The 54,012-nt window shown below is 36.0% G+C and overlaps 2 protein-coding genes and 2 long non-coding RNA genes across 4 annotated transcripts; 1 reads left to right on the top strand and 3 right to left on the bottom strand.

The window, feature by feature from the left end:
- Positions 1–11,614: 11,614 nt before the first annotated feature.
- Positions 11,615–21,346, top strand: LOC122346855 (tetraspanin-1). Its single transcript, XM_043241714.1, has 7 exons — positions 11,615–11,626; positions 16,913–17,119; positions 17,213–17,284; positions 19,771–19,869; positions 20,198–20,344; positions 20,807–20,890; positions 21,195–21,346. Exons 1-7 carry the CDS (start codon positions 11,615–11,617, stop codon positions 21,252–21,254), a joined length of 681 nt encoding a protein of 226 aa, XP_043097649.1. The 3' UTR covers positions 21,255–21,346.
- A 2,148-nt stretch (positions 21,347–23,494) lies between these two features.
- pomgnt1 (protein O-linked mannose N-acetylglucosaminyltransferase 1 (beta 1,2-)) lies at positions 23,495–31,610 on the bottom strand. Its single transcript, XM_043240997.1, is given in 26 exon segments — positions 23,495–24,154; positions 24,417–24,526; positions 24,830–24,965; positions 25,053–25,097; positions 25,183–25,247; positions 25,440–25,565; positions 26,215–26,343; positions 26,516–26,588; positions 26,800–26,858; positions 26,953–26,994; positions 27,094–27,177; positions 27,273–27,329; positions 27,331–27,349; positions 27,653–27,723; positions 28,762–28,787; positions 28,790–28,852; positions 28,855–28,887; positions 28,978–29,071; positions 29,329–29,435; positions 29,438–29,444; positions 29,534–29,647; positions 29,758–29,823; positions 29,912–30,027; positions 30,202–30,304; positions 30,915–31,111; positions 31,453–31,610. Coding segments are annotated over 25 exon segments (1,947 nt in total). The 5' UTR covers positions 31,035–31,111; positions 31,453–31,610; the 3' UTR covers positions 23,495–24,072.
- Positions 31,611–34,720: 3,110 nt separating this feature from the next.
- On the bottom strand, positions 34,721–35,951 carry LOC122347324. Its single transcript, XR_006251210.1, has 4 exons — positions 35,617–35,951; positions 35,352–35,488; positions 35,160–35,253; positions 34,721–35,065 (listed from the first exon to the last, which is right to left on the bottom strand). It is a non-coding gene; the product is annotated as an uncharacterized LOC122347324 (long non-coding RNA).
- Positions 35,952–36,028: 77 nt separating this feature from the next.
- Positions 36,029–36,954, bottom strand: LOC122347325. Its single transcript, XR_006251211.1, has 3 exons — positions 36,941–36,954; positions 36,324–36,419; positions 36,029–36,180 (listed from the first exon to the last, which is right to left on the bottom strand). It is a non-coding gene; the product is annotated as an uncharacterized LOC122347325 (long non-coding RNA).
- Positions 36,955–54,012: the final 17,058 nt, after the last annotated feature.

Here is a 54,012-nt window from a genome sequence, read left to right as displayed (position 1 = left end):
CTGTGTTTGTCAGTGACAACGATTCAGCAAATACAAACATCCTGTTCCTTAATTAGCCTTTTGATTTATTCAGCCTTTTCTCCATTGAAAGCTTCTGACACATCTTTAAAACACCCTTTGTCTCAAAGCTGACAAGGGAGGAGTTATAGTACTCATGTCACCTCAGGCTGCAAAATGGTGGCTGGTGTGGCGACAGTTATGACCCTTTTAGGGGCTTCTATCAGGCAGAACCACACATTCAAAGGTCAAGCTCTAATTTTGCTATGGGGTAATTTTAAATATTCATTGCGGACCAGTGCAGTAGTTTTCCTGTGAGGCCCCACTCTCTTGCAGGTGAAGCAGTTCCCTGTTAGTCACCCTATTGGAATTGCTAAGCGTCATTGGCCAGGGCAAGATAGAAAGACACCCATCGGGGGTAAACATTTTATAACATAGTGTGTAAAGTGGGCTTAGAGACCATTTTGAAGTACAAGGAAAGAGTCCACTGTAGAGAGTTTTGAGTCAACGTGAGGGATTTGTCACCGAGTACATCTTAGCCAGAGCAATTTGCATTTAAATTCAGTGTAGTTTCAATGTCAATTAAGATTTGGCCTGAGAGACCTTTTTGTGCAGCTTTATTGATCATATAGCAGTGAGCAGTGGTTTTTACTCTGTGCGTTTAAGCACCTGGAGTCATGCTTCCAGGCCTGGCTGTCTTTTAAGCAAGACATTATAGGCTTTGTTAGAGGTTTCTCTAGTGGCGAACACCTCTTTAGAAAGTGGCACTAAATGGCAATAAACCCCAGTAGACCCCTAACAGAGCTTATATAAGGGCACATTTTGGCCTCTTTTGGGAAAAAGCTTGGAGTAGACAATGAGCATACAAATGTATGGTAGAAAGCATTAATAAAAGATTGCATTGTATTTATTCAGCACAGCGAATGCATACGAGTTGAATGTGGAATAAATGGATATAAAACACAGAGGACTGAGCAGTAAATCATTTAGAAATGCATTATATTTGACTTTAAATGATTCCCCCCAAAATGTAGAATTTTCATACCATTCAACTAAACCTTTATATTATCCTTCAAGAAACAGCTAAGATGTTAAAAATATCTTCCCTTTGGGACTCCAACAGAAAGAAAGCTATACAGGTTTGGAGCCAACCACGGGGATATTTAAATGATGACCAGAATGTTCACTTTTGGGTGAACTATATCTTATAAACTGCATTTTAAAAATGTCAGAGTCTTTTATTTTAATCCCACTGATCTCAAGGTTATTATTTTCTAATGTAGATGCAAGCTAAACACTCTCTGCCCCAATCTATTGCGTAATCTCATTCATACATATATCACATATCACACATAGATATCTACTAATAAAAGAATAAAATTGCAAATAAAATTTGCAATGGGTGCAATATGAATCACAGCATGGAGATGCTTCCAGGCAGCAAACATCAGTATATCTCTACTCCCTAGGTGTGACTTGTGAAGCTTACTGGGTGATAAAGAAGTCCCACTGCACTAACAAAGCCTGTGGCCACTGTGCAGGACTTCATTATCAAGACTTATTTAATCAAAGGTTAGGGAGCAGGGAGCTAATGTCTTTAGCGTGTGGGTTGACTCTTCCGGATCTTTACTCCTACATCTCAATGGTGCCTCTGTCATGTCTTGTCTCTATCTGTAGCCCTGCTCCCCCCTCTACTTATATGCCTTCTTTCCATTTACTGTACTTAAGTGCTGTATGGATTTATTCCTTTAATCCCTGTAAAGCCCTGACATATGAAATAACAGTCAGAAAATCAATAGCCCACGAAACAGTTGAATCTTTTAAGACTATATACACACACACACACACTCCGGCCTTTATGGTTCAAACAGCATGATATAGGAGAATATGTAGCTCATACTTAAGTAGGGAAAACACCTAAATATGCATTTTGGTAGATTTTCTATTATTTATACTGAAACATTAGATTAAAGTTTGATATCTCTGATAGACTGATAGCAATGTTTAGTATTTTAAAGAAGTTATTTCTAAAGAGCCTGGCCTCAAGATGTTGTTATATCTTACTTATGCACCGTCTGTCACAAGTATAATGTTAAAACAACCCAATAAATTAATTAAACACTTTATCTTCTCATATCTTTAAGACAGGATTTGAAGTTACTCCTAAGTTTAAGAGGTTATTTAAAGAAGACCTTCTTAAAATAAAGCTTTCTACTTTTACAATTTTAAGAAAAATGTTTTGAGATACAACAGATACACAGCAATTATGTAAAACATTTAGACAACCTTTAATCACGTTTTCCATGCAGTTTAACAGAGACTTAAAGGAATAGATTTCACCCAAGAAATGAAATTTATGGCATATTTTACTCACCCCAAGCCTTTTTCTTTTTCAGACGAACTGAGTCGGAATATTTTGGATGAACTATTCCTTTAAGCACCAAAAACTTCAAAGAAGCCTCAAAAGTGCTCGAAAAATATTTAAAAAGTAATCCGCATAACGGCTTTTGTGAGTAACAAACTCGAAGGCAGATTTCATTATTCTCTTAAGCTATTCAATCCCCAGTTGAAGTAGACAGAGCCATTCAGACTGGTTTTGCCAGATTTATTAACTGTTTCAAGCGATCCGATCTTTAAGTCTGTTCTATCATAAATCATAATGACAGACAACTTTAAACTGAAACAAATTATGATAGAATTTTGGTCATTTTCTGAAAGTCCCTTCATTCCCCGCTGCTGTATTACAGAGGAGTGACCCAGGGACTGCGCCGTTTGCGCCTTTTCAGTTATATGGAAGAAATAAAAGAATGCTGGCAAAGAAAGAGTCATTTGCCACGTTTGCCAGCCTCTGATGCTTTTGTCATGTTGGAAATTGACAGTCCCAGTTCCACATTTACTTTTATTATGCACAGAAGAGAGAGTACAAAATTATCTCTTCTAGGCTCCTTTCTGTGCTACTCCGACCAAATACAATCCCATGCTACTAGATTCGAGAAGTAAATAAGTGGATTTCCTCAGATTTGCTTGAATCCTTTTCTCCTCCTGCCTTCGCTCCATCTGTCTTCTAGCGCAAGTCATTATACCAGCTTTGCTACATGTGTGTTTGGGAGCAGTGTGCCAGGCTGTGGCCTTCTGTCTGTTGTGTGAGCGCAGTGTAGAGCAGAGGGGATGATGCTGTCTCAGGCTCGCTGTGCTGGTTCAGTGAGGCATGGCATTGACTCTGCATTCACCACTCTGCCACTCATCACATTAGCTCTTCACTCCTGTCCCTCACACAGACATTTGCGTAACGTCAGTGGCAGCTCTTCTCTGCGCTCTCGAATATTTCCACTTTCCTTTAGATTCCAAACAAGCAAATATAAAATGTAGAGTTCAAGAAAGAGTAAGTGTGAATATATATATATATATATATATATATATATATATATATATATATATATATATATATATATATATATATATATTACATGTCTGTTTACGTGCTGGTAGTTGAGCTATGCTTATTGCTCGGCATAGAAAAAAAATTCATAGTAACGCCGGATATAATCCCACCTGCCTTTCAAAAAACATAGTGCGTCTGTTACTGGTGCAGCAGCAGCAAACTATAATTGTTTGCTTCATTCTGGTCGGAGTCAATGTATTTTATGTATTGGACCTAGTACTTTTCACTGTGATGGAGCAAATAAAGCATCCCTGGTGCCTGTTAAGAGCCTCTAATCAAAATATCAAATGTTCATTTTATACCACAGAGGAATAATACAACCCAGAATCCAGCTCTGTACATTTACTACCTTTGTTGTAAGGCAACAATCTTTATATAAACATCCTCAAGAAAAAAAATTCAACAGCACAATTTCCCCTTAGGAATTTCTCGTTCACTCTTTCATTTTGAATAGAACAAACCTCGATAGATGAAACTACCGATCTTCCAACTGTGTATTTTCTAAAGGTGAACCAACCTCTTATTGTAAGTACATCCCAGCGCGCAGAGAAATGTGCATGTATTATATACAAGAAACACTCGCCCTCAGTGGCCAAAATTATAAAAACAAGCTCAGTCCACAAATCCTGCTCTTCTTTATTCCCTATACACAGGTATAGCAATGCTCTCAGTACACTATTTTAATTGGATGCTGCTAAGAGTTGACTAGTTAAATCCCATATTTACTACATTTACAAAATTTATCTCGATCAGGAAATAATGTTTGCAATGGAATCTTAAGTCATTACTTTAGTAAAACTTAAATATAATTCATATAATTCATATAGTTAGAAAATGTAAATAAAAATTGAATGAGCAACTTTTCCACTCTCTCTCTCTCTAGATGGATAGATAGATAGATAACAAATGTGATATATATATATGAAGAGAAATTCATAGAATTTTAGTATGTATTAGAATTCATGAATTAAACAGCATATATTATATATAAGTTATTTATATTCTCTATTATCTGTCTCTTTATTTTACATATATATATGACCTCCATGGTTTGCATCAAACACTAAGTGTGACACAGGGACTGAAAGAGCAAAAAAATTAATCTCAACTCAAATGTAAGATCATTAGGAGTTGCTTGATTAAGACTCTTGATTCTGTGGGAGCGCTCAATTTTACAGTCAAGTACACCTTCAAATTTCCCCATGGCAAGCAGAGTGGAAACAAGTCTGCCTCTGTTGGTATGGTACAATACGCTCATCATATAGGAGGACGACATCAAAGGAAGAAGAGCTAGAGAAAGTGTGAGGGAGAGGGACAGAGAGACAAAGAGGAGAGGGAGAAAATGGGATTCCTAATGCAGTCAGCCATCAGGAGACCACATCACAGTATAGAAAGGATGATCAGAGCATACACTGACGTGCACTGCTATTCTTTTTCACTTCCAGGTTAATGGCTGGCTGCTTCATAAAATCTCTGAATTTCCAATATCATAAGGTGGATTTAATGGGGCATTTCAGAATCTGACTGCCACGGGCAAATGCATTACAAAGGCAAGTAAATGTCATTTTTGCATACCTAACAACAACCTGGAAAGGATGACATAAAGTATCTGGCCTTCTACCCAGTGAGTTTGTTTTCCACTTTAGTACTTACATAGACCTTTTTACCTTTATAGTAACGATTATATAGTCACATCTCCCAGCATAGATTTCTGCTCTTGCATTATTCTGTTATTGTAGTCATACACACTCATTTTTAAACTGTCATAAAAATGGGGAAGTAAAGCTCAAGTAGCTTGCTATAGCAACGTACTCTGGGGCTGAAAATGTGGAAAGCAAATTCAAATTTGTACTTAGATCAAAACCAATTTTGGATATGGGGTTCTGCATGATGCAGAGAAGAGGAGTGTAAGGGAAAAGCGTGATTAATAGTGTTGCCAAGTGACTCTGGTACTGAAACTAAAAGCACTTCATCACTATAACCTTGAAATTGCATATAGTAATGAGTCAGAGTCATTGTGCAAATGCTCCTCTACAGAATAACAAAACGTGAAATCACACACATTGCTTAGAGCTAGTACAAATAGAGTTGTAGCACTATTCAAAAATAAAACTGATAATTAAATTAATTTTGATTTATTTTACTTTATTATTAGTATTATTAGTTTAATTATAGAAAATCAATGTTTACCACCAGACTGTAAGACTCCATTTATTATATTTGAAAAAAGTTTTACTTTTTAAAATGCATATTTTTACAGAAAAAGGGTCTTACTTTATATTAGGTGGCCTTAACTACTATGTACTTACATAAAAAATAAGCACAATACACTTATTAGGGGTTCATATTGTATTTTCAAAAACACTTCTGCAGCTGATAGATAGATAGATAGATAGACAGACAGACAGACATGAGACAGATGCAGACAGACAGACAGACAAAGACAGACAGACAGATAGATAGATAGACAGACAGACAGACAGACAGACAGAGACACAGACAGACAGATAGGATAGATAGATAGATAGATAGATAGATAGATAGATAGATAGATAGATAGATAGGGGATGATAGGCAGACAGATAGGCAGACTGCTAATTAGCTTTGGTCCAAACACAGGAGGAGCTGTTAACATCAGACGCATTTTCTCAGAATTGTTTACTTCATGTTTCCACGAAACAACAGTTCCAGATCTGGATGAGTAATTGCTGAATCACTGTTGTGCTAACTTTCCTTGGACTGTTGCTCCTGGCTCTCTGTACTGCTAAATCGCTAATGCATTGAGCCGCCTACATGTGTCACCAATACCAATAACCCATTTGTCTTCATAACAAAGTGCGTGTGCAGCCTGCTTTTGGAAAGCAAGCATGTCCCATCTTTCGTCTGGCGGCAAGCGGCACCTGTTCCAGGAAGACACATGGCATGAGAGGCGCTTGAGTCAGCAAACAGGCCTGACACGAAACATGGTGCTCTGTCTCATCCAAAAAGATGTCCTCGAGACCACAGCGGCTAGACAACGATAACAACAACAACAACATTTGAGTGGGACACTATCTCTCACGGTACGTGATGGAGTCACGAGATAATGAAGCTGTTGAGAGATAAAGAGTGTGAAGAGGAGGGAGAAGAGTAGGAGGGAACGAGGTGGAAAGTAATCCACTCCGCAAAAAAGAGTGACAGTGTGGAAACAAATAAACGGATGGGGAGGTTGAACGCGTTGCCTTCAAGGTCAACTCCTCAGGTACATGACGTGAGAAAAATGAGCTGAAGCGAACGACAGCGCAAGTCCTCGCGCTACTTATTGAGGCCCATCAGCTCAACTGTTGGCATATTTTGCCTTGACGAAGTTTCATTTATTAAATGGAGGCTCGCACATGCGCTCGCGCTTGTCGGCAATGATCACCTTCGAGCATCCCAATTAACTCCTCTAATTGATGTTGGACGATTGAAAGTTAATGAGGCAGCGTCCATCTGTTGCGTGAGGAAGCCAGCGTAGGGTATTACGGCCTGATAGGGCGAGGAGCACGCATAATGCAAGCAAGGAAGGTGGTTTTTGACGCGCGCGCAACAAGACAAAAGAGCTGTTTGGCGAGAGTGGGATCCATAACTGAGCTCTAGGATTACCTCCACGCCGGCTCTGTGATGATCCTTCAATTACGCCTCTCCTTTGCATTTTTACGGTAGTTTCATATATCAGCTATATGAGTCTATATAAGGGATGTATGACATAAATGAATGATTCACGGGGCCTGGAACAGCTCAGTATGTCTAATAAATAATAAATCTAAATTTTACTGATGCACACACTGGTGTTTTTGCTCGTGATTAAATTTTAATCGAGGACGGTGGCTGTCGCAATTGGAGATGGCATTGTAGACGTGCAAATCTATAGCACTTGCTCGAATGTTTTTATCTCCCTGTGGTTTATCAAAGGAAAGATTTCAGATCAATTCAAGCGGTTTATGTTTCACTGTACTGAGGCTGTACTGCATGCATGTGAATGTGTTCAAGCTAATAGAAAAGTAGGTGGCAAACAGAAAAATTGATTGATAATGTGAAAGATGATAGTACAGTGAGTGAGGTATTTGAGCAGCACTATCCTACAACAACAAGAGCCCTGTTGCTTACAGATCACACAATGAATAAATGTAGTACATAAAATAAAAAAATGTAGTTGGCTGGCCATTACTATAAAAAATACGGTATATTGAATAATTATATCAAATCACTAATATCTGTTGTTTACCTTTATAATATACTTACGCCCACCTTAAAACAAAAAGCATAAAAGAGAAATGAATCAATGTTCATCACTAGTAGCTTTTCCACAAGCTATATATACTAATATAATAACAATACACAGAAAGTGCAAAAGAAGTCATACACACAAATACAAAACACCTTCATCATCAAACCCTAATGTACATAACTAAAATGTAAAATGAAAAAATAGTTATTTCAGTTAAAAATGATCACACAGGAATTCTAGGAATTTACAGTTTTTCACAGTGAATTAGAAGATGATTTGTTTTCACTTTAAAAAAACCTACATTATCTTACAGTATCTTACTGTAAAATGACTTGTAATTTCTTGAAATACATATATTACAGTTTTCTACTTGACGACAGAGTAAGGTAAATTATCTTCATCTAATGAAAGTTTTTACCTATAACATTTTACTGTTAAAAAGAACACTTCCACTTTTTAAAATAGGCTCATTCTTACTGCCCTTAGAGTTCAAAAAGTTTTACCGTTTTTAAATCCATTTAGTCGATTCTGGGTCATGCGATACTTTTATTTTACTTAGCCAGTATAGAGCATTAAATCTAATTAGACCAGTAGAGTCAAGGAACAAAAAAAAGACCAAAAGAAGTTTTCCTATTTAAAACAGTTTTTGGCTGTTATGACTATGAACTATACTCTATAACTTTATACTCTTTTGCAGCGTGCACTATTGGCACAGCAGGCGCAGTGATATCATCGTGGGCAGCCTTAATGTGCCTTGTGCTATTCTTTTTTCTTTTTCTGTTTTCTTTTTTAAATTATATAATTTAAAAAAACTATATTTTTACTGTGTTAGGGCTGAGACTTATAGCGCTTGCATATCATTGCTCTTTTGTCCATTTCGACTGCTTCCATTGCCCTCATTTGCCAAGTTGCTTTGGATAAAAGTGTAATATAGCAAATGTATGTCACGACTAAATGTAATGTGTGAGGATGCGCTTAAAGCAATTATTTGGCTATTCATTTCTTTTTATGATTTATCCTTTTGTGTTTATCATACTTGTGTGAAAAAATCAAACAGTGTTGTATGTAATAACATTCAACATTCAGTAAACTACACATCAACATTCAAGGCAAAAGTGGATAGTCGCAAATTGTTCCTTCCTTTGTACTGTGTAACAGCTTCCAGATGAGTCCATGCAGTGTGTTTGAACTGCTGGATTATGTAACCACAGCTTTACAGGTCTGCTGGAATGATCCCTTGAAGAGTGCAATGATGTGCTATTCCTAAGCCAAGTGGGTTCAGGCCAAAAATGTGGTAAAATCAATGCTAAGTAAGAATAATAAAATGTATCTCTACCATCTAATAATGTAATACAAAATTACATACATTATAGGAAATGTTTCCAATATCCTTTATTTTTGACACTACAGAATGAGCTTCTAATCAAACGCTGCAGTATTTTCACCGCAATGTACTTGATGTGTACTTAACTCCCTGCCTTGTGTGTCCACTGAAATCTATTATTTTACGCTTTCAGAAAAACATATGGACAGAGAACTCAACGTATTTTAAGATTGAATGCTTCTTCCTTCTTCTTTTTGAACTATAGCCAAACAATTTACAATCATCCAACGCATTAACCTTTAGCGGGCAACAGTGAGCCATCATTCTTAATGCTTTAAGAAGACACCTTTAATGCGCGGCTGATAAAGCTACGAAAGAAAGTGCGTTGGAAAGGGGTGACACTACAAGAGAGAGAGAAGGTTGGAAAAGAGCGAGATTAAGGTAGGAGAAAGAAAAGATTGGCGGCATCGGGTGTGTGGCTGGCATATTTAACCTGCCCATCTGCATGAAATCTGGCCAGGCGTCACGTCGCTCCCGCCAGTGCTCCTGAGCCCAGTACTTAACATTTCCGTAGAGTGAAAGGAGGCGTCGTTAAGGGGCCACGCTCCCGGGATGCTCATCTCAGCTCTCCTGAAGCCATTTATTGCATGAGAGCCTCCATATCTGGTGATCAATCCCCTGGAAAAAAGCAAGAGGGTCCATACCAGCACAGAGGCTTGCGGTTAGACCTTTTATGTCCCCAAACACTTCTCTATTCTCTTAAAAACAATTTTTGCTACATTTTGCTCAGTATAGCTTTTTTTATCATTAAACAGCAACATTCAGCAAATTAAGCTCCAAGAGGACTTAAGCACCCCTGACGCTAAGAAAATATAACTTTCAATTACCAATATAACCACTGATATATATTTTTTGAAGAATATGATGCAGGCCAACCATTCACTGCATGATATAGCCGACAGAATGAAGTTATAATCTCCTAAAATTCTTGATATTTAATTGTATGTGGTTTCTGTCTGATATTTATGTCATATGTTCTAGTTAAGCAATATCATGTAGAGCAAGGAGTGCAGCATCACTTGAGTGCGGTTTTGTGCATACAATATTATGTCTTTTGTTTAGTTTCACCACGGAAAATATTAAAGCAAGACAATATAGCCTATGATTAAATGACATTCATAAGGAGAGCCAATTACACTAATTCGTGAAAGAATCAGAAACAGAATGAATAAATAATTCAAGGACTCATTTAATTAGAAAAAAAAATTATTTACATATTAATAAAAACACACTAAAGGGGATAGTTCACTAAAAATAATAAAAAAGAAAATAATAATTTTTTTCTTTCTTTCTTTTTTATTTAAGTTTTGAGTTACCACTGACATCAATGTATAAATATATATGAATAAACAAAACAAACAAACAAACAAACAAACAAATAAATAAATAAATAAAGACATTTATGAAATGATCTTATTTTTGCTTATTTTCATTTTAAATAAAATATTTCTTTCTAAAATTACTTTTTGTTTCTTTGTTTGTTTTCACCATATAAAACAATAATGGCTTTAATTTATCTTTCCGGGTAATTTCTTGGCCAAATGTGATGTGCGATTAATATGCTGTAATTACATTACTTAATTACCACTTTGTGTAATTAATTAGGTTTAATTGCTACACAGCGCTGGAAGAAGTATATATATATATATATATATATATATATATATATATATATATATATATATATATATATATATACTGTTTATACTGTTTATACACACATATGTGTATATATATATATATACATATACACTTTATTAAATATTAACAATTTATTATATAATACAAAATAATTTTACACACTATTGCACTGTCTTATGAACAATGTATAGAACAAAGGAAAAAGACTATGATGCACAGCAATGCATCTCTCTCCCTTTCCATAAACTGTGCTCTCTTCGTTGATCTGATTTATAGGCCTAGTCGCCTATGGCATGATGGGCCAGCTTGAATTAATATGCATTTGCTTATGGCTTTCTGTGATAAATTAATACTAGGGAGACAATAGAGGTCACAGGAGTCTCTGTGTTTAGGCACAGTCACTACTGCCTCTGTTTGCTGCTCTACGCATTTCGTAATCCCTCACTATGATGAAAAGGAAAGTCTCATGAGGATTTACAGGCTGTGTTTACAATGTGATTATACTGACTGCTGTCAGGGTGGGTTCTCTTGTGGTCTTAATAAAGTAATAGGAATGCCTGATGCGTTTTTTTTCCCCTATGACTATTCGTGATTCGCTTTTTTTTTTAGAGGTATTTGTTTTCCAGATGGTGAACTTGACAAAGATTTGTTTGGGAAGACCGGAATCGCAGTGTTTTCATTGTTAATGATATAATAAATCTTAGCTTTTGTCTAATCAAATAAAATGATCCTGAGATTCTCTTACAGAGCCATTACGGTGCAGCTCTTTTGTCGTGGTCGCATACTTCCTCATTAGAGCGGAGCTGCTTGTTTTGCAGGTTCGTGGGTCGTATCATTGGCCAGCCTATGACAAGGTCCTGTCCTGGGAGGAGATTCTTAATGACGGAATGCCCTTTGGATCATGGGAGCAACGGTGAGAAACCAACCATGCATCACCTGAGTTCCTGCCCTGGAGGGAATAGATAATACTTAATCTAGCCAACCTCATTACAGCTGTCCATGTTTTACTGGCTCCACCGATATAGCTGAATTTTCTATCGCTTGCCTTACTTATGATGAAAAAGTGTCCACCTAATATTTTTTTGTCCCCCCCCTCCCCAAACACAGGAGTATGTGTGGAGGTTATTAACTGCTTTAATTCCTAATGATGCCTGACAGGTGCTCTTCTCGGTGAGATTAAGGACTGGGTGGGTTAATGATGGGATTGGCAAGATTGTCATAACTCACAATAGGACCATTAAAGTGATATTACGAAAAGGACTGCTGCTGATATGTGTTTAACTCTGGCAAGGTGGCACCAGGCAATTTGTCAATTTTTTTTTTCTTTATGTGATTTTCTTTGCCTGCAGGGCCCAGTTTTAGATGTGTGAGGAATGTCAAATAATGCTGGGCTATGAAGAACGGAAGGGAATTGGGTAGAAATGAGGATGAGAGAAGGTGCAAGAAAGAAGGATAGAGTTAGAGAGAGTTGTGAAAGATGTGCACGAGGCAAATTTGTGAGTAATAAAATGGAACAATCATAATAGTAATCGCTATAGTAACATATCGGTCATTATTACTATTATTATTTACTTTATTTGATGAAAAATAAAGATTGTTCCAGCACTGGTTTCAGAAAGCTGTGATTATCTTCAAAAACCTTTGCTGTGGGATTTTATATCTCTTTGTTTTGTTTTTCCGTGGATAAAACTGGACAAAGAAAGACATTTCCTTCCACTAAGGGACCATCAATCATCTCCAAGTATCTAAGATACCACAATGGTGAAGCAGTAACGCCGTGGGAAGCTAAGAACACTGCAATACTGCCCTCTACTGCCCAGGAATATTAGCTTCAGTACAAAAGAACAAAGGAAACCACACAGAAAAGGACACAAAGGAAAGTAAGAAACATGTACAACACCTGATAGGTATTGATCAAAGTCATCCATAAAGACAGCATAGAGATATTTTATGTCCTTCTTTCTCCTTGACCCAATTAAAAAAAAAAATCCATAAAAATCTATTTAATGTATTGTTTTGTAAACTGGTATCATAAGTACATTTCAAACCATTGCCATAATTGCATAAGCAAGTAAATTGTCCAGTATGTGTGAAGGAGATTTTTTGTACCATACAATTAGTATGAAAACCAGAGGTTGGAAACCACTAGTCATGTGACACACAAACCACATTAAAGCCATTCTAACCAGTTACTTTATATACAAACCACACCCATCTCACCTGTGCACACCTCTTGCCACTTTCTTTCCCTCTCGTTCTCTTTCTTTACCCTCTCTGTCTAATCCTCGCTCAACTTTGTTTTCATCTATCACTAGACTCTCGATCAAACCAGGTGAGTAGCATTTACAGAATCAAAAACATTTTGCTTTGAATGGATTTAGTGGAAAGGAGTCAGCACGTGATGTATTGGGAAGTGTGTGTATGTCATGCGAATTAAAATATCAAAGCGCAGCTCTGATTTATGTTTATTGCTTCATTGCAGATTAAAATGGGCTGCTTCACATTTGTCAAAGTTGTGATGGTTGTGTTCAACTTGCTTATCTTTGTAAGTAAGCTTTTTTTTCCTCATTAAATGTATACATTTGAGTGCAGGGAGAGGGCTGCTTAGAAGAATAATTGCATTTCTTTATTTATTGACTGAGACTTTTATGTGGGGTGTAAAGAATGAAATAGATTCAGCCTGCTCTGAATGAGCAACAAATAATTTATCCTCTCCTCTTACAACGAACGCACACAGTACACACATAAATTCAACTAATGCAAACCGATAACACGAAACCATTAGAAAATGCTTCATTGCTCCACGGTGAAGTCTTGATAATCTCAAAGTGTGAATGTGAGTAAGCCAGTCGCACTTGCTCACATGCAGCAATTCTCATCTCATTATTGTTCTACACTCACTTTTGTTTGAGTGCTAAAGCCTGCAAATGCCTGAAATGATGGGTATGCTGGGTTGCATTGTAGGACAGGATATTTTTAGGCTGTAGACACAGAAACAAAAGAGAGTGTACATGAAAGTGTACAATATTTCATTCAAAGCATTGCTGGAGCAGTATACTATTAATTTCTATTTGGTGAACGGTTTCTATTCATCTGAACTACAACTGACCTATCAGTCTTAATACCTGTCAAGGTCGGTAGAGGACAAAACTGGCATTACATAGGTTATACAGAATACAAGGTCAAGGTTTTCTGCAAAGATTACATTAAAAGCAAAAACGATAAATTTATAGAAAAGTGCTTTTTGTCAAAATCTCAGGATAAACCAATCAGTCTGTCATTCAGTCTTAAGTCTGACATGATTCGAGAGCAATGCTAGGTCAACAAAAGATAAACGAATTAGATTTTTCTTTATGTTTACGTCTTCTTCAAATATTATAAACTTGCTTTATTTAAATGTATCTGATTATGGAGCATATTTAGACTAAATATGATAACTATAATGTTAATAATGCACTTAGGAATGATACCTACCCAGATTTTGCACTGATTTACAGATGAGTCAAGAGCCAGTTTAGAGATTTAAGTTGACAGAATTTAGCAGAATATCAGGTAGTGTATAATCATTGCTGAGGATATCAAATGTTTAATATTTTGAACCTATTATGGAACACATTTTGACTTAATCTCTCTTGCTCCTCCTCCTTTCTTGTGTTCAGAATCACATGAAAGTCTAATAGTGTGTAGTTCAGTTATTTAGTGTAGGATCCACGTTTTTCCTCCTCTGCATCAAGTCAGCAAGCGTACAATTTTAAATAGCTGAAAATCGATGCGACGATATAACTGCGGTGGTGCGTGTTAGCGTGGATGCTAAAATAGTTATTGTTATAGTTATCTTTATAGCTAGTTCTTGATGTGAATGAGCAATTATTGTCAAAACGTGGAAAATGTTTAAGCATTATTGGTGAAGGTTAGCAACATTAGATGTCTGGGGGGTTTTTTGCACATTAACATTTGACTACAATATCAATAACAGTGCATAAACTAACCAAGTGCAAATGCCTCCCTAAATGTTACACAAATAGATTTCCATGTAACTGGATTGGATTCTCATTGTAGGGTTAAATATTTGGGTGTTAGCCAAGACTGTGAGCCAAGAATCTCCAACAAAGCAAGATCACACTCAGTTGAAAAACTCTTATATCTGTATACTCTTACACATTTATTTTGTTCCATAAATTGTACACATTTCTATACTTACATTTATCAAGACAGCCCTCAACATGCTTTTTTCATTTAGATCCTCCAGCTTAGCGGTCTCCATAATTCACTCATGTAATACCATGGAAATCCATCTCTCCAAGTCAAATCGGTTTCATTCCACTTCATACAGCGTATCTTATAGTTTATCTCTTGCAAAATTTGATGTCCATGTAATGTATCTAGAAGCATCTTTCTCTGGCACACCATTTCCAACATTAGTGGCATGGTGGCATTTCATCAAAGCATTGTTTTCTTTAAAGAAGCAGTAATAATTATGGCAGGAAGGGAAGGATTTTTGAAGAAAAGTAGTTGAAGGTAATATGCCCTTCACATTCCATTTGATTAGAAAGATGACAGTTAAACTGCTAAAACATTCAGACAATTCCCGAAGCGCCATGAGGCCAAACGGGCAATGATCAAATGAAAATTATTCTCACATGGAAAAATAAGCATTGACGGAAGGAGTATTGAGCATTTCATGTTCAGCTGTCAGCCAGCTGAGCTGGATATGAGTCGTCCTGACAGGCGTGATTGTGCCTGACAGAACATATCAGGTTTCAGAGATGGTTATGGCGCCAACTGTGAATTAACATGCTGACACCAACCCATTCATTAACCCAAACCACCAGCAAATGTGTTCTGGAGCTTAGACCTTTTGATATCCGACGGAATGCGATCATTCTGCTTGGAGACACTGCATGGAATTGCACTGAGTAAACCTCTTCCTAGTCCCACAGTTAAATAAGCCAACCGTTGGATCTTGATACATCAGAAGACACATAACGATTACAACACTGTGTGTCCATCATTACTCCAGGAAACCCATGCCATGGTTATGTGTCAGACTCATTGTCAGCGAAGACTCCTGGAAGTGACATAAATGAGCAGTCGAGCACCTAATCCTGCAGGCTTGTGGCCATTAAGGGCACCCCTTTAGTTTTCTATTGAGCCATTGCCATTGTTGAATGACCCACCTCTATGGAAGAACACACATAACTCAGGCACATTCTGGCAATAATGGGAAATCCATGCAGGGCCTCTTATCGTACAGCGTAATGGTGAGAATAAAAGGTCATGGAAAATGCCCAAGATAAAGGAGCCAAATACACATGGCTACACAACTGATACACGCCCTGTGGTCATAATGCTTTTATACGAACAGGAGCTTACAGCAAAGTAACCTGAGCAAGAGGTATGATGTTGTTTCTTGAACTAAAATATGAGTGCTAATCTGTGTTTAGCGCTATGTCACACCGTATCAGACTACCGTTTGTTTTGAGAGATACAAAAGACTAACTTACAGCAGCTGGTCACATTACTGACCTTGATACAGTCTATCTGCAAACATTTCTCCTAATGCACTTAATTCATTTATTTAGAGCATTTTTTGTTCATTCAGGATTTTTCTTTTAAATTTATTGAGAGGATCTTTTAAGATTTCTCATCACATGATTTGCAGCGAGGAGCATCAGAAAGGGGCCTGGTTGTGTGTTTCACAACGCGCAGTAAAGAAATAATGAACAAGAAAAAAAAGAAAAACAGTGAAAGTATAAAGTATAGCTAATACTATAACATATTTCTTTGAATATATTGCCTACATGCATAAATAAATAAATACTGTAAATAAATAAAGTAATTAATTAATGACTTTATTTTTTGGTTTCTTGCATTCTACATATGCCTAACAACTCACCTAAGATGTTGTAAACCATGACTTTTTCGGGTTTGCCGCTTTATTTTGTGCAGTTAGTCTATTAAGACAGATAACTATTTGTCATGTTACAACACAGACAGTGGTAGACTGCTGCAGAGAAGCAACAGTAATATCAGTTATTGGGGGGAAATTTGGAAATGTCGAATTTTTGTGAAGGGGGCCTTGCTCACCTCATTGGTGTTTAGTCACAGATGCCAGGGGAACTAATATTATTTGTATCTAGGCATTAGTATATGCAATGGTGTATTTGTGGAAGTTAAATGTGCAAAATGTTGTTAACAGCTGGCGGGCGTGTGTTTGGCGGCCGCAGGGATATGGGTGACAGTGGACGAAGATTCCTTTATGAAAGTTTTGCCACCCTTTACCGATGATTTCAAGAGTCATGTCAATGTAGGAATCTTCTGCATCACTATTGGAGCAGTTATGACACTGCTTGGACTGCTGGGGTGCTGTGGAGCTCAGAAAGAGAGCAAATGCCTTCTTATAACGGTAAATCTCATTCATTTTCTTACATAATATCCAGTGCAATATGAATAACAGCGCTAATATGTTCGCTCTCTTTGTTTTTCTCTGTGCTATCAGTTCTTCTCCATCATCCTGATCATTTGCATTGCTGAGACAGCAGCCGCAATAGTAACCCTGGTCTATTCTCACGTGAGTCTCGCTCTAAAACCACTGACCTCTCTGCCAATCCTCCCCATCCCCACACACTCTTTGTCTCTCTTTTCATTTTAGCTGCATGTAAATTCCCATCATTCTCTGGCCATCATTAAATTAGGGGGTTTGAAATGGCTCCAGCACATTCAGCCACTTAATAACTCCCAGATTGCCTCAGGCGCTATGCCAGCACTCTCACTTTGAGCAATTTATCGCACTACAATATTGACGTTTAGGCATTTTATATGCAAAACAGGCGATTTACATACAGAGCTTCACCCATTTAGTGAAATGTATAATAATTACAACAACTTTCAATGAGTTATGGAGGGTATGTTAAGAGAATAATGCCATTTAATTAAAAACACAAAGGCCTTTTAGGGCAAATTAAAAAATTGAATTCCATTTAACAGACAGCAATCTCATTTAATGCATATCAATAGATAACCCACATTAGAAAATGCACATATATATATATATATATATATATATATATATATATATATATATATATATATATATATATATATATACAGAGAGAGAGAGAGAGAGAGATATAGATATAGATATATATTAGTGCTGTCAAACAATTAATTTTGATAAAATGCATCAATATAAGTGTGTATATATTTTGAGAATATTTACATGTGTATTTATGTCTATATTTATATTCATATTATTCGATTATAGATAAATATACACAATATATACAATATAAAAACATTTTTTCTGAAATATATACATGTTTGTGTATGTATATATGTATAATAAAAATAAACACAAAACACAAACATATTATGTAAATAAAATTAATATATATATATATATATATATATATATATATATATATATATATATATATATATATATATATATACACCCCACACACACACACAATACCATAAAGATCTGAAAAATAGTCTAGCTTACATATGTTTTTAATAAATAAATGTTAAAATATGTAAGAAACAAAAAAACAATGCATTATTTAAACTTTACTTAACATATAATATCCCTAATTAGTTGAGCAAATTGACATTAACCACTTTCACTTATTGTTACGCTATCATTTTTGCAATGAAAAAAAAAAATATAAAGCTCATGCTTTTGAACCACACTGTCTATTTGTGGTGTTTGGTAATTGCGGTTCTACTCCATTTCGATTTCAAATGGTCTTCTAGGTATTTATGCAAGCGTAGAATCAGTTTGTTCATGAAACATCATTTATATAGCTATCTGGATGAAACGCAGTACTTCATCAACAAGCCCGAGCAGTTAATGCTGCTAGGGAATCACCAGAAAGGAAAAGTGCAGGACATTCCTGTGAATTATAGATCGACTGAATCGTTCAGAGGAACATTAAGCATGCAAATACCCATTTAATGTGCTGTTTGTCACCATCACACTTTTATCCATTCATTTATTTATTATCCTGACAGAAGAAATTGGTGTTTTAATAATTCATGCGCAAGTCTATATGAGCAGCTGCCCTGTTGTATTTTTGATAAGAAATGAGCTTCACAAAGTCATAACAATCACACAGTATGAATTCGAATACCATTACATGTTTACATTAATATGTAAAATTGTTACAGAATAAGCCAAATCGTGGTGGAGATTGCTTTTTTAATGTTCAATTGGCCACAGCTGTTTACTGTGTGATCCAAAATGTAATCACTCCCATTTCAAGAACATCTCGATTCCATTTTGTTGATGTGGTGTCGTTTGGCAATAACATTTCCACTCTTTAAATTAAAGATAGTTATTATGATAAGTAAAAGCAAATGGAACTTGCACTCGTATGTTGCAGTTGATGTTTGTAAATGTCTTACACACTGGTCTCAGATCAGCAATTAGCAATCCCTTCCTTGCTTTCCAGCGCTTTGTCCTGTCTAGATTGTGAGGGAATTCCTCCAGACATTGATGGATTAGCTTGCGCGTAATAACTCTACTGATCTGTGTAGCTTCCACTGCTTCATAGATGGGAGGGGGAGCACTTTTAATTGTGTTTTGTCTGCACATCCCCACGGGCATGCTGTGCCGAAGACCACTCTTGCTGACCCCACCTTCCCCAGTACACACACACACACACACACACACACACACACACACTTAGCAACAGTCCTTATGTGCCTAAAACTCATCTGGGCTTATTAATCAAATTCCAAATAACAAGGAAGAAAGTAAGAAGAGAGCGAAAGATATTTAAAATGCAAGCAACACAAAGGACATACTTTCCATATTTTCCATATATCAAACATTCAGTTTTATACTAAATAATTAGTATACTGTATGTGTATTTATTTAAATTAAAATAAAATAAAATTGTGTCCTAGTAGATAGCATGTGTACAATGCTTTAACGTTACAGACACAAGCGGTCTGTTTTAAAAGTGTATGCTTGTGGAAGATGTGTATCTGCTACTCTCTGGATTCACATCTGTCCCTGTTTATCTGTATCTGTGTTGTTTTTTTTTTTAAAAGACTGAGATCATTCTAAAAACGTGGGCCACGCCTGGACTGAAGGTGCAGTATGGGAAAGATAAAATCTTCACAGACTTGTGGAACTCGACCATGACAACTGTAAGCCACGGCCAGCCGAATACATGCATACATGAGTATTGATCTGTGCCTCAGGCTTTTCAATACAGGTCAAACAGAATTAATCCATCACGTCAAATTTCCTGGCCAAAAGTGCCTTTAAAATCAGTGCAGAGTGGTTGACAGTAAACGTGAAAATGAACTTACTAAACACACCGCCAAGAGTTTGACAGGCTAATGAAAACCCTTCAAGAGCTCTACAGATCAATACTCGTGCTGCATATCATAAGTAGATGTGTTAGCTCTACAAAGCAGTATTTATGAAAATACTATATGCAACTGACTGTTCTTGCTTTCCTTTGGGTAACAGCTGCAGTGCTGCGGCTTCAGCAACTACACAGACTTCTCTGAATCCTACTACTATAAGCAGAATGGGGACCTTTACCCTCCTACCTGTTGTGCAGGTCTTGAGCTCTTCCCCTGTGACGACGACAATGCAGATTTCAGTAATGTGGTGGTGAGTAACATACAGAGCTTTCACACTTCTATATAATAACACTGTAAAAGCTAGCAAAAGCTTTAAAATGTCTTTAAAATCACTGTTTCTTAGTTTTTCTTATCGGTTATGTTGATTAGGGTTGAATGTTACATCTAATGTAATTAAATTAATGTTTATTGCACATTTTAGTTCTGTTATAGAAATATATGGTTGAAATGTTAAAAGTAGGAGCATGCCGTCCAAATTCAACCAAAAGACGAAAATAATGCATTGATCAACTATGATTAGTGTCCACTTCACCATTTTTCCTAGCCTCACTAAGCGAATGATACGTAATCTAATTAATATTCATGAGCCACGCTGATAAGGTATATAAGTACGACCCCACCCACTTTTCAGATCACTCCTACACCCTGTGTATTACAGAGATGTGCTTATATGATTTGGGCCCTTTCATCTGGTATTGGTTTCTCTTCCCAGGGCTGTTACAAACAAATTGTAAAGAACATCCAGAGGAACGTCAAAATTGTGGGAGGAATAGCTGCTGGAGTCACTGCCATTGAGGTAAACACAACACATCCATCATGTTCTAATAACAAAAAATGTTTTGGAGGAAGTGTACTGGGTGTATGCAGGCAGTTGAGCAACTCTCAGCATTTGACTGTAGCCTTTATCATGACTGGTTAAGGCTAGTTTGATGTACAGGGCGATTTACCAATTTGCATATCCAGCACAAGCTGTTGAAATGCTTATCATCATCTTCATTGCTTCCAAATGCATTCAAATGCATTTGTGCCTATTAGACATTTCCAACATATGACACATTAATTGCCACCACATACAACTAACAATGTGTTTTGTTTTCTAGGTGGCAGCGATGGGGGTGTCTATGTACCTCTATTGCTACTTGGACAAAAAAGCCACCTGAAAGTCTCATCTTATAGTTTGTTATAATGTATATGCATCTTTTCTTTACGCTACAATGTTAGTTACTTTAAGTGTAGATAATACTGTAGATATTAAGCCATTATTTATTATTTAGTAGGATTTACAGTTATATCATGTTAATGAGGTTAAATGGATGATGACATTTTTTGTTATTTGATTTTTTTTTTTTATTACATAAACACAATCATTTTCTTCTGAGATTGTAATGTAATGCAATTTATGAAAATAAAAATGTTGCCGCACTTCTCCTACACGGGAAAGTAATTTTATAACCAGAGATCAAGTTCATTTGCATAGAGAAGCAATAATTGTTTTGCATCAAACGCTTCGTGTCACACAAGCTGTTCTTATACATGAAAAATTAGGGAATGATGGGAAAGTGTTTGTGGAGAATGTGTTATAAATAATGCATTTTTGCGCCTCACAAAAATGGTCTCTAATCCACTGAAGATATATTTAAGTAGGAGACTGACTGAGGATATTAATTTTTTTTTATTGGTACAGTTGATATATATAAAATGTAATGTGAAATGATGAATCAAACAAGTGATAATGCAAACAAGCAAAGTGTGACCTTTTGCCCAATTGATTTCAGCAGTATGGATCATAATGAACTACTAGAGCTTTAAATAATATCTATACACAACACTGCATGAAGTTTTTGACTTGTAAGATTCACACACTACATCTCACTCAAAACAACTACCCTAGCTTTCCTCTACAGCATTAGCACATACAGTAGAATCATTTACGCAAGGGTTAAGCCACACTAAATTTGCATTGATTTCAATAGTCGCACCATTTCCTTCGTGGCTGCTTCAATTTTCCACATAATTTGCCTGCTGTGGTGTCTGCTTATCGAACAGGAAATAATAATAAAAATAATAATTTCATATTCTATTGAAAAATATACAAACTATCTGCAAAAACGCACAAATACAATTCAAAATGTAAAACGTTTTAAAAGTGGACCCAAAAAAGAAATGTTGTTTAACCGTTTGGAAAAAGTGCAGCAAGCTTCTAAAGGAGCAGACAGAGATGTAATTGTTTTTTTTAATTTAGATTTTAAAAATTGAGAACTGAAATTACAACTCACCCTTTTCTCCAATAACTACTTGTTTTTAAATCGGCAAACATACAGCTCTTAAAATGCCTAAAATGAAAATAAATTTCAATTAGTTAAATATGATTACTCTCATTTTGTGTCAGATTTAATAAATACATCTCAGCTCATAATAAATATATCTCAGCTCAGGGGCCTTAAATATCGAACCACTGCTTTAAAGCCATTTTTTGGAAATATTACTATAACTATATTGGATATGATTTTCAATAGAATTTTAAATTCATTCAAAAAAAGGCGTGACTGTGCTAAAAATATGAACAACATATACAGTCTGTTTGCAAACATATCATTAAAACTAAATATCATTAAAACTATGGAAACAAAAAACGGACAGAGGAAAAACAATGTAAGAAATAGTTTTTTATTTTATATAAGAAAAAAAACAATCATTTATAACTACTTAGATATACAAAACTGTTGAAGAATCTGGTTAACATAGACACAATCTCTGCAAACTTGAGTACAAAATAATATGTTGAGATGAGAAACATTTCTATTATGGTATTGCACGTTCAAGATACTAAGAAAATGCTTAGTGGCACCACAAATAAACTCAGTCAGTAGCTATATCAGTACCAATCACTGAAACCCACAACAATCTACTAAGAAATCTCCATGAAATGATTCGGACATTATTGCATGAGAAATCAATTTTTCACCAGTATCTTCACACACAGTAACTCACGTTAACACAGGGCAGATCTACGATGCAGCCGAGACTGCATTGATTTCAAGTGTTAATCCTCCATTTTTCTCCTATAAGGCTCTTTAGTGGCTGTGTGCACACATAGATCTCACCTAAGCAGCGTCGCCTGTCCTTCTCTGGGAAAGAGGATTCTTAAAGCTGTTGCTGGAGGGCCATCATAGCACACAAAAAAAAAAAAATGATCGATGACGTTTAAAAGTAATTTTTCAACTGGGCAGTCCGATATAGATATTATACGTAATTAAGGGATACTGCTTGTGCCACTAAAGTACTCAAACCAATAAAAATACTAAAAATATGATATTTAATTCTAAAAATATATATGTCTGTACAGTTTGATTTGTAAACAAATTTAAGCCTTTCGTTTCTTAATGCATTTTGTCTTGTGTAAAAGTGAATCCATTAAGTAAAAATAAACCTAGTTATCTTAATATTGACAAAATAAATAGACATAAGTTAAAACGCATGTGCAGGACGGCCCAAAGCACTCAGTAGTGTTAAAAAAAAAAAAAGTATCTTATGTCTTCTGTACCCTCCTAATCCCTTTTTCGGAGTGTCCTGGTTTGACATTAACTGTTGTCACAATTCAGTAACTAAAACCAGCACTGGTTTCTATCATAGTACCAGTAATACTTTAAAACATCCATCAATTCGTTTCTAATGTCAAACCTTCCAGCATAAACACATATGAAATTTCACGACCCCAGGAGAAGCTCCCACTGTAAAATGCATACCAACAAAACAAGAAGGTCACTCCACACGCCATTTAAGAAATCCACACTATTATCATTCTAGTTTAAAAAGCCTGCAGTTCCTAGAGGGCACCAGCACAGGACGGTTCAGTCAGGTTCATCCTATCCCCTTTGTCTTGCAACGGCCTGAAGAACACAAGGCCCATTATCCGCATGACATGGGCCTTGTCTGTTAGTGGTTAGGAAAGGCCCTTTGGGTGGGATTAAAACTGCTCTAAATCTGTTCCACAGGAGGTCCCTCCTCTTTAGGTGCTGGCTCCAAGTGAATGGGAGTGACGTTATTGGGCTTCTTAACACTGGAAGGATAAGTTTACAGACAAAAAAAAATAATGGCCAAGACTTTATAGTCATTGTTACAGATGTTGCATCTGATTAATCATAACTGAGTCATAAGTGCATGTAAGTAGCCCTAAGCCAAACACTTAACCATAATGTGGCGAGAAATATTCTGTCTGAATTATATATATATATACACACACACACATACATATACACACTTTTTTTTTTATAACTCCAAAACTGTATTTGTATAACCTGAACAACGCAATATATACTCACGAGTATGGTGAGATTGGAACAGCCACCACTAATACGTGGTTCTTCTTTCTGAAGAGCCTCCAGAGTCCTTTGTGATAACCTCGTACATCCAGGTCCCATACATGCAGGCACTGCGAGCGGTAAACAAGATTAGGCCATAACCTAATACTAGGTTTTAATATCCTCACCTCAGATTTTATTTCTATATATTTCCTCTCTCAGTGTTTACAAGCCATTTATCTACCCTAGCAGGCTCTTCGAACGATAGCCAGACATTTGCGCTTTAGTTCACATAAAAACCGGTAATAAAACTCAACACTTTGCATTGTAAGAAACCATGCAGGGTAACTACTTGCTAACCTGCTCTGAAATGCAGCCGTTTGTTATGCGAGATACCCAATTGAAACCTGCGGATCTTCAAAAATTAAACATACCTTCGCCAGTTCCGTCCAAGTGTTTGTATCCGTCTCTTGCTCCATTTTAATGAACATTACAAAGGTCTTTCCCTCTGTGTCTGGGATAAATGAGTCTTCGCATGGGTTTTTACTGTGGTCCAGGACCTCAGCCTCACTGCAGACGCACAAATGATTATTGCAGTTGTTGTAATAGTTGTGTTGCAGTATTCAGTAGAGGAGTATGATCGTCAGATAAAATTACCGTAGCAGGTTTTGGATTTCGATCTCATATGCATCTTTCTTCAAGCTGTAAACAAAGAGAAAACGTCAAATACATCTAAAAAATGATGCAAATTTGGCTAATATGAAGACTATTATGGAACTATACGTACCTATCTACATTTCTCATCTGAACATTCGGAATAGTGTTGAACTTGTGCTTTTTAAAGTAAACTTCCTATAGAGACACGTACACAAAATTTGGTATGCAATATAAATTGAAAAACACACAAACACCACATCACTGGATTTATCGCATCACAGATTCAGCTTGCCATGGAAAAAATACACTAAATTACAACAACATAGAAAAACACAGATAATCCGCAAACGTTAACATAACGTAAATATAGAAGATGTCTTCACTTACATGGAAGTAACCATTCATATTTAACCCAATGATGCCAAAGTGATAAGAGCGGGAGACATCAGGAATGACACATTCTCTCCCCTTCCTCTGTTCTGGCATCCGCATCCACATGTCCCAGTCCCATAGCTAAGAGATGGCAACAGTGCCAAGATATATAGGTAACTGATACACTACCATTCAAAGGTTTGGAAGCATTTAACTAAACTAAATGACATTTGTAATGTTACAACAGATTTTGATTTCAAATGCAGGGTACAGTTGCTTATTAGCAGTCATATTAGCCATTTATTAGTAGTAATTTAGCCCATATTAATTCCTTATTTTACATCTCTAATCCTACCCAATATCTAAACATAACTACATTACTAACTATTAATAAGCAGCAACTGTAGAATTTATTGAGTAGTTAAAAAAATTACAATGAAAAAAAAAGGTTTTTGCTATTAAATGTTAATGTTTTTTACTATGTAATTTTTACTAATTTAATGTTTTTATATCATTTCAGATATTTACTATATACACCACACACACTCAAAAGGTTCAATTTTATTCAAATGAGACAACATAATACTAAAATCCATAGTGAGAGCAGCACTTCTCAATAGAGAGAGGAGTATTAATCACTTTGAGAAGCTTTCGTGCAAGCAAATGGAGCGGAAAATTGTGCCAAATTAGACATTGCTTTTGAGAGGTTTTGCATGTAAACTGTAAATACATAAACTTCTCCCTATTCACGCATACATTACAGGCGAAATGCAGGAATTAGCTGCCTCACCTTCTCAGGAGTTGGCCATTTGGGCTCTAGTTCATCCTTGTAAAGGCTTTTTTTAAGCACCCAGCCAAGGCCGGGCATACTCTCCACTCTGTACAACAGAGACGGGTCCTCTGCGGTGTGCTCATAGCCCTGCAAAACAGCACAGCAGCAGGGGCAAGTGAACCGCTTGAAGGCGTTTAAAGACTTTTACAGAAGAATAATAGCGTATTTGGCAGCATTTACCCCCAAGACAAAAACAAAAATAGCATATTTTCACTTAAAAGAAACTGAAAAAACTTTTTTTTTCCCCTCCATCACTTACTTGGTCATTCCAGGCTGAGATACAGTACAGACTGTCATCCTCACGCAACAAATGGATAGTCTGGCTGAGAAAGCTGACAGAGATGTTGGAGAAGAAATGAATCACACATTTAAATGACTTTTAGAGACAATGAGTCAAATCTTGTTAATCAATCCTTTCTGTTAAAATGAGCTCATTAATTCTGCACTCACACGTTTCTAATCTAGTCTATTACAAATAATGCAGGAGTCTGCTGCCATCTAGTGGAAAATTATATATAAATGATCATATAAAAACATCCATACCTGAAAAAATCTATGGAAATATCCAGGTCTTCCTCCAAGACAATGGCAAAATCTGCATCCTAAAACATTCCATTTTTCAAAGTCAAAGCTACAACTGTTTTAAAATGTAACTCTACATAAGGTGTAAAGCAGGTGATTTCATCATTTACTCACTGGGTGCAGACTGAAGGTTGCAGTCAAGCTGGCTTTGTAGTGCTGAGACACAATGAACATTAATGCGTTAATGCCATCTTATAGTGATTCACAAACAGGCTTTGACCTGAATTGTTCAAACAAAAGTCACAAACATATCACCTGTGACACTCTAGCATTCTTAATACTGATAGGGGTATGTTGAACTCCTTTAAGACCGAAGAGATCCACCACATCCATGGGTTCCTAAACAGAAAGCTTTTAGTTAATCACGTAAATATGTATAAATAGTCTCATAAAAGATGAGGAGAGAAAAAAATATATGAAAAAGGAGACAGTACCTCATAGTAGCCATCGATGAAAACAGTGATCATCTGTGGATTGACACCATGGGATATAAAGAAGAGAGCGCAGCATTCTAGAGAAACACATATATATATATATATATATACGCATCCAGAAATCCCCCCACACACAGGATTTCTGGTTTTCTCCATTGAACCCAAATCAAAACAACATACACAAAAAATGATGTGTGAAAAGTGTCTTCACTGCCACTTCTGCTTAAATAAAAGTATTTATTTTCTATGAACAATTCTTGGTTGGCTACTGAAATGTATGCAACAAAAAAATAAAACATATGCCAAAGATGTCACTAATCCATTCAACTACACATGATGGTTTTTTAGTGTGGTAAAGTAAAACATATATGTTTACTAACCTGTAGAGATAGTTTGGTCTATTTCCAGCTATAACTGCTACTGGGACGTTGTAGACTTTGTTGCTAGGCAGCTAGACAAAATATGGAAAGGTTTAGTCAACACAGATTTAACACAAACACTGTTATACTGTCTAAAAGAATCAAGTTATCTCGGGATGAGGGACATAACAAGCACTAACTGATCTTATACTACTTCTACAACAACAGTCTTCTTCTTCTGCATAAAAACAAAGCTGAAAATGGAGATTTGTAGAAAAAAACATGTATGGTCAGTCTCGGCATCATGTATTTTGTTTGGATGTACCTGATACCATAAATAAACATTTCATGGTATTAAAAAAAGTATAACATTAAAATACATTTTTGACACAAGTTGATGAAAAAGTTTAGTATATTTTGGTAGAAAGATATCTTGATGCATGAGATTATTACACATTTTTTATGTTTTAAGTTTTTAAGGATTCTTAAGTTTTTTGTTTTTTTTTTAAATAAAAAAAAATGTATTTGAATATTTGCTAACAATCTAACAGTCTTTACTTTTAGACAATTTAAAGGCATAGTTGACACATAAATGTATATTCTGTCATTAATTACTCGCCCTCATGTTGCCCCAAAGACCTTTATTCATTTTCAGAACATAAATTAAGATATTTTTGATGAAACCGAGAGCTTTCTGACCCTTCATAGACAATGACGCATCAAAAAAAATGACACAGAAAATTCAAAATTCTTGTAAAAATTGTCATGTTTCTTTGCTTTGTGTACAAAAAGTTTTCTCGTAGCTTCTTAACATCATGGATGAACCACTGGATGTCACACAGACTATTTTTAACAAAGTCCTTGCTACCTTTCTGGCACTTCAAAATGGTAGTTCAATTGATCTATGGAGGGTCAGGAAGCAAATGGTTTTCATTAAAAATACGCAAAGGCCTTATGGGTTTGGAACAACATAATGCTGAGTAATTAATTATATATTTTTCATATTTTTTAAATTATCCCTTCAATGCATTCTTGCATGACAGTGTATAAAAAGAACAAATAAATCTCACTTATATATATATATATATATATATATAAAAATGTTTTTAGTCACAGGGTGTGTGTCTTACTGGGTCTGGGTTAAACTCTATGGGGCTGGGTCTTTGCAACTACAAATGCTTCCATATCCTTCCACTTTACTGCAAAAGAGTTTTCTCCGCGGTTCAGCTCGGTGTCTGCCCAATGGCACTCTGCCTCTGAAACAGCGCCAACAGACAGTTTAACACAATCCATAACATCACTACATACTACATCCAACACATGAACTTCAACACTCAGAATAATACCTTCAGAAGCTGTCAGCTGGACCTCAGTCTTCAGCAGCACAGGATCACCCCATGTGGACAGAGCAGGAGACTTGGAGTGCTTCTCCCCATACACCTGACCTGAGAAATTAAATAGTACTTTTATATCACATCACCGTGGAAAAAAAGAGCCATTTCTATTTTAATATATTATAGAATGGAATTTATTACAGCATTTATGTAACGAAATGTCAAAAACAATGGCCATACCATGGCAAGAGGAAACAATTAAGTACATATACTTTTAAAACAATTAATAATATTCATATACATATTCAAATTCATTTTGAACAACAGTAATACATGTTAAAAATTAAAAAGCCTTGTTCTTACCTCCCTTCTTACAACCAGAGTCCACATATCTCTCCAACCTAAAGTGACAGCTACCTGACTCCCCAAACCTTTCAGAAGATTCTTTGCTGCATCCTTCAAGTGGAAAGTCCCTCATCCTAAAGAGGCCAGAAAGAAGTGCACTTAAAGACGAAGAAAACACAAACCTGAAATCATGCAAGCGCTGTGGAAAAGGCGTTACATTAACCTTAATAGTAAAGATGAGGATTCTTCCACGTGTGACCATGTTGAGGAAGAGGATCATGGCTTCATCCTCATGGGGAGAATAAGTATCGAACACTCTTTTGGCCATGACATGACCCTGAAGAAAGATGAAACGGCTATCATACGAATTTACGAATAATAATGACAACTTAAAAAGATAGCAATGACCAAAGATGATAGAGTTGGTCGCGAAAAGTGTGTTCTTACAGTTGCCTGATTTAAAACTATAACATGCACGCCTCGGCCCTGCTCCCTCATCTCATCTTCCAGAACCTGCAGAAACACAGCAAATATTGTTGTCAGTGTTATCTGGTAATGATGTGGCAAATCTCTCTTGTCATAAAAAACTTTAATCACTTACAGTGGTGCCATCCACTGCTACATAAACCTTAGATCGACTAGAATACACCTCGATATCCAAAACCTTTCTCCCACTCGCTGGTCTGCGCGGGGTTTCCATGTTAGGCAGGACGTCATCTGAGGCAATATTCAATAACCGTAAAAATACAATTTGAGAGCAAAAAATAAATCTTACAGTTTGTAAAATTAAAATTCACATAAATTTCAGTGTCTTTACAATTCCCTTCAATTAACTGAGAAAATATTATTAACATGTAGGCATAATTTCAAAAGGCAATTAATCAACATTACCATACTCTTGAACAGCATCGTCCTCACTGGCAACTCTCCTCGTGTCAAGAATGAGTTTGATATTGACAATCACTGTGATCAGTAGAAAGAGGACAGCACTGGCCTGCAAATACACACACGTTATCTTAACGGAGAGATCTTAAATATAGCCAGTAATACCAGTGTGCATGACGAACTGAAAAATTAACACAAACATCAAGCTGCATGAACACCACAAAAATAAATCCTGATGATCTGAGATCTTCCACTGAACGCTTTGCTGCTTGACTAGAAGCCAGAACTAAGAATCACATGGTCAGTGTCACTGATTTCCTTTGATCAGTGACCTATGTTAGAAATATTTCATTCATTTTAATTCACAAAATAAATTTTTATTTATTTTTTTAATTAAGTGCTGCTCAGCTAATCATAACATGACTACAACATAAACTGATAACCAAACATTTATTGTAACAATGTAAATAGTGCAATGCCTTTATTCATTTTGATCTAATACATTTGAATTATTATTTTATTTTTAACGGATTATTCTATAAAATGACATACAGTAGTATTACAATAGTAATAAAGGTATGCGTGCAAAAAATTAAATAACGTACCCACATATGTTCTCTAAAAATACAGCAAATGCAAGTAAACGTTAGGTTTCATAGTCACTAATAAAGAACGAAACCTCCCATTTTAAGCGTTCAAAGATAGTCTCGAAAGATAACCTGGCAGATCCGCCGCACTGCTCTTTTGTTGGTGAGTCTGTATTTCCAGGTGAGGTAGAGGCTGCGCTGCTGGCGGGGGATGAAGGGTTTGGCTCTCGGGTTGGGTGTCCAGGTGTCCATTCCTGCAGTCCTGCCCGCTGCTCCCGATCACAAGACCTGCCTGCATCCGACAACGCCTGGGATCACGTCTTCTTCATCTAAACATCACAGCAGCGACAAAAGATACACATTTCAAATCCTCTCCCAACGTTCAAATCCAACGCAGGTGGCACAACTTCAACATAGGTCACTGCAAAGGCTTTATGAACAGTTACAAAAACAACGCTAAACTGCATTCTAACTCTAGTTATATTTCATGCATGCGCACGAAGTAACGATATTAATAACTCATTATTAATAGTGAGTGACTTCTGCAAACAGATGGTGAGGTAACGTTAGCTACATGAGCACAACAGCTGATTTCAGCAGCAATTTCTTTTAACGCTGACATTTCTGTTGAGTGTAAGGCTGCACAGAATAAATGCTAGCAACTGCTTACCTCAGCAGCATTTTATGTTGCACGGAAACGACGTCCCGACTCTCCAGAAAATATAACTGTAATTTAGTTTAGGTCGGGTCTAGTAGCGCTTGGCCATATGCAGGTAATGAGTAGTGTGAAGCCAGATTGCAGGACGAAGCCGCACGCTCTTTTTTCAAAATAAAAGACCCACATTTTGTGAGTAAATAGTTCATGAAATAGTCTTCCTGCCAAAAGTCAGCAACTTAAAAAATAACTACTTTAAAATAACAACAACGATAATAATATGTTTTTAAAAGCAGGTAAATAGTTAAACATTACAATCAATATAAATAAAATATTTTAAATATTTGTCCATTTTATATTATGAAATTATGAGCATTAGCTCAAAGCTGTGACATTTGGCAAAAAATGGACATTTAAATAACATATCCACAAAACTACTGGCCTATACCAAACTTTTACATGTACACGAACACTAATTTTAAGATGATTTCATTATTTAATAGCACTGTGAAATGTCAAATGACAAATTTCTAAACCAAATTTGCTAAGCAAGAAAAAAACAAATTAACTAATAATTAACAGACTAGAGGGGGTGATTTTATCATATAGATACACAGTGTTAAAATTCAATAAAATATAATAATAATTATAATAAAAATATTAAACAGATTCAGATAAGATAACAGATAAAAATAATTTTTTCATTGCTATAGATATATTTAACTGGTAATTTGGACAAAGAAGAAGTGCCCAATTCCCAGCTAACAAACTGTGTGTGAACAAATTTATCAGTTCATCTCTAGCAAGCGGAAAAGGTGGAGCAAAGAAAGCCCTTTAATTGTTCTTTTGGATATTTCACTGTTATTATGTCTGTCTAGCGTGCTTGTTCTCTAGAAAAGACCCAGCGGTAAAGAATAACATGGGGGACCTCTGTCAGCTTCTGGTTACTTAGGTGAGTTTTTTAAAACAAAACATATTAACACAAATAATTTGACTGTTTAAGAATCAGCTCTCATAGAACACAATCCACTCATCCATTTTTAGCAACGTTTATATATGTTTAGTCTGGTTTAATTGATAAACCCAGAGAAAAATATTTAGTTGTGGCGTTATATCTATTTTCAGTGCTTTTTTCCTCCCTGTTGACACACGGAACATTTCAGGGCACGGATCGGAATGAATCAGTCAAAGATTCTCACTCAGACGCTGCTCTAGAGGTCCGGCCTGACAGCAGACAACACTTCAGGGGGGGAAATTTCACCCTTCGCTGCTCTGTTAAAGTTATTAATTCAACGAGCTGGATTCTGAGCGGGCTTCGGGGAGCTAAAAAAAGATCTGGATGCTTGCAGTTAAATGGCACCGAATCTACAGACAGGCCTCAAGAATGTCATTTCATTGACATTGACCATAATAACAATGGATTGTACTGGTGTGAGAGTCCTGCTGAAAACAAGACAAGTAACTCCATCAGTATCACCGTGAGCTGTAAGAACATCATTGTCAATAATGTAGATTTAATGATAATATTTGTCATTGTTAACATGTGACTAACTTCACAGATCGCTCAAAAGACGAAAACACATTTACAGGTATAAGACGCAGATATAATATCTGACACTGAATGTAGCATTCTGTAACCATCCGTATAAACCTTGTTCTCCAGGGACTGTGGCCTGGGTGTCAGGGCTGTGTATCATATTGATTCTTCTGGTGCTTCTTCCTATTCTCTGGCTCTTGTTTCCTGGTTTCAGGTAGAGTATATAATTCATAACTATTTTAGGTTTTGGCAAATTGGTGGCAAATCTGTATGATTGTACAATTGCAATCCGTCCCAAAAATCATGTTGTTTTATCATTCAAATTGCACAAATTTATTAATAAATCACGACTGCATAAAAACTTTTATTTGTCCAGTGAAGATTAGGTTGAACAAACAGGTATATCCTATATACTACTGTTATACACACATTCCCTCACGTCATTTGTGAGTTAGTAAATAATGACAAATTATGATTTTGTATTAATCGGTTTGTGCTATTAATTTCACTGACTACTGACAATGTAAATCAAAAATTGCATTCTGTATCAAATATCTGCAATGTTTACTCATGCTTTTCAGGGAGAAATTGCATGTGTGTCCAAATAGGGCATTCAAGAGGGAAAGAGTTCAAGAGGAAATGCCTAAAACCAAGCAGGACGTGACTGAAATCCAGTGGATCTTCCCTGGATGGAGATGGACAATCTGTTGGACGCGCACCAAAATCGTGGCAGCTGAAGTGTCTACATTTCAAATGTGGATGCTATCAGATACACATGCTATTTCTGAAGAGAAAACAGACACTGTGCTTTAAAGTGAGTCACAGGTAATATGACGGATGAATAAAGAGGCCCATCTTGATATTTACAGCTTATGGAAGTGTTTTCACACTGAATAATATGTTACCAACTTTAGATAAGAGGTCAAAGGTCCGTAAGGAATAATTATACCTTTTAATCACAAAATGGCACTGAATTGTTATTTCTGTGTGACTCATTTGCATATAGAGTAAAAGCTTGCATGAACTTTTTTGTGTGTGTGTGTGTGTGTGTGTGTGTGTGTGTGTGTGTGTGCAATTATGGTTACAGTGCAGTGTTGACTTATAACATTTACATTTACACATTTAGCAGAAACTTTTACTCAAAGTGACATACAAATGAGGAGTGATCAAAATCTACAAAAGAGCACTGGTACACAAGTGCTATAACAATTAGTTACCCTTACATGGTTCTTTAAATTATATAATACATTTTTCTTTTCATTTTTTAATACATTTATATAATAAATCAAAAGAAAACATATACATAAATAATACAGCGAACTACACAGCAAAATTCAAAGTGTTAAATTTACACTAGTAGTGTGGAAATCAACACTTTTTCGGGTTTATATAGGTCCACACTGAATCGAGTTAATTTTACACTTTAAAAAGTGTACATTTTTCAACTCATTTAGAGTGTTATAAAAACACTGTGAGTGTTCACATTTAACACCATTGGTGTGTTTTTCTTTTAGTGAAAGTTTCCATTTACACCTATTAAGTGTTAAAAACTACACTAAGTGTGTCAATATTTTAACACTAATGGAGTTGTTTTTAACACTAAAATAATGTACATTACCCTAAGCCTAAGGTAAATTTTTCTATACTCAGTTCAAATAAATAGTCACAGAAAATGTATTTTAAAAAAAAAAAAACAGATAACACACCCAAATCGACTTAACCTTTTATTTTTAAATAAAAACATAAAATCACGCAACCAGTCAACCAACCAGCTTAAACCAACATACAAAAAGGTACAATATATTCACCATCTGACCCATATGGAATTTGTAGATCAAAAGGTCTGTAGAATTTCAAAGCACTGGCCTTAAGAAGTCCACTCACACCGCAGCATCTCTGTACTTTAAATGCATGGTAATGTTCTGAGAAGTGTTCAGTAAAAAGCTGTTCTCCATCATCTACTCTTCTTCGGCGACTTGGTCCTCCTATTTCAAAAATCTCAGAGCGCCCCCGTTTTGGGTTCTTCCTTGACAAAGTTTTAAGGCGCCAAGAGATAAACCCGGTCCCCTTCTCTGGATCATAAAAATGTTCCTTTTAGAAAGATAAGATGTTTTAGTAAGGTATGACATCAGCATATATTCAGCAAAAAGCATATATTCATATATAATTTAAAATGTGTTCTTACATAGCCCTTTGCTGAAAATGGGTCTCTCAAAGAAGGAAAGAGACTAACAATTCCTAAAGCATAAGTCTCACGCTGTTTGCGGGTGGGGATCCTCCTATAAATTGCATATATATAAAATATTTATTTTTAATGTTGACAAAGCCTTTATGGGAAGCAATTTGTATTTATTGTGTTTGTGCACTGAAATCTTACCCGTAAGTCTCTGTCATGTGACTGACAACAATATTGACAAGTTGGCGTCTGGTGCTGTGCTTCAAAGTTTTAGTTACCTGGTATTCCTCCAAAACTTCCTCACCACCAGATTGTTTTTCCAGGGCATCTTGGATAGTCTGACATTAAGCATGGTTGTAGTAATGTTGAATAAAAATGTAAAATGTAAAAATAAACAAATAATAATAATAATAGTAATAATAATTATTCTGACAAATTAACCATAAGGTAAAACATGTATACATACCTGTTTTGCCTTTTCAGCATCCAATGTCTCTCTGCTGCAAGCCCGTGGAGACTGCCTGTTCACTGCTATGTCTGCCTCATCATAGTCAGCTGAAGAGACTGAAAGAGTATCAGTGCATGTGCTGGGGGTCGAGGATCTTGTTGGTGTATTCACTGAAACAAAATCAACAACAATTTTCAGGTTTCTGAAATGCCTTTTTTCTGAAAATTTCAACAACTTAAATTTTATTTAATTATATTTAATTTCCACTACTATACTAAATGTTTAAGGGCAAGTGTGTTTTTAGTCACCATTGTTTGTGTGTTATTGTTCAAGGAAAATCATTTGTTACATTTCTGATTTTAAGAAATAACATTTATTGTACAGATCATAACTGTCTGAAGTGTCACTGCTTGCTTACCCTCTCTGGCAGGCCAGCAGAAAGTTCTTCCAGACATTTAACAGTTAAACATAAATGTGGATTGGCTTCAATCAGTTCTTGGAAGATGTCCTCCTCCACATTGGTGTCTGTGTCATCAAAGACTTGAAGAGCTGCAGAGCTTGCAAACCCAAATTTGCTTTTAACTGAAAAATAATTATATCAAATACACATGAACAAACATTTAAATTTGTTTTTATCTTTTAGTCAAAAATTAACTGATTTTATGCCTCTAACACAGCCGTTTCCCTCTCTTTCTCTTTAAATTAGCACAAGCTTACCTACTTACCTTCAGTGAGAAAATCTTGGAATGTGAAATCATTAGGCAATTTCACAAATTTCTTCACACCTTGACAATGCACTTTCATCAACATGATGATACTTGCTGATAGAAAAAGCAAAGAGTCACATTAAGATAAGCTTGAAACTTCCGCGTTTCAAAACGGAGGCAGCATGCATACGACGTATTTGTAATATTTCAAATGTTCTTCAGTTTAAACTAAACATCGCGCGCCACTGTTGACTAAACGCGCGAACGCATAATATGAGGGTATAGCACGAACAAACATGGAAAAATATTATACCTGACCTGGGAATAAAAGTTTCACAAACAGTTCCTTGCTGAACTTAAACTGCGTTATTAGCCGTCTTAGTCTGTACTAAGCGCGCTCCGTTTCGTATTAATTCCTCGGTCCATACAAAGTTTCGTTCCGTCATTGCACATTAAGCGCGCGCACACACATTAGATATTTCAAATATAGGTTGTGTTATTTCCGTTCGTCTGTTTTAACGCGCGGTTTAATAGTTAAAAATAACATCTGCCACACATAATCTTGAATATTACAAAACCAAGGTCGAACATAAAAACTGTTAAAGTACTATTAACTATGCTAGTATCTAACGTACCTTTGCAGCTCTCGCCTCGAGTGGGTTGTCTACTGTGTAACGTGAAATAAATGAACATTAGAACAATGCAAATAGATAAACATTACCATAAATGTCATATAAAAGTGTAAAATATAAACATTAATAAAAAAAAAGCAATTAAAAGAATATTATACATCTTAACACTGCCGTCTTCACGTGGCCGTCCGCCATTAGACATACAGGAAGTAATGTGCAAGCACCGGAAATTGGATCTACTCATCAGAAGTGTTGTTTAACTTAACACGCTGTAATTACACTGACTCTAGCATTGATTTACACTGCAAGTGTTAATGTCAGAGAAATCAACACCAGAATCAACACTTTGTAACTCTGAAAAATTAACACTGGAAAAACAACTCGATTGATTTTGCTGTGTAGATTTAAAGGCCTTTTTGGCTTTTGTTATTTTTTTAAGAACAGAATTAGATAAATAAATAAATACATAAATACATAAATAGCAGTGATCAATCATATACATTCAAAGCTGTTAGCACTGTGACATTTGATAAACTGTTTTGAATGTCATGTCAGTGTTACCGTCTTATAAAAGTGCAGTTTAAATACAGATTGTCCTTGGTATATTATGATTTATTATGAGGCATTAAAATCATACACTTTGAAAGCAACACATTTTGAACTGCTCATCAATGTCTTTTCAGACATTCAGGACATTTTAATGCACTTGTGATTGTGAATGTTAAAATGATATATATAAATAAATGCTTTTAATGAAATATCCTTCACTCTGGTTTTAATTTAAAAGTCAGATTTATGTCTATTTTATTCATTTTGCAAACATGGGAACAAGTGATGCTTGCTATCAATGTCATGAAATCTGTCACAGAGCATTGAGAGGTGCCATGTATGAATGTAATAATTGCAATATGGCGTAGTAGATTATGTAAGATTAGTATTCACCCAGCATTGGCTGCCATTCAGAGTAATTCAGCCCCTCTCCCCCCACCTCTCTAACCTTCTGTCTTCTCATTCAGACATGCCTTCTGCTTTTCTGGAGATCTGGCTTAACAGCAGAGGGGTGAGCAGCTTTCTGTTGGCTGCTCAGTAAATGATACTAACTCCACAGGGTAGATGCAGAAGAGGCTCCACCAGATCAGCTAACAATAGCACATGTAAAAATTTGTAGCAGCCTAAATGAATAAATGAAACACGTTCATTATTGTCTAATGTCATTTCTTGCGTGGTGGATAAAACAACATATTTCAAAGAATATCGGCTCCCATTAAATATGGACATATAATACTACAAAGGTCAATGAGAACTGACCTTTACCAACAATTTGGAATTACATAAGGAGGATAAAATAAAAAAAAATATTTTAAGTAATAGTAATAAATAAATTTATAACCTAAAATGGTAACATCATATACGCTTTTACAAAATATCCACCGTTGTACATTGTAAAATGGTTCTGTTTTTATTCATTTAATTCTTTTGATAATAGAGTTTGTCTCTGTAAGGACCTGTCATCACTAAAGCATGTTTTACCCTTTTACTGTTCTCCAGAGCAGCTCCTGGCCAAGGGCAAATGAAGTGAAGGTGTTGTCTCATGTAATATTGAATCCCAGGAGCTGTCACCTAAAGGACTGCATGTCCTGGTTTTGTCTGGCTTGTCACTAACAGGCTTTCAAGTGGACATGCTCCAGGCACTGACGGACCCGACTTAGAAGTAACTTTCTATACTACATTCGTCCATTTTGCAATGTACTTCTGGATAGAAAGCAAAGAGGAGTAGCACAGAAAGAACCTAGATTTTGATCCAAAAGAAAGAAAAATAAATGGGTTACACCTTATTTTAAGGTGTACTTGTTACACTTTTACACGTAATAACTATAAATTATGCATAATTACATGCAATTAACCCTAATAAGTCATACTCTAATCCTGATCCCAACCATATACATGTAGTTAATTAATACTACTCGGTGCCTAAATGACACATTAAAAGAAAGTGTAAATAAAAAAAGAAATAAATTTAACTTATTTTAAAAACAAACTGTTACCAGGAGTCAAGTAACTCTAGATGGCAGTATTTCTTCACGTTGTCTTAATGCTAATTCACCCATTAAAGTCAAATAGAATTACTGCAGGCAACAGTAAATCTGAACTCGAACCAATATTTTTTAAAGAGAAAAACAGTTTAATATTGCACTGCTGCTATTCTAAGATTATTTAAAAAATATGGTTGATTTAGTTTGAACAGAATTTAAATAGTTACACAGAATTAGAATTAAACAGACAAACAGAATTTGCATTCATTCATGCATAATAATGTTTTCTTTCTGTTGTGTGTATCTGATATTTAATGGCACTAACATATTATTTGAAGTGCATTGCTTTTGAACGTTTTTGGGGGATGTGGGGTACATTATTAGGACCTTTAAGCCGTCCCTTGTCTCGTTCTCTCTTGTGCTTGTGTTTTAGCATGCTGCTGGCTGACAGGGGATCAGCAGCCGGTCAGGAAGGGGGTCTGACCGCCACAGTGCCCTGCCTGACTTCTCCTGCTAGTGACTGGCAGTTTGAGAGGGGCACCTTGAGACGCAGGTCGAAGGCCAAACTACCGCCACACACTGAAAGCAGAATAAGTGTTTACAAAGCATTTAAACATTGCTCTCTCACAGACTGGACAAAACACAGAATTACTCTAATTTTAACTACAATTTAAATGAAATAAAAAATAAAAAAATTAAAAAATAAACAATAAAAAAACCTTTTTGTTTTCAGCTCAAGATTTCGACTATAATCGTTTGATAATAAAACATAGTATTGTAACGATTCTAAAATATTCCCTTATATGCTCAACATATAACTATGGAGCTATGCTATAACCCAAAGCTGCATTTAAAATGTCTTTGGACAAGCAGTCATTTGTGCATCTACAAATGCAATTACACAAACACACCATCCTCAAAGGGCATCTCAGCTAGACTGAAACGTGGAGTCACTTTCACATAATTCCTCCCCTGGGCCACTTTATAGTTTCTGCATGTTTCTCAATGAGTCACGACTGCCTGATTGGAGATTTTGTCTGTTTTTCCTGTCGAAACAAAGACTAATTAAACCAAATTGAACCACCTCAGACCTGACTAAACAAGCTAAGTTTAAATGTTTAAATGTGATACCTCTGTGTTTAATATCTGTGTCCGATCTTATTTATTTATGCTTTATTTCCCTTGAAATACCATGCACTGGTAAATGATTGCACCAATAAAACCAGGAATATGTCTTAAGAAACTGGAATCCATTTCAAATTCATATTCACTTGATTTAAAGAACCAAGAGAAACCTCTAATATATTAAGTTCGTTACCAAATATTGACAAATCAAATGATTCCAGAACATGATTCTTTCATGCTAACCAGTAGTAAATAGAAGGTAAGGTTGGTGGCAAACGTAAGTACAGCTATATGAATGCACCATTTTACAGTGTTCTGTTCACATTGGCGACAGGTGAGAGAACAGATGACGAGACCTTGCTGAAGTTGCCATGGTGATCTATGCACTGAGCAAATGAGTGAAGGAGGGAGGTATCTGAATGCGCTGATGTCAGTACAGTATAGACACTCTTGTTTCATCATGCTTTGGTCTCTCCTCACCCAGCTTCATTTCAAACAGTGTCACCAACAGTGAGCACTATGCCACGCTCCAGAACCGTACATATGGCCTCTGAGCGGGAGTCCTCTACTCCTGTGACAAGCTGTGCGAAACCCCAGTACTTGGAAAGACTCTAAATAGTACAAATTCTTTTATTCCAAAGGATGGTCTCCATATTTAAAGTGTATATTTAAGTTTCTGTCATTGTTGGACTCATTTGTGGACTAAGGACTGATTGTGATTTGGTTGTAAGCAGAAGACAGTGAGTAGAATGGTGAAGGTATTGTAATGTTAGGTAAGCAGCACGATAGTGAATACAATATTCCTTTTGTGCATTGTTCAGTTAACGGTTGCTATTGAATAACTTATGAGAAACAATATTGCCTTTTCTTGATTTTGAACTTTCTGTTGTTTCTTAGTCAGCGCAAAGGATCCTAAATGAGCTCATACACAAAATTAACATTTGTTCATCTTTGACCAACACAGATTACTGTAGATTTTTTTTTCCTAAATGAAGTGATTTTGAATGAATTGGTTGACTGAATTATTCAATGACTCACTCATAAAAACAATCATTCGTCTCCATGTTCTGGTCTCCATATTCAGCCAAAATCACTTAAAATATCAAACTCAAAAAATAAACTTATGGTAGTAATAAGTAATAATTAGTATGTTGACATATTTTTTTCATATTTTTAATGTTTCGCATAACACAAATAATGTTTCACATGAAAACCTGCCAATTTATCGACTAAACCTCAATCCTGTGAGGGTCAATTATAAAATGCAGAACATTTTGTCCCTATCTACTCAACCAATCAAAACAAGCAAGAACACTTCAGAGCTGATTTGTGGTTGATTGTTAAGCAAGAGACAGAGCTGAATGGCACAGGTACAGCAATTTATTCAACAACAAGACCTGCAATACAAATAAGATGATGATTCTATTAAGTAGCTTACATTTTAGATACGGTATTGCCTATTACTTTGTCAGTTTGTTCTTCGCCAATAAAAAAACTAACGAAGCTACAACAGAATGACACGTGTATAACTGTGCATGACGTTTGTGTATAACTGTTAATGTCACGTGAAATGCCCTATTTTGTATTTTCTGGTATACATTAATAGTTTTCAAGATAAAAAAATACCTTTTTCTTCTGAATAACATTTGTACTTGTTGAAAAACACTTGCTTCTCTGCTCCTGAGGTGATTCAAAATGCTCTTGAAGATCTGGGCCGTCAAGGATGGGAAAGGGTTCAACTGTTGCTAAACTCTGACCAAACCGGTTACACATAGAAAAAATCTAACACTAAGAAAATAACCCAACAGAATGACCCAACAAGTTCAGCCCAGTGGTTAGGTTGAAAAAACGTTTTTTAGAGTGTACAGTTTTTTCGACCAACAAACAGTAAATGATTTTTTCCTAAATGAATCTGTGTTTTTGAACAAACTGGTTGATTGAATGATTCAATGACTCACTCATAAAGACAGTCACTTGTCTCCATCTACTGGTGTGACAATGTAATCTGTAGACAAAACCACATAAAATATATTCAATCCACAATTTCTAAAGATCTTTCAAATGGCTTATCAAGGTTACTTTATATCCACTTTTCCACTTTATATATTTATTGTATACTTTCTACTGTAATCCATCAAGCAGCACAGTGGAGTATGTACAGCTCAGCTTAGCTTTGACGCCTTTATCCGCATTTATTTATGTAATTCTTCCCTTTGTTTATTCCTCCATACACAAATTAGTGCCTAATACTCTTTACTTGGTTCCTGGTATGTAACACTGCAAGCCATTATTCTGGAAACCATGAAGTTCAGACAGGAAATGAGAGGTACTAATTGTAGCATGAATATAAACGATTAATCTGTTTAAACATTGGGCCCCTAGGATAAAAGGCATGAAGTGTTTTCCTGCACGTCTTTGTTTCACCATAAATGGAGCCATTTATTTCTGGCCTTTTTGGGCACTCGTTTAGTGTGTAAACTGGTGAAATGTATGCAAACTAATGTTGACCCATAACCAGCCGGCACGCATTGGACACTGCTTCATTACATCGTATTTGTGTGTGTTTATTAAATGAGATTCCACAAGCCACTCTCCCACGTCTTTCATTCATCCTCCCCTTATTTCTGCCCATCCAGTGGAATCTTTCTAATCACCCTGTCTCTTCTTCTCCTTCCAGATATCTTTTCAGTGGAATTAATGTGCTGTGTATATGAGAGACCACTGCTCCCTGATTATATGTGGTCAGTGACATTACAGAGTTATGAGTGGTTCAAGGGCATGGAGAGAGACAAAGAGCCATGGAGAAAGGGAAGAGGCACAATTATGGAATTAAAAAACGCTTTCTAGAAATGAGAGAAAATTAATTGTTGGAATGAAAACGAGGGTTTAATTCTCTAGGGAGCTACTGGTACATTCATTATTAAATGTAGCTAAACATATTCTAATGCTGTGAAATTGTTGTTTTCTTTCTGCAAGGTTACACTACATCCAATTACTGCACTTCTTCCATTAGTAACTAGTGAAACTCGTGAATATAAGTATAACATATCAGCAGAGGTCTCAGAGGACTGGTAACCCAAAGTACAAGAAAACCCATTTACATAAAAAAAAAGTTTTGTACACAACGTAATAAACAAATGGGTATTCCCAATGCAATTTGCATTGACAAAACAACAGGAAGCCATTCGTTTTAAACAAGGTGTTACTTTCTGGTGTTTTCATGTGGTCAACATACTGTATGTGGCCAGTTATGCAGCCCACTAATGACCTGTAATGACCTCCTGATATCACATGAGTAGCAAAAACATACACAAACAGTGAGATTGATTTGAGCTTTCTGTAAAGCAATTAAGATAACATGTCCAATGTAAACCCACAAAGATTTTCCCTTAGTAACCATAAACCTCTTCTTACAACAGATAAAATATTTAGACAGTGTTTTATAAACAACGGAGTTGGACTGAGTGGTGACAGCTCAGTAATAGTGAACAGACGTGTCTCATAAGAAACTTCTTTGCCTTGTGATTTGCCGTACACATAGCAAAACAAACCGAAAACCTTTACACGAAAAACAAATGTGGGGTTGTGGAAAAAACAAAACGATAACACGAAATGAAAACAAAATACTATGATATAATTAAATAATAAAAGACGTTGCCATGTTGGCGTACAGCCTCAAAGCCAAACAAAAACAAAACTGCCCAGTGTAAGGTTGCGGAAAAACCATGACCGTATTTGACTGTTACATAAAAGACTAAAATGAATTAAAATAATACAAATAGCACAATAATAATAATAAATACATACAATGGTTACTTATCTTTAATCTATTACATTTATTTTTACTCTGTTATTATTATACCTCTGTAAGAAAAGGCTTACATTTGTCGAGAGCGGCTGGAGACGGGAGAATTGTGAGTGCAACGTTCTCATTGGTAATCTGTAAAGATAAATGGTGCTTCCCCTGCTGCCCTGCATCTATTAAGCTGCCTCTAACTCTGCTGGGCTTTAGACAGGCTGAAGTGAATTATGAGGCATGACCAACACAATTCACAGTGAGAGTAATACCTTCACATCACTGTCACACTGCGTGTCTGTCGAGCATTCCTTTCAACCCTTTTATTTTCTTTCCCGTTCTTGTTCCAAGCTGTCTTTCATCACTTTGTATAAATTCAGTCCCATTCTCTTCACACTTCCTTTGTGTTACCTGCGATACTCCATTTCTCGGTTCAGTTCTGTGATCAACTTGTGCGAGCTATGTTTTAAAAATTTAAGCTGTCTGGCCACGACAACATCTCAGATCACACCCGTCTCTGTTCAAATCTGGGACTTTTTATTGCTGCAGTCCTTATGGCATTGCTTATGTTTGGATCTGCTCTTCATACAATGACATTATTCACATTAATGTGGGCCCCATACCTCCTTGGCCTACTTCCAACCCACAATGTTGTCTCACTTCTTCTTGATTTAACCCATAAATTTGTTCTGTTCCTATAAATTGTATAATTAATGTATTTAGCTGGATTCAGCAATATTATAATTTAATTTTAGTTTTATTTTTGACTGAATAAAAACAGTTAAATTAGATTTTTGCTATCCATTTTTTAATTTCGCTGTTCATATACAGTAAAATGCTAATTCAGTTTGAAATCTGCTATAAAAATGTTCAACTCAGTTTATGGTTATGTTCAGTTTATGGTACAAATAACTATAAAATACAATGATAATGTTTCAGAAATTATGGGATGTTTTGACAGCTATTTACTTTAATGTTTATAATGGTATATGTAATATATATTAAATATATTTATTTAAATTATTATAAACAATTGTTTTTCACTGTAAATTATGTAACAAATATATCATTTAACACTACATATTAACTTAAGACCCTAAGAACCTACGAAATGCACAGTAATTTCAGTTGTAACATCTTTCATTTCTAGAAATTGGATTTAAACTAATTGAATTTGTTTGGCAGCATAATGTTTAAAGTCTGATATGCACGTCTGTCTACGTTCGCCCCCGACTCTGTAACACCGCCACTTGTCATGTCCTCGCTCTTGTAACACACGACTTAACACATCTCATTGCTGCATTGTCTCTGGAGAATAGATAAATGGGCCGTTTTCACTTGCCAGTGTTGCTCAGGGCAACACATTGTTAATGGCAACAATTTTCCGAGGCAAGAGGTCATGTCCGTGTTCGCAGGAACATGCAGTACACAAGAGATGACACATCTTTTCGTTAGATGCGTTACTTGTGTCTTCTAGGCTCTGTCACATTCGGACTCATCAATTTCTCAATTACCGCATTCCTGGTCAATGATTTCTATAAAAACGATATCGCTCACTCCTCTTATGGAAAATGTGAAGCTGCAATAACTGTACCGTTTTGACTGGTACAATTAAAACACTGATGATTATATTGTTTTAGCATCGCACAAAGGACTTTTCACCTTTCATATTAAAAAAATAAATAAATTATTTGATTAAAGCAGTCATTATTAACAGGAAGAGGTTATTTCTATAATAGTGAGCTACAGTATTTCTATTAGTCTCATTGGCATAATTGTGCTTTATAACCTTTCTAAATGCTTCACATAATTACACAGAAATCATTGTCTGAGATTCATAATCCTACCCACTAATTACTGTATTATATTTCAGGTAATATTATTCTTAAGTATACACAGTGCCAGCTGTCTGCAGTCTGATTGTACTATGTAAATACACAGCCCTTTCGGTCTATCAAAATTCATTTCTTGACCTTTTCAGTAGAATATCAAATATCCCTATTTTTCCTTCTTCTTTGTAAGACACTTTCAGTCAGCGTTGTCAGTCAACGGCCCATGTATCTCAATAAACTCTAAGCTCCTCTGCAAGGAAACTCTAACGCACACGGCAATCACATTAATTCTTTTATTTATATAGATAGTGATGGCCGGTCAAAAGGATTGTCCATTATAACAATTGGATTCATTCATTTCCTCAACTCTTTTCTCCGATGAAATAAATTCACAAAACACACAAACCCATTTCTTTGCTTGACAGTGTAAGAGAAAAGTGGCCAAAGAGCTTGGATAGTTACGAAATCCTCCGTGGGGTTCTACGTAATCCTATCGAGAAACTTTAATTAGATTTGACAGCAATTATCCAAATGCCAGTGCCTCCTCTGCCAGTGCAGATCTCCTCTGTAGCCCTTAACGGCCCCCTGTCCCTCATGTGAGGCCCAAGTAATGGGGGTACTACTGTGAGACTAAGGTCAATTACTAGCTAATTAGTAGGTGGACTGTGTCACACAGAATTACAAATGTTCATACAGCGCTCAGCAAGGTTAATCATTTCTGTGTCTGAGAGCAGAGTTTGAAGGCAAGGAAAGTCTGGAAAACTCAATATCAGGGGTCATTTAAACTGTGCTTTGCATTCCACTTTAAAGCTTTTCGATTTATTTTATGTCAGTGTGCATTAAACACACGTGTTTGTGTTTTTTCCCACTTGCCTAGAAGTTTCTAGTGTTCCACTTTCTAGTAGAACCTTTATTTGGTTCCGGTTCAGGTGTGATTAATTAGGGTCGCCCTCCAGGAACGGGTTCAGATGACTTCACACCTGATTTTTTTGCAACGCCTCATAACAGGTTAAAAGAAATTCAGCTTTTAAAAAATGTCTTGCAGTCTTTAGCTATTTCCTCTTTTACTGCTCGCCTCATGCATTCGATTATATATTCCACTGATCTTCCATGTAAATAGGAACTTTTATCGTTTGCCGCTTTAGGTATGTCTCTCGACCTTTCATTTTTTTATTTCTTTTCCACATCCTATTACACTTTTCCATATTTTTTTCTGTCTAAGCATGCACTATACTAATGTGTTAGACCACTGTGTTCACGTTTTGTGTTTCTTTCAATGTCATAAGTTGTTCTCTATACCAGTGCTCTTTTTTTCAGTGTTTTCCTATATAAGTGTGCTCTACATGAACTGTTGGCCTCGCATCACTAAACCTATTATATATTAATTATACACCAAAAATGATAATGCTTCAAGACAAACTGTTGTATCCACATTGCGACAAGGGCACCGATAGGGCAACTAATCCATACAGAGGCGGAGAACATGTACACGGAACATCTCCATGGCAACAAACATGTGCATTCACTATTCAACGTCTTCTGATCCTCAACATTTTATGATTCATCTTAATGCTATTAGATGCTTGCTTTAGCTTTTGAAATCACCATATAACGATTTAGATTCAACAGAGAAATTGATTATTATTTCCTCTTGTGCTTAAGGCAAATCTCATAAAGTTGATCTTCAGTGCACAGGGAAATTACTTCCTGATGTTTCCATGATTGGATGAATTTGTTTCTCTGTATTTTCAGTCAATGAAACATCTGCAACATCTGTGCACATCCCTACTACTACACATCTAATCTGCTACTGTTTTACACTCAAATTAGTTTTTTGTTCGAAGTGGAAACCTATGAATAAATTCTCCAAAATACTGGAGTACACATTTTTGTTATGTGTCCAAATGACCTGGGTAATAAAATCACAGCAGGACCAGATTCAATCACAACATGTAAAGCAACACAAATGGTCATTATAAATAAATACAGAGCATAAGCTTCCAGAATAAAACGTTGTCTTTCCAGGCAAACGTCTTAATAAATACATTGTTTTTATTACTGTACATGGCCCTAACACAATAAACAACCTCCTGTATGCACATAATTGGACACAGCTGCATTGGTTTACTGGAAAATGTACAAAAGTGGTCTTCAAAAACCTCAAGTGTGAAATATTTTCTTGTCTTCTCCAATGCATATTAATGGCAGTTTGAAGGACAAACTACATCTACAGCTACATCTTTCAAAACGGTCAAATTTCCTTTTCATTGCAAGCAGAATGTTAATTCTTTCCATGGCCTGTGTCACTACTAGACCGCAAAACTCCAAATGTAAATTAATCATGCATTTGTTTGCATATTTTACCTAATGTTTAATGTGCAATAGCAGTGCTGTGGCCAGAGGAGCCGAGCACGTTGGAGAAAAAGACCCGTTATTCAAAATAGCTCTGTACACACTTCTCAGTTTGACAGTATACAATTACAACACAATTACAGTGATTATTCTGTGATAAAGACTGGGATTTCGCCTGAGATTTCTACACACTTCCCAATTATTGCACCGCATCCTGAAGAAAAATCACTGTACATACAATGTTGCAATAAGAAATTTATACATTTAGATTTTTTTATAAGAGATAATCGATTCTGAGCTATAGTGACTATGTAAAAGGATAAACCTGTGTAAAAAAACATATTAATAATAAAATAAATTCTAATACATGTTTTATCCCCATTTTGTGGTTTTCAAAAGGGTTGAAGTTTTTGTCAAAGGATATTATTTGCTTACAATGTGCTCTTGTGCTTTTATTGCTGTAAAAGGGTTATATAAAAATAAATATATTGCTTAAAAACGTCATATTGACCCTGCTTAACTGACCCCGAATGATGCAGTTTCTCATTCTGCTGTAATCCAACCAGTCCAGCCACACACGCACACACACAATTGCATTAGTGAGGCCTCTGTGACCTTGTCACATACATACACGCATAGAAGTAATTGCTTTCTGAGAGGAAGACAGGCATATATTTCCATTTGTATCTCTCCTTCCTGTTTTTCTTCACTTTCTCCCACCTCCTCATTTTGAACTCTCCATTGAAACTCAGCTTTAAAACACAGTCAACTTTATTTCAATGGTCCTGGTGGAAAAAAATGATCATGGGGTGATGATCCTGGAGGGATGCCAGGGCATATTTTGAATTTGGCAGATTGAACAATGCTACTCTGACCCACCAGGCCTCTGCTTGTCACAACAAAGGCCATTTGGAACAAGTGAGCTGCCATCCTCATATCTGTGAATTGTGATGCAGGGATAAACAGAGAGTGAAAATAAAACAGGCCTACAGAAGTGAACAAGAAAGAGAAAGAAGGAAGAAGGGTAGTAGATGCCACATTGCTTCTTTTATAAAAGCAGACTAAATTATTTTAGGTGTATATAGACTATTTAGGGTGTCTGGCTGGATTAACTTTCTGTTTTGACAACAATGTAGCAGATGAGGGTGAACCAAAGGACAATTGCATAATGCTGTTTAGATCTTCTTGCATATTAATAACTATACCAAACCATCTTTTTCACTCCTGCTGTTTTTCATTGTCATTCAATACATATTTATTGAAATACGGTAGATTAGTTTGCAAAATAGACGTCCCGGACAAGCTGGCTCAAGGTCAGTAATTAATTCACCAATAAGCTCCTGAGGACGTGTGAAAAAGGGCTTGATATCTCCTTCAGTCACTGACTGAAACTTGCAGTAATGTTTAAATATTAAATGTGGTACATGCTACTAAAGTAATAGATACATAATAAAGTACTGATTGTTTTTGTCTACCTGGTTTCATGGCATAAATGTATCTTGGTTCACTTTGAACATGAATTACGTCCCAACAAGTACATATTACTGCAGTCTCCAAAAGAAATGAACACTAGAGGCAGTAAAGACAACTTTTATTCCTTTTCACACAAATTTGAAGAGTTTTGATTAATAAAGCATAATTTATTGAGAGGCGAGGAGTGTAAATATGGTTTGACAAAACAGTTTAAATCTGTGTAAAAGGAAGTTGAAATGGCATGGTTGCATTAACGAACGCGCGTTTATATTAGTTTTGCAGTTTTTAACACTATCTGGTAGGTTTAGGGTTGGATTTGGTGTAGGGCATATTTCCAATATTTACTTTTAGCAGCAGTCCACAGACATTTCACGTAATAAAAATGTGCCAGGGTTTATGTATTGAACTTATTTTATTATGTTTTAGCACCACTCTGTGGACATTTCTATTTGAAAATGTGGTGAACCTTGCAGTAAGGCACACAAAAATAGCTTTGCACAAAAAGGTACATGTTTTTATGAGACCAGGTTGGGTTTTGTTTGTACATTGATCCAAAACTGGAAATATCTTTTGTCTCACACAGAAGACAAGGGATAAGCAGGGATAGTTTGTATTTCTCTCTCACTAAATATAACATCAGTAATAATTTAATGCACAATTCACTATGGTCATATCAGGTTCAGCACAAGCATGCAATTCAACCTTTTTCTAAAATAACAGATAATTTCAGCAGCAATCAATACAGATATTTTTAAAGGAAACAAACAGAGCACTCTTTGGTCGAGGATCGTACTAAATCATTACTTTTAAAAGCTAGTTCAACCGTACTTTAAAATGTGTATATGTTTGGGCTGATATATTACAAATGCAATAGGTTTCTATGTACACTGATGTCAGGTGTCTAATCTCTTTCCTGCTGACATGCATCCTGCTTACCTCAAAAATGCACACATGCATTCTTTCTTCTCTTTGCAGTTTTGTGCTGGTCTTGTAATGATTTTTGGCAGAGGATTCATCCTGGTCAGGAAATTCTTGCCTGTAGAATCCCACACTCAGACATAAAAATACAAAAAAAAAATGGACAATGTGGTTAACAAAGAAAAAAAAAACTTAAATAGCACAAAGTTTCCATTTTTACTGATGTTAAAAAAATTATTTACTAATTAAATCCTAAACAAATTTAGCTTATTTTACACAGAGAGGAAGGGGGCCAAATGGCTAGTTTGTGTAAAGGACTTAGATACATGCAAGGTACTGATATTTATTTATTTTTCATTAACATTTACCTTTTTTATTATTATTACCGGTTTTACGCTATCTCATTATCATTGTGACTAGATGGACAAAACAGAAAGCATTCATTCCGACTCTGTTCAGTGTTTATATTCAGATGAATCTGATGGAATATCTGACAGGCTCTAAATTGCTCGCATTGGTCTCCATGACAATGCAGCTGCTTAGAGACTTAATTGAAGAGAAGGGGCAGAGTGGAACAAGGACCCCATGTAGAGATTTTCATTGAGTGGAGCTGCTCCAGAAGCACAGGCAAACATGCTCCTCCAAGTAAGAGAATCAACAAGGGCAAGGTCACGAATGAATGGCAGTCTTTTTAGGATTTTCAAGTTACTTTGAACTTTAGTCTACTATCCTCGTATAGGGCCAAATCTTCCAACCTGGTACAGGACCAAAAAAAGGTTTGTTGAGTTCTTGGGAAAATTTTAGATTTCCTAATTGTGCCTGTTTTATAAAGGCAGAAAAATAATGAAAATGCCTGAAGCACAGTTCCACTTCTTTTGCTAATTAGTATTTGGCATCTCTATGAAATGTCCTCATCATTCTATAAGAAATACCTCCTTGCTCTCTCCTCTTCATTCTTGTACTTTATTATTTTTTTTTCCTTCACTCTCTACATCTCAGCTTTAAGGTGGTATCTGTTTCCATGACAACACCAATAGTCTCAGAGAACTAAGGAGATGATTATTTTTGCATGCTTAAACATAAAGCAGCCTCTGCCCCTTTACAACATATGGTTTTCCAAATAAGCTACCTTTGTGTATGAAACCTGATTTCTCTCTCTTTGGAACACACATAAATATATTTAAAGAAATGTTTTATGTTTCTCCATAAACCTGCAGATCTGTCGATATCCAAGCCATTGTTTTGTGACTAGAACACTCTTCCTGAGAGGATAAAGTGACAGTGAAGGGGGAAAAACAAAGTCAGACAATGAGAGACTGACATCAAAGCTACTTTTTTGAACACAAAACAATTAACTCTATTTTCAGTATCCTCATATGTTTATTATAGAACAAAGTACATTACCAGGGACCGTCTCAAACATTCCATTTAATTAGAAAATTGCAGGAAATATTATGTTTGGCCTTGCAAAGATTATCCATGGTTTTATACATGCTTTTTGGAGTTATTGATTATTTGTAACCACGGTTCATGAACGAATGATTCATTGGTTCGTTCATAGAATTTTGTCAATAGTTAAGTGAATTAATCAAAGACAGACAAAACATACTGATAAAAGACATCATAAAAATCACTTGTCGCCACCACAAGCATAAAAATAAAATATAATTATCCACAAAATCTACAAAATGGCAATAAAACATTACAAATAAAATTTTAAGCAAAATGCAGCTTTGCAGATTTTGCAAAGAGTATGTTCATTTGCGGCTTTAGCTTTTACATTTAATTGTTAAGTTCTTTCACTTTACCTTTATACCCCTCGTTGCACACATTTACCTGTGACTAGGCGCTCTTTTGCCCATCTTCAGTGATTATTTACGTGTGTTGATGCAAATATAACAATCCAAATGATGATACGTTGACTTTAATCTTATTCTGTATTTTAATATAAGTAGTTATTGCCAGTTGGCATTTACTTGCATCATTTCCTGGCATCCACTCAGCTATCTAAACATCTAAATTTATCAAACAAACCATTGAGCAACAAGGCTTAAATTATATATGACCATGCATCTTCTTTTAAAAGTATTCGCCAATACAGCGCAACGGTGTTTAACGGTGACACGAGAAACAGGGAAGGAAGCTTACAAGCTACCGATAAGACAGAGGCCATTTGGGCACTGGCACGCTCTGAGATTGCCCTACAGATGAAGCATCCACTTCAAATCCATTTGGATCCTGAGTGAACTTCAAAGCCTGAGGGGCCATACTGGAGGATTCAAAGGTTGTCTGAGAGCCAAAAAACGGGGCTTGAATGAACTCTAGCCACCAGCTATTAGACGAGAAGAGACTCCCACACAAACAGCTGCAGCTGGACAGCATCACACGTGAAAAAGGACAGCCATGAAGTTCAGTAATGTAACATAATGTGTGAGCACCGAGGACCTCTCATTCTTTTTGGGGTCATAAAGAAAAAATCCTTTAACATGCTTTCTGTGAACCCAGCAGCACTCTCTTTTGACTACTGTCATTGCCTTTATACACTCGCATACACATACAGAGCACACACCACTTGAGTATCCCCCTTTCTTTTTCCCACACTCCTCAGCTATCTCTGCTTCTTCACATCCAAAATGCCTGTTACCGTGGTAACCACACACACTGCCATAATATTTCCACCTTTCAATGAGGCATCATAGAGCGATATCCACATCGCAGATATGAATTTGGATGCCAGGAGAATGAGAGTTCAAACAATGGATAAAAACAGCACAATTATCCTCAACTAAAACTCGTGATGCCAGCCCATCAATTAAAACGTTGAAAAGCAAAAACTGCGTGCTGGTAATAAAACCCTTCCTAGCTCATTTTGTCAGCACCCATTCGGGATCCATAGATGATCAATTGATTTAATGCTACATTTCTTAAAATCTCTTTTAATGGAGAAACAAATTCAAATGTTTCATTTACGAGAGAACTATTCCTTTCAGGCAAACATGGAGAATTTGGCATGCTAACTAACAGTAATCGATGCAGGCGGTTTAGCAGCATAGATATGGTGAGGACTAAAATTATTATATAATAGTGCACAATAAATCTAAAGAATTTAAATGTGTTCCTATTCAAAATGTTCATGCTACAAAAAATGCATATAACTGCATATATCTTTTATTATTTTCAGGTGTTATTTTTGAAAAAAAAAACACCAAATTAGTTAAAGGAGTTTAAGTGCGGAACAAGGGTTAAGAAGGAAAGATCATTAAAGAAGTTGATATAAGTCACGGAAATACAAACAACATCTTAACAGCTGAGAAGGCAAACAGCGAACCTCTTGCACTCAGATTTGTCACCGTTCTCTATCCTTTCTTCCTCATCTTTTATGTCTCCATCTCTATTTTTCATGAGAAAATGTGTCCCCTTCTGTCTTGCCCTCCTACACAGCCAGCTAGTGATGAGTCAATCTCCTGCAGTTGCATTAGTACACATGCTTTTGTATGTTAGAAAAAAGCCATGGCACATATCAGAAAACAAACTGACACCTCAGAG

This window comes from Puntigrus tetrazona, chromosome 6 (genome assembly GCF_018831695.1).
Source record: "Puntigrus tetrazona isolate hp1 chromosome 6, ASM1883169v1, whole genome shotgun sequence".
Lineage (NCBI taxonomy): Eukaryota > Metazoa > Chordata > Actinopteri > Cypriniformes > Cyprinidae > Puntigrus > Puntigrus tetrazona.
This window is presented reverse-complemented; position numbering and strand designations above follow the sequence as displayed.

Excerpts from the sequence above, each read along its gene's own strand:
- LOC122346855 (XM_043241714.1), top strand. Across the intron at positions 19,870-20,197 it reads GGAACTCGACCATGACAACT|CTGCAGTGCTGCGGCTTCAG; the intron begins GTAAGCCACGGC and ends TTTGGGTAACAG. Across the intron at positions 20,345-20,806 it reads CAGATTTCAGTAATGTGGTG|GGCTGTTACAAACAAATTGT; the intron begins GTGAGTAACATA and ends TTCTCTTCCCAG.